The sequence below is a fragment of the Rhagoletis zephyria genome, unplaced genomic scaffold, assembly GCF_001687245.7.
Source record: "Rhagoletis zephyria isolate East Lansing unplaced genomic scaffold, Rhagoletis_zephyria_1.1 Rzeph_scaffold_03712, whole genome shotgun sequence".
Taxonomy (NCBI): domain Eukaryota; kingdom Metazoa; phylum Arthropoda; class Insecta; order Diptera; family Tephritidae; genus Rhagoletis; species Rhagoletis zephyria.
Genome location: NW_016160795.1, coordinates 1 through 59,326, shown reverse-complemented (window position 1 = coordinate 59,326; position 59,326 = coordinate 1). Strand labels below are relative to the sequence as shown.

The following is a 59,326-nucleotide window of genomic DNA, read 5'->3' as shown; positions in this document are numbered from 1 at the left end:
GCCTCAATATATGCACCACTTAACTATAAGTAAAATGTACAAATTTGTATACATTTTGTTTATAGTTATGTAATAAATATTTTTAAGCTTCGTTTTCTGCATAAATATCCGCAGTCTATTCATCACCAAATCAAACAAAAAACTCTCTTGAGCGAAATTTTTTTTATTGAAGTCTGAAACTATGCCATCGCTTATGGTCTTTGCGGCCACAGTTGCACAACCAAACTCAACCCTCACTCCTGACGTTGTTGTTTTTGGTTTTGTTGTAGCAGCAGTGCTCAACCCCACAGGTTCTGTCATGTATCGTCGTCTTCATTCTCCGACTCTGTAAGCCTGATGCCGAGAAAGCGGGCAGCCTCGATAGGCGCGGACCAGACCGCTTCTGGTGTCAGGGTCGTAGGGTTGGAGGTGCATGTGAAGACGTGCTGGGTGTCATGGGGACCTTGCCCACATGCGGGGCCTAAGATGGTCGGTGCTACGCTACCGGATTGACTCGGAGCAATCACTCCGACCAAGGACCATCACCACAGCAGCAAACCCCCAATTTTTTGTGTTGACGTTCGCGCGCCCTGATCACCGGAGAAACGCATAAACGGGATGCGGTAACCCACCCGTGTGGAGCCTTGGTTCACGGCCAAAAAAACAGAGGAAGATTTGAAACTCTAACGCACTCGGTTTATGGTTCCATCGAAGTCTTCAGCGTCTATGCGTCTTGCGGTGCGGCTGCAAGCGGGTGTCTGTCCTGGAGCAAGCGGTTCGCTATATAAACTAGTACAGCAATGCGGACAGCTACGGGATGCCCAGATGCTCACTGTGAGGCAGCACAGCATCATGCTCCACAATAGATTCCGTGTAGTTTGGTACAGACGTGAGCTCCCGAACCGGCACTTGCTTGAGGCGCATTATTCACCATGGCACGTCAGAAGTCCTGTCTACGAACTGCAGGGCGAGGTCAAAAACTACGTATACGGCATTTACCGGGAAACCGTTATCAATTCTCGTCCTGTGAATGTCGTAATCGTAGTAAAATCTCCACCAATTGCAGACGAAGATCTTCAGCTGCCTGGCGGATGCGTCATTCTGGCGCAGTTAAGGTCTGAATAATGTAGTGGGCTGAACACGACACCAACCACCCCTTCACATGCCCACTCAACCCAATCCAACTTGCACCTCTCCCCCTCTTATCCGACACCGTCGAAACAACACGTTTACTTGGTCAAGCGTTGTTTTGGCTTGACAGCAACGATTGAGGAACTCTCCGACTCCAAGCAAAGCTAAGTATCGCTAGATTTGGGACTCTCAAACTAATACAAAGCTGCAATGGAAAGGAATGTCCTATTCCTTTGACGAAGTCCCCTAAAGAAGTTTAAATGACTACAAATTGAGGGCATGCACCTGAAATGCTTGAGCCTTAAAAGAGAAGGTACGTCTTCCCGGCTCTGTAAAGCAGCGCTGTAAAGAGGCTTCCTCGCATTGTATTGAAGTTCATCGCATCGCTTGAGCATCTTTCCACAATCCGCATCAAAATGAGATTCTTCAACATTTTGCTTATTTGCGCTCACACCACGACGGAAGAGAAAGATGAAGTGTTCAAGTGTTTATAAGGGTTGGGAGCGCGTCTACTAGCGCTGCCCTATCCCCATATAAAAATCTTGCTTGGCGATTTCATGCCAGGATGGACAAGAAAAGGATTTTTGGTCGAACTGCTGGAAAATTCTGCCTCCACGACGAAACGGCGGGGAGCGAAATATGGTAGTCTGCAACGGTGGGTTCCAACAGAAAAGCCAAAGGATAGCTATCTCCAGATCGAGAGACGAGAAATTAAATCGACGCCGTTGTAATAGACGGAAAGCACGGTTTTAGTGTTTTGGACGTACATACGATCCAACAGCCAAACAACTACTCGGACCACTACCACTATCATGTTGCAGCCAATATACGCACACGCCTCTGTGCGGCAAAAAAATTGCTCCCAGGTGTACAACGAAAGCTCAACGTCGAAAATCTGCAGTCACAACAAACGGCCAATTTATCCGCCACTCAATTCTTTTACCTGTTCTCAAAGAGCACCTTTCAAGCAACCAACATATGCGACCAGTGGGATCACATACGCTCTCTACATACTGCCCGCGAAAAAGTAAGTAGTTGGATTTCAGCTGGTAACACGAGCGAAGTCGCAGCGTTGAGCAGCGAAGAGAGAACCTAGACGAATTTTCCGTAACTGAAAGAGAGAGACCGAAATAAGTGAGTGTTAAGAGCCTTAAAAGCTGGCCGACTGGAATACCACCCTGAAATTTTATCAGAAAGTTAGGCGACTTACGGAAGCTTTCAAGACCAGCGCGCAAGAACAACCACTCCAAGCTAGTGACCGATATCCAGAACGTTTTTCCGCACTATTGAATGTTATAAAAAGAAAGGGAAACAACAAAGCTGTTGCAGCCTTCGGCCTGCCAGATGAACTATTCGGAATTTAAATGTGCTCTCTCCAATTCACAAGGAAAACTACCAGATTAGCCTCGTAAATGTCGCATAATTGGGTCACCCAAGCCCACCGTCAACGCACTGGTTGGACCGTATCCTTGTGGCTTAAGACCTGGTAAAGCCAACATAGACCTGGTATTTGTCATTCTTTAAATCTTGGGCAAACACGTGCGAGAAAAAGATCAACACACTCTCTTTATTGATTTTGATATTGATATCCCCTACGCGGCGCCACTAGCTTCATCAGAATTGCGAAAGACCTCTCCGAGCCGTTGATACCAAAAGCGATTTCAGACAGAAGGACTCCATATCGTGAAATTTTTTTTATCTGATTCTGCAGCGCTAAAGGTATTCCACGCGATAGCCGCTGATGGCAGCAAAGAAAGCTGGGGCCTCCTCTGCCATTTTCAATTAGCGCCGGGTGGCACAGAAGAGAAACGACTCGACTAAAATCGCTTAGATGTTTACAGCGCCCCAACCAAGAAGAATAAGAAGTTTCTTCCGAAACGAATGACCAAAACAAAAGACCATCAAAAATTCAAGTTCAAAATAAAATATTTTCTCTTTCCGCCAAATGTGTATGTATGTATGGACCTACATACATAAATACGTGTAGCAAAATGTATGGCTGCACGCAAATTTTTCATATCGCATCAATCATCGAAAGTGCATTAATTCAAAATTTGCCATTATTTATTGTATGTAGCAAAAATGTTCCCATTTTAAATAAAACGAATAAATATTTGGTGCTCACAATTTTGCTAAGTGTTTGGTCAAGCTTCTACTCCAATTTACGGAGTGCGTCTTGAAGTTATAATACAAATGCAGTGATCTAAAATTTTACGCCGCCAGGGAATTTTGAGTTAATGCACTTTTAATGAATGCGTGCGATATGTAAATACTTATTTATGTACATACATATGCACATATCTGTGGGCTTTTGACAAAACAACTTCTCTCGAGTGTTGTCATTTTCTCTTCAAAGCAATAATTCACTGATTTCTCGAATGATATTTTTATGTTTAGTCATTAATAGGAGTGCTTCAAGATGCTATGTTAATAAAAGTTAAATAAAAAATAAAAAATTTTAAATCGAAGGTCCTTATAATTTACCCTAAATTGCGACCAACAGAAAGCACAGAGGTTGTTTTGTCAAAAGTCCACAGATATGAATATCGCTTGTGAATATTTATCGTAAACATTCAGATTCTTTTATAGTAAATACTTGTGACTTATATATGTACATACATATGTATTAAAATACATCTAAGTGAATATCTATCATTTTTCACATATTTTAAGATCATTTCAAGAGTGTGTCAGTTTGCAAAGAAGTATGTGCATATAGTATGCATATATCACATTTGTATACATGTACATAGGACCATAAATATTTATGTACACAAATTTGTATTTATACGCTAAATCAGGAAAAAGACACGTCTCGCCAATGACCCCGCTCTTGCAATAGGAATACTTTCGAAAAAAATAATCATTTCCATTGAAACAAAAATATCTGTCATTGTTTGCAAAAGTGAAAATTTAAAAGTGAAAATCATAATGCAGAGGAAAATCACAAAATTTCAAAACATTTGCATTTGCAAAAAGAATTGCGGTTAAATACATACATATGTAGTATGTATGTATGTACATTAGCATGGTCCAAAAATCCATTTGAAAAAGTGAAGTCTGAATTTTAATGCTCTCACCCCCTAGGATTTTTCTATACTGAAAAAAATTAGACCCCTGTTTTTATACCCGATCGTATTAGCGATTAGAGTTATATGGGATGTGGGTGTGGTTATTGTCCGATTTAAAAATTTTCAACCGTTTTGTATGATGTACCACGACCAACAACTGTGTCAAATTTGGAAGAAATTGGTCGAGCGACTACGAAGATATACACATTTAATCATAAGTGGGCGTGGCTACGCCCCTTTCCCAAAAATTTATAATATTCTTATTTTTTGTCTAAAAATCAAAGCAAATATCAATTTTGAGTGAATAAGTTTCAGTAATAATGTGAACAAAGTTATAATACCCTTGTACACAAGTGCGCTCGGTTATAAAAATATTTTTAGGTCGCTCAAAGCGCGCAAAGTTTTCTATGTATTTTATATGGGGAAAAAACAAGATTTCTTAGAAATGGCATAGAATTCTGTATAATCAATATTTTTTTACCTTAGGTTTTTTTTACCNGAATTCTCCTGAAGAAAAGCAAAGTTTTCGGATCGAAAAATATTGATTTTCAAGACTTATATACGCTTTCTACGAAAACTTGTTTTTCCCCCACATAAAATGCATGGAAAACTTTGAGCGCTTTGAGCGACCTCTATATATTTTTTGATTTTTCATTATAGAACAATCCTAGAGGGTGACAGCATTAAAATTCCGGCTTTACTTTTTTTTTACCTCCCTAATGTAAATACATACATTCGCTAAAACTTATTTAAAAAATTAAATTTTTCACTATCTAACAAATGCGTATATCATCGCATCGCATCGTATACGTAATGGAAAAGCGTCACAGAAACTGCGGAAAAAATTGTCCGTCCGACGGGTCGTTGAGACAGCTGCCAAAGCCAAAAGATGATGATCTTTTTTCCCCTGTGGATGTCTTAAAATGTGCCTACAAGTTTTAGAGCAATGGTCATATGCACATACATACATACATATACATACACTACGTATGTATATACCCTGCAGAAAAAAATTTTCAATTGATAAAAAATAACCCCACTTACAAATAGCTAGCTCTTTTGCGGGATTTCTATAAAATATATAAGTTGTAGTTAGCTACAAAAAGGTAACTTGAAACTAGTTGACAAGTAATGCAGGAGATTGTTTTCTTTAAACGCGTTCTATTTAAATATCCTGCACTTCGCAAATACTTTTTCGAATTGAGGACAAATAAAAGGAAGATCGAAATTTCATATTATAATTTTGAAGTTATGTCTGACGGACTTCGAAACCGGGACCGCAGAATATGTAAACAAATAAGAAATATAATAAAATAAATAAACTAAATGAATAAAAACAAATATTTTGTTTTTCCTATTAATATTTTATGTCCAAAAGTAGTTAGTTACATCAAATGCTGAGGTAACCCACCCTTGACTATTTCGCGGCCATCGCCATAGAAATATAGTTAGGTTTCGTCAAAGAAAATATGCAGATAATAGTGACTTTTATCTCCTTCCTAATCAACTTATAGTTAGATATATTTCCTGCAGGGTACAGGGCAGGGCAGGGCAGGGTATGCATGTGTATGTATGTATATGAGTATGCACTCGTATGTTCATATGTACCAAATCACATACAAGTGTGTGTACACGTTTTATGTTAAATAAATAAATTTTCTGCAAATTTCTAAATAAATAAATAAATACATGAATTTTATGCGATTTTATATTCATGTTTTGGCGAAAAATTAATAGTCACAAACAAAAATAGAATAACAAACTACGAGCAATTCTTTGCAATTATGGCAGCAATACAAATTTCGATTTTCACCTTCACTGCAAACAATCTTTCACACATATGTAGATGCTTTATATGTTTTTTTCGATTATTTTGCATTGAGCAATGTTTATTTATGCGGATATACTTATGCCCCGCCAAGTCAAAGTGTTTCAATAAAAATTTGTTTACACACAATTTAATTGTACAACAACGATGAGCGCTTCATGAGCTCAATAACATAAATTATTTTCGACTTAGAAGTACTACTTACTACTAAAAATTGTTTTTAAAAGTTCTCGAGTGTCTTCTAAAAAAAAAATAAATAAGTAAAAGATGTTCTCAGCTGGAAGGTGTGTTTGCCGGAGCACATTTCGCATAGCTATTGTTCAAGAAAAAAATGCTATGAAAGTAAATATATGTACATTGTACATATGTATAACTCATTTAAATACAATTAGTTTATTTAATTAAATAGTTTTTCAATAATTTTTTGTTAATTTCGATCACAAAAAATAATTCCCATTCTTGGATTTTACTTTTCCGGTATTATATAGTGGCGGAAAAATAAATGGGAATGCTACATTTTAGCAAGTTTTAGCTATTTTGTGTTTTGTTTATTTAATATTTTTTGTTTTTTTTTTTTAGATGAAACTTTGCAGAATTGTCATAATTTTTGCACCAAGTTTGAAATTTGAGTTTATATGGTTTTTGTTAGAGGATGAGCTAATAACAAGTAAGGACAGTGCTGTCTTCAGCTATGCCGAAGTCTTCATACCTTTCATAAATATCAGAAAATTTTACTTCAACCGATTACTGCATTTCAAACTATGTAGTTGTTTGGAAGCTACGCAAAACTTTTACGTTTGCATACATAATAAAGTGTTCAATTACTGGCCTTTTTCTAAAACCGGTTTTCGAGTTATTCGAAAAAATGCAATTTGGAAAATTAGTATATATATATATATACTACATAGTTTTCCTACAGTGTTGATATGAAGTCTTGACCAAGAAGTACAATAAAGATAGCTTTTATTTAAAAATGAGCAAGGCAAAATTAGTTCAAAGTATTTTTTAGATCGAAAGTTTTATCTAATTTTAATTTTTTCGGATTCAAGTATTGCTCTTTCCGCCTTAGCCGAGTGCTTAAATGCGCCTTCTTAAACTCGCGAGGCCTATGGTTAAATTTCTGGTCCCAGCAGCATCAAAAATAGTTTTTTCAAATAGCGATCGCCCTCGGAAGATAATGGCAAACCTTCGAGTTTACTTCTGCCATAAAAAGATTCTTTGGACGTGAAGCAAAAGTGTACATAGGTCTGTCCCTTAACCTCTAATTCCCTTAAACTGGGAAAATCCCTTGGAAAACTTCGAAAAACTCAAGACTGTTAAAGAGAGGTCAAGATTTGTATGAAATGAAAAAAAACCGGTTTGTTCTATTAAAAAAATCCGGTTTATTCGATATTCGAAAAATCAAGAATTCAAAAAACTGAAAAAAAAACCGGTGGAAACCTGTTTAGAAAAACCGAGTTCATCACCCTATTATTTTGGGGAATTCGATATGTAGGCGAGTTTGACCAAACGTTTTTATTGCGAATAATCTCAAATGTAATATGTAGTTAATTCTAGTAAAATAATTAAGAATTAGGTACTCTTCATTATACGTTAATTCTTAGTTGATTATTCCAAATTTTACCCACTCAATCAATAGAGAAATTTTAATTTTGACAGCTTTATTTTTGAAAAATTTCTTTAAACAAATTTTTTATTACTTAACACATGCTTATCAATTCTCCGGAATATTTTTTTTTTTTATGTATGTTACCGCATAACCCTGGACCACGTTAACCGATTTCTAGAATCCTTTTTTTTAAGGAAAGGTGTTACCTCACTAATTTGGTTTAAATCCGATCATAGGATCATGAAGAAATTAACGATAATCTTAAATTTTTATATGAGAATTGAAGTAGATTTTGTGTTTTGCTTAAAAATTACTTGCTTTTTTACAATTTTTATTCTAAGCACTTTTGATATTTGACTTTTAATTCTAATATATAAAACTCTACTTTTCAGTTATATCAATTAAATTTTAACAGATTATATCATAACTGAAATAATTGTTTTGTATTTTTTTTTAAGAGAATCAAGTGTCTTTGATGAAAAAGAACCCAACCCAATGTATAGGATCATATCGACGGTTTTGATAGCACAAAGTGAAGCCGCCTCTACGATAGTATGTACTTTGGTAGCCCATTAAAGTTTATTATATAATAAATATAATAATAAAGTGGAAGCTTGAAATAAATAGGAGTTACTGTTGATATTTGGCAGTTTTTTTTTTTTTTTAAGGTGTTACTCATATTCCCGATACAAAAAAAGTTTTCCAACATCTTTTGTAAGAAAGAAAATGCATGAACAAAAAATTGCCAAAAGTCAACGGCAACTTGAAGTTTATTATACTATTTAATTTTAGAAAAATGCCTTATGCCCAGAGATGGCAGCGATTACTCATTTGATCAAATTAATCGATTATTTTTGTCCAATTTACGACTTAATTGTATCGTAGTTTTGTTTTTTATTAACCGATTATTAATAGATTAATTGTAAAATAATCGTAAAAATGTGTTCAAGAAATAGGAATTTTGTAGTTGTCTAAAATCCATCCATCGAGCATTTTTTTTGCTAGCTGCATCAACTTCATTTTGCAAACTAGGTTAAATTATAAACAACCATCGCCGCTAAAAATACACGTTTTACTTTATTTAAGGCTAATTAACAAGATAATTTTAAATTTTTTATGGAAAAGTGTTTTTGTGAATACCCACTGTAAAAAAGTGCCTTTAAAAATTCCATTAATCGATTATTTCTCAATTGCAATTAATTGTTTTTTGGCTTGTGATTAATCATATGATTAATCGATTATTTTATTTTTTTTGGCCATCCCTACTTACAACAAAACCTTTTCCACTTGGGACGATGCGTTCATATACAAATAATTGGCCATTTAAGCACAAGTGGTGTAAAGTGACTTATGCCACTTTCAAAATAAACGGCTGATATGTACATATGTATATCATGTATACCAAAATGTGTACATATATACACATATGTATGTACATAATAAATATGCGGATAGATACATGCATAATTATGTTGGCATACATATCTCCAGAGTTATTGATTTTTCACACTTGGAGGAAAAGCGGGTGTCTCCAACCACTTTGCATATACATATATGCATGTATGCATCCTTGTATATACACACAAAATGTTGAATTTTTAGCCACTTTTAAACTTAAGCTATTGCTTACCAAATCCTTAAAAAGATCCTTGCTAATGGCTGGCGTCAATTTTAGTAATCCAACAAAAATGAAAAATAATCCAAGCAGTATTGAAAGACTTTTCAAAACTAACGTATTCGATGCGGGCATTTTGAGAAGTGTTTTTTTGTTTTTTTGTGTGCAAATATTATGTTAAAAAACTTTACATAAGTATAATACAGTGTTTTCTTTTCAAGGTATAATACTTCCGATATTAAAGCCTTTACACTAATCACCCTAAAATACTAGTTTCACAATTTTCAAAATTTTTTAAAATTTTAATTTGTTGCGAGCACCAAATGCTTGTATGTTTGTATGGATGTTGTTGCTGTCTCTTCACAAACGCCGCACTGCAAATCCCTTATAGTACACGTAATAAATATACAGCCGTTTGGTCTATTTATAGTGTTGATCGTTGAAAATTTTTATTCAAAAAAAAATGCATATTCTCTTTTTACTTTGTTTTCATTTTGTATTTTAAGTACACATATTTCATTTATATATGTACTTTTTTTTCATTCAGACAACAACCGGACCGGTGCGTTTATTTTAGATGAAACCAACGGCGCTCATGTTCGAAAATGACTGAAACGGTCGGTCTGTCGGTAGCTCGCCAAAGGTGGCAAATTGCTGGTACTCGTAGCAAAACCAAGTGGTTTTTTGGCACTGTCGAAGGGCGGTGGATGATAATGCTACTAGCAATAATGATGGCTATGTTGATTCCCGCGGTGCGGTTAGTGGTGGTTGTGTATTTCCGAAGCTGTCTTCGTTTTCGAAGCGCAGCATCCTGCGAATCGATTGGAATACACACATACATACGTACTAAGTATATAAGCATACAATACAGTTTTTTTTTGGGTTACTGTACTTGCACAGCAGGTAAGAAAAGTGAGTAACCAAAAAAAATTAAATTATATTCAGCAAAACTTGGTATGCTTTCGGAAGCGTTTAAAAGTCTGATTTAGCTGGGGAAAATAAAGTGCGTTGAACGCCTATCAGTACAACGTTGGGTCTAATGGTTGTTGTATGCAGCGCTGCATTTCGTCCCTCAGTTCGTAGAGATATATTCTGACGTGCCTAGCTAGGAGAGGCCATTTTGTTTCTAGCAAGTGAATGTTTAAGAGTTCACGTTGATAGCAGCCGATCCAGAACTATTTGCTTCCTTTCTTTGAACACCTGCGCCTCGCTGCCTATAAGATGTTCTGGCGACATCACAAGACATCAGTAGCTATCCAAAGCTCTGTGCTTCCGGCGAGCGGATTGGGGACTTTGCTGTGACTCTGTATTTTGTTGGCGATTGCGGCTGTGCGCGTGAAGGAAGGGTGCAAGGGTTATCAGAAGTAACCTCTAGGACTTTCGAGTGGTTTATGGTCGATGGTCGGAATCGGTGTACCAGAGAAATCCTGGCTGCATCCTGACCTCTTTCGTTCAGATGATAAAGATTGTAGTCTGCAAGTGCGGCAATAGCGAACAATCAGCACATGAGTTCAGCGCTACTTCCTCAGGTGGTTAGAGAGCTTCTAAGTATAGAAATAGAGCTGGCGTGGGGAAAGGACACCAAACTGTGGAGTCCCCTATTTAATTTTTCTCGGGTTTCATGTTTGGTCCCGAATGCTAGTGGCTATTCGCCGTTTTCCGGTTGAGTCCCTGTGTTAGAGAAGAGAAAGAGAGAGAGACACGTTCGGGTTCTAGCAGCGTAGAGTGGAACATGGTGTCGAAAGCCCTTACACGGAACATTGCTACTAAGACGGTTCATTCACGGAAGCGATTGCTGTTAAGGCCACGAGTTATCTTGATGTGGAAACCATGTTGATGCTTTGCTGGGAACAGGTGGCAGATATAGCGCGGGAGTAGCAAGGCTTCTAGTATTTTTACTGCTCAGAAGAGAGGTATTATCGGGCGATAAGACTTCCTTTATTGGCTAGTTCTCAGGGCTTTTGTAGTGGATTTACTCTCCCTGTTTTCCGCAAAGCAGGTATAAATACAGAGGCCATCGACAAGTTGAGGAGCTTGGTAAGTAGTCTGTTCCCGCCAGACCCATTTTTTAGCATCAAATGCTTATTCCGTTGTTTTAGTAGCTGCTTACTTAGCACTTAGTCCCAAAAAGTGTGCTACACCGACTAGTCTGTTGGACCAGCAGGAGAGGAGTGTTAGTTTAGTGGGCATGCGAAGAGGTGTGTCGAGCCATGGGATAACTTTCCGCAAGCCGAACATACGTTGCGCTTATCTGAGTTTATTCTACTCAGGTAGGAGTTTAACCTGCTGCAGTATCCAGAGCAGAGTTGAGCAAGGGTGGTGCGAATCTCACGATGCAGATGAACTTCTGTATCGTCCACGTCGGGCGGTTGTTTTCCTAAAACGGCATTCACAGGTGAAGAGTTGGTGTAAGTTTAGATCGACTCCTTGAGAATTCCGCTTATGGCCTGTCTGTACGCTGTCGGATACAGTGTTTTTTTATGAACCTCTGGACCTCGTCCGTCAATTCGTATTAGATGCTTTCTGACGTTACTTAGCGGAGGCTCTGCCACAAGCAGATATCTTTTCGGGTGCCCACGTCTGTGGTGCGCTAAATAGGAACATATTCCGTTAGAAGCCATTAATTTGGAGACTTTTACCTTCCCAATTTCCGTCGGAAATTTACCGCTGGTGGAAGTTAGAGGCTCACTGGTTTTTATCAGTTTGTGCAGCTTTATAATCTCTCTACGTTTGGTGTTATCCATTGTCCATATGTAGCTGCATATTTGTACCTGAGGAGGCGGCATGCAGGCACCTTGCATCCCAAGCTAGCTCGTCGGTTGGGGGGTTATTTCCGCCTGCCATGGTATTAGCTACACAAACCAAAATATTAGTCGTGCCTGATGTTGTAGTGAAATACTAGGGGAGGTCGCTATCGTATTGAAAGAAAAAAAGCAACAAATAAAAGAGACATGGACGGACTAATGTCAGGATTAGGTGGCGTTGTAAGTAAAGGAGTTACGACAACGCCCAACGTTTCGCTTGGAGTTTACGTTGAAGAAGGGTGGGATGACTCCACCTGACCAGACGGTACTGGCTCATTTAACCGGTTGAATAATCTCTGCAAATTTTAAGCAGTTGATTCAACCAGTTGCATGCCAAGTTTAATGGTGTGGGTGTTGATTTGTATACCATTTTTTATAAACGCATTTCGCAAATGCGACGCTGGCGAAATAAACTAAAATCAGCTGTCACTTTTGCCTGGTGTAAACAATTTATTTTCACTGGAAAAAAACAAGTTTTATTTCTGCCCTTTACAAATTATTTATCGGATTTTAAACCACCTAAAAACATGTCTTTAGTTGCCTATGCGGCCAGCAGTGATGAGGACTCGGAATACAGCGAAGACGATACTCTCACTTCCAATGCAAAAGCCAGAGAAGGAACTGCCCCCGGATCCAATGGAACCAATGAAAAAATAGCCAATGGCACGATTAGTGACGATGAGGATGACTATGCACCAACAGAATTTACTGCGTTGCCTAATCCAGCTAAAATATCGCATGGCCTGTCGTTGCCTAAACCTAAAAACATAAATAATTCAAAAATCGAAGATGAAGAACTAGAAGAATTGGCTCCTAAATTTTCCAAGCTTCCTCTACCCAAAAACAAAGTAGACAGCAGCGTAATTATAGAAGAAGACGATGAGTTTTTACATAAAAAAGCGTCACAACCTGTTGAAGAAGTGAAACCTAAGCCTGTACTAATAGCGCCTAATAAAGGTCCTGTTAGAATTACTATACCATCATTAAAAGAATTTAATGATGTTGATCAAGATATGACAGGCAAAAGTAAAATCAAGTCTTTACCAAAAGGGCAAAAGAAATGTAGTCTGCTGAATATGTTACCGCAGGCAAAATCAGAACAAAATTTCAGCAAAGCTACAACTGCGAACAAACCAGATAGTGGCACAAATAATAAAGCGAATGAAATGCCAAAACCCACAGCAGTTAATCCTTTTATTCCGGATACTGTAAAAAATCGACGCCCCGCACATAATACCGAGTGTGTGGATGGTATGAAGAGAATTACGAAAAAATCGGCAGCCAAGCCAAAAATAACATTAGTTGAATGTAGCGACAGCGACGAGAATAGTGATGAAGGTGGCGACTTCTTTTCACTTAAATCTGAAGATAAACTGCCTGAGGTTAGCATGAATGAAATCAACGCAATAGTAGCGCAACGTGCAGCTAAAATGGTCAATGCAGCCACAGAGTTCTTGAATAAAGCTGCTGAGCAAGAAAAAGCCCAAGTAGAAACTATGGAAATAGATTACGAGCAACTTTCGGCTGAACATAATCATAATAAAGCCATATTGGACCAAACTGCCATACAAGCATTAGCTGGAAGTACTGCAAAGCGAAGAAGAAAAGAAGAGAACATACAGGTCGTGGATATTTCAAGTGCTGAAGTACTACCAAGTAGAGAGGAATGGATGCGAACAGCTTTAGCATCTTCTACTGCCTATCAACCCACTGGGATGCTAGTTGATGAAGAGCCAGCGGCAGGCACTAGACGAAAACATCAAATAACTTATCTGGCACATAAAGCGAAGGCCAACGAAGCTGAATTACAGGCAATGTGGTCTGCCAACCGTCAAACTCGACGAGCTACGCAAAGCAAATATGGTTTCTAGAAATTAATTGTATTAATTTTATTGTATAGCATGTTTTATCTAAAAAAAAATAAAGTAATGAAATACACACATACATACGTATAAGAAATGAATTTACATAGTGCACATGTATCACCAAGACTCAATCTTGTTCAATCGCCCAAATACGTACACAATGAACGCTGAAAGCAATATCCAAATGGGTACCATTGTTACAAAAATTGATATCTCCCATTGTGGATACTCCAACCGCAAACAGATCATCAGCTGGGAAGCAATCTTAAGCAGCACACCGCATATGTACCACTGGTAGTAGATTAACAACTCTTTGAGACGTTTCAAATTTCGCCATTTCCGTATAATTTTAATAACAACGTAAATAATTAATATGCCGTCAAACACCCATAGCGGTATGAAAGTAACAAACCAGCTCCAGTGCGTTCGTGGATCCAAACGTAAGCACAGTAAGATTAGGAAGACAAGCACAATGAACCAGGTGAAAAGTGCGCGATGTGCTAGTGTCATGGCGCAGAAGTGCTACTCCTAAATTGCTATCATTTTTCTTTAATATTTTGATGAAAATATTTTGTTTATTGGTTTAAATTGCGGCCCAGACAACAAAACTGAAGAACTATTTTGAGATTCAATTCAGTACAGTGGAACTTGCTTACAACGAACTGTATATTTCGAAGGTATGGCAAGTTCTAGATTAACTTGACGCAGTCATGGCAAAAAAAAATTAATAGTCGATTAATCGGTTAATTGATTAATCGAAGGCACTCGATTAATAATTGCAACTAATCGTAAGAAATTAACCCATTAATCGGTCATTTCGATTAAAATCGAAAATTAATAAAAACAATTTATAAGTTATAAAAACTGACTTACACCCCGTGTCAAAATTATAGCGCACAACAAGATTTTTTTGGGTTATTTAATTTTAGTTATTTTTTAAATATAGCTTATTCTTTGGCAAAAAAAAACTTAGAAATATAAGTATATCAAACTTTGTGCAATATTAAAAAAATAAATAAAAAAAATACAGTTTTTTAATTAGATTTCTTAGAAAGATTATCAGTATGCAGTTTTGTAGGCCATTCAATTTTTATATGAAAAATTCCAAGAGTTAAGTACCTGGCATTTACCGCTCATTTTTGGTATTCGTCTGTTTGGTAATGGTATAAAAAAGAGGAAAATGCGCAACACCGAATTCGGAAAATAAAATGAAAATATGTGCGTACCTGGGTTGTGATTTTTTAGTAGCTACTTAGGTTAAGCTTGTGTTGCGGCCTTTGGCAAAAAATATTGTTTAAAAAATTTGCAGAATAAGAGAGTGTATAAAACAACTCAACTTACTTTGATTCCTACATTATTGTGTGCGTAAATTAGTAAATTTTTGATGGTTTCTTTTCGATTATTTTGAAAAATTAATCGGGTAATCGCTCGATTAATCGAAAGGAAAATTTCGATACAATTAAGTCGTTAACCGAATGAAAATAACCGATTATAATCGGTTATTCGATTAATCGTGCCATCACTAACTTGACGTGTCATTTTTTCAGCTAGGGAGGTATATTTTTCTATCGGTCCAATTTTATAAAAATTGTGTTAATTTGCTATACATATTAAGCTATTCCACAAATTATTATAAAAACAGGAAATATAGTGTCTAAAATATAAACATTTAAAATTACAGCTCACATAGTGTAGAAAGGAAGAAAAAACTTAACTGCCGACAACTCATCAATCAACGGGACGAAGGTAATAGTACATCGGAGCGACCACCACATTTGTTCGTAAAATCGAAATCTGGCGCATGAAAATACTCCAAAGATGTTGACCAACTTTGAATCAAAGTCAGCACGTGTTAAAGGCTTGTCTTTTCACCCCAAACGACCATGGATTCTTGCCAGTTTACACACTGGCGTCATCCAACTATGGGACTACCGCATGCACACCTTGCTTGAAAAATTCGATGAGCACGATGGCCCTGTGCGAAGTGTCGCATTCCATCAACAAATGCCACTGTTTGTGTCCGGAGGCGATGATTATAAGATTAAGGTCTGGAATTATAAACAACGCCGTTGTATATTTACTCTCTTGGCTCATTTGGATTACGTGCGCACGGTGGCTTTCCATCATGAGTACCCATGGATTCTCAGCTCCTCAGACGATCAAACTATTCGAATTTGGAACTGGCAGTCCCGTAATTGTATTTGTGTGCTCACTGGGCATAATCATTATGTGATGAGCGCACAGTTCCATCCAACAGAAGATCAAATAGTGTCTGCTTCGTTGGATCAAACAGTGCGAGTTTGGGACATTTCTGGACTGCGTAAAAAGAATGTTGCGCCTGGACCCGGTGGTTTAGATGACCATTTAAAGGGACATCCGGGCGCTACAGATCTTTTCGGCCAAGCCGATGCTGTAGTCAAACATGTTTTGGAAGGTCACGATCGTGGTGTTAATTGGGCCAGTTTCCATCCCACTCTGCCACTTATTGTATCAGGAGCAGATGATCGTCTTGTAAAACTATGGCGTATGAATGAATACAAAGCTTGGGAAGTGGACACATGCCGCGGTCACTACAACAACGTTTCCTGTGTGCTTTTCCATCCTAGACAAGATTTAATTCTTTCCAATGGTGAAGACCGTAGCATACGGGTTTGGGATATGACTAAGCGCCAGTGCTTATACACATTTCGACGTGATGGTGAACGTTTCTGGATACTTGCTGCTCATCCAACCTTGAACTTGTTTGCCGCTGGACACGATGGCGGTAAGAAATTGAGTTAACACATTTATGTTATTGATTATAATTCAATGATTTTCCTTTTCAGGTATGGTTGTATTCAAATTAGAGCGCGAACGTCCAGCTTATGCCGTGCATGGTAATTTGCTCTATTATGTAAAGGATCGTTTTCTACGCAAACTTGACTTCACAACTACTAAAGACACAGTTGTCATGCAATTACGTGGAGGTGGTAAATCGCCAGTGCACAGCATGTCTTATAATCCGGCATTAAATGCGGTACTCATTTGCACGCGTACTAACAATTTAGAGAATAGCACGTATGACTTATATCAAATTCCCAAAGATTCTGAATCGCAAAATGAGACGGAATCAAAACGTTCATCCGGTATAACCGCAATCTGGGTGGCCCGTAATCGATTTGCTGTACTCGACCGTAATCAGCAGTTGGCAATAAAGAACTTCAAAAATGAGGTTACTAAAAAAATACCAACCTTCTGTGAGGAAATCTTTTACGCTGGCACTGGAATGCTGTTGATACGTGATCCAGAATATGTCACCCTTTATGAGGTACAGCGATTAGTATCTGTTGGTTGCATCAAATTGGCCAAGTGTCGTTATGTTGTTTGGTCTGCCGACATGTCGCTGGTAGCGTTGCTCTGCAAGCACTCAGTTACCATTTGCGATCGCCGCCTGCAATATTTGTGCACAATCCAGGAGAACTGTCGCGTCAAGTCAGGTGCCTGGGATGACTCGGGTGTCTTTATTTACACCACCAGCAATCACATTAAATACGCTATCACAAACGGTGACCACGGTATTATCCGCACACTTGACTTGCCCATTTACTTGACTCGTGTTAAAGGCAATCAAGTATTTTGCCTGGATCGGGAATGTCGTACACGTGTACTCCATATTGATTCGACAGAATATAAATTTAAGCTGGCTCTAATCAATCGTAAATACGATGAAGTATTGCATATGGTGCGTAATGCACGCCTTGTGGGCCAGAGTATCATTGCCTATCTGCAACAAAAAGGATATCCTGAAGTGGCGCTACATTTTGTCAAGGACGAGAAAACGCGATTCGGTTTGGCCTTAGAATGTGGAAATATCGAAATTGCATTAGAAGCAGCTAAGGCACTCGATGATAAGGACTGTTGGGATCGACTAGGGCAAGCCGCATTGCTACAGGTAGGCATAGGAACTGATATTTTTTAATTTTAATTCAGCATTAAATAATAACACATGTGTATGTATGTACCTTGCATTATAGGGTAATCATCAAGTGGTCGAGATGTGCTACCAACGCACCAAAAACTTTGACAAGCTCAGTTTTCTATATTTAATAACTGGCAATCTCGAAAAACTTAAGAAGATGAATAAGATTGCAGAAATTCGCAAAGATGTTTCAGCCCAGTACCAGGGTGCCCTGCTGTTGGGTGATGTCAAGGAACGCGTAAACATTCTTAAAAACTGCGGCCAACTTTCGCTGGCCTATCTTACCGCTGCGACGCATGGTTTTCAAGAACAAGCAGGTCAATTAGAGACAACGATCACCCAGGAAGGTAATGAGTTGCCCGTGGTCAATCCAAATGCAACGTTGCTCCAGCCACCTGTACCTATTCAGCAAGTGGAAAGTAACTGGCCACTACTGACCGTGTCGAAGGGCTTCTTTGAAGGTGCCATGATTACACGTGCAGGCACTAGTGCCACTGCACGGCAAGCGCTTAACGCCAATGCCGATGCAGCTGTGTTGGATGATGTCGGCGCAGGTGACGGTTGGGGTGCAGATGCAGACTTGGGTCTCGGAGAAGACGGTGACGATGAAATGCATGACGCTCTCGATAGCGAACCTGGTGCAGAAGGTGTTGGTGAGGAGGGCGCTGGCTGGGATGTAGGTGATGAAGATTTGGTAGTGCCAGAAGAACTTGCCTCGAAAATTAAAGCTTCTGCTTTGGATAATGGCTTTTATGCTGCACCAAGCAAAGGGCTCTCTGCTCCCCAGCACTGGGCTAATCATTCGCCTCTTGTAGTAGATCATGTTAAAGCTGGCTCCTTTGAATCGGCATTCCGGCTACTCAACGATCAATTGGGTGTTATTAATTTCAAGCCTTTTAAAACATTATTTTTGCAGAATTACACTTGTGCACGCACAAGTTTTACAGCTATGCCCAATTTGCAGTCACTGTCCGCATACCCGCTTCGCAACACCGGCGAAACCAATCCGAAAAATCAACGCCCGGCATTGGGTGTAAAATTAAACGATTTAGTGCAACGGTTGCAAGCCGGCTACCAGCTCACCACAGCTGGTAAATTTACAGAAGCTATCGAAAAATTCCATTCCATTTTGTTACACATACCACTGTTGGTGGTGGAGACAAAGCAGGATATCGCAGAAACACAGCAATTGTTGAAGATCTGTTCCGAATACATACTTGGCTTGAAAATGGAAACCGAACGGAAGGGTATGCCAAAGTCTACGTTAGAGGAGCAAAAGCGCCTCTGTGAAATGGCCGCCTATTTCACGCATTGCAAACTACAGCCTGTCCATCAGATCCTTACGTTACGCACAGCTTTGAATATGTTCTTTAAACTGAAGAACTATAAGACGGCTGCATCTTTCGCCCGACGACTACTTGAGTTGGGTCCACGACCAGAAGTCGCACAACAAGTACGCAAAATCTTGCAGGCCTGTGAAGTTAATCCCATAGACGAGCACCAATTGCAGTATGAAGAGTTCAATCCATTTAACATTTGTGGTATAAGCTATAAGCCGTTATACCGCGGTAAACCAGAGGTGACGTGCCCATTCTGTGGTGCCTCTTTCGATACGCAATACAAGGGACAGCTTTGCACCGTCTGTGAAGTGAGTCAAATTGGCAAGGACAGTATTGGGTTGCGCATATCGAATTTGCAATTTCGCTAAAGAAGTGCATTGAAGCACACCGTTAATTTTAGTTCATAACTTTATACATACATATACCAGAAATTTTTATGAAGATGTGTTTTTGTCGATTACAAACTTTAATGTTATGTTAAACATATTCCATTAAAACTGACATATTTAACCTGTACGAAAATATTAAATAAAGTAAGATATAAAACACTTTTACGCATTAATTTAATCGTTAGTGAACAGGTAGCATTTAAAATTATTCAACCATCTATATGACGACGCCTTCAAGCGTGTCAGGCGTTCCCACGACAGTCGGGTCTACGTAACCGGAACGACCCAGATTTATATTTGGCCAAGGACTGTCACTCCAGCAACACTCCCCAAAAACTCTTTGGGGAATTTGTATGCTGCTACAACAACAACAACGCGTGTCAGGTTAACCGGCCTGGACCGAATGTAATCACTATCAATAAGTTAATATTATTAAATGATGGCAAGGTGGCGAAAGTCATAAAAATAATTTTGGAATAATGAAATCTCCGTATCCACTGAAAAAGAAACCAAGCGGGGAATAAATCAGAGAACTCCTTGGTCCGGCGGTTTGAATACAAAAACTATAGCAACAACCAGTGCCGGTCGCAGTGCGACAGGCGCTCAAGCAATTTCCTCGTATATGAAGAAGAAAACTGTCGAAAAAAGAAGCAAAGTTTGTAAGAAAATCACACGCAACTTTCTCAACAAACAAAAACTAAACGATTATAAAATTCTGTATTGCTGACACATAGCAGCCTAACCTATATTTCAAATAAAATAAACTAAAAACTACTCCTGGATAATTTTACTCGTACAAGAAACTTTAATTAAAAAATATAGGTAAAGCAAAAGTGTACGAAATAATACAAAAGTAGGTTTAACTTAATAATAGTAAAAGTTTGAATATCAACTGCCACAACTTATGCTTATATTTTAATCAATAAAATTTAATTAGTACATAATAATTATTGATAATTGATTGAATTGTTGATTGAAGCATTAGATGAATATTCGAGTATTTAGTTTGGTTTATATTTAGTCTTAACCACAACACTCTTACAAGTTTTTTTATAGTGAATGGATCTTTTCGCTCCTCTCTCCAAACTCATTAAGCCTTATTTAACGCCGCCACATACTAGCCCCTACACCAATGCCACCTGAGGGCACACCACGACGTACAGCTTCCATATCTACTTCTGGTCGACTATCACGATATGCACGTTTTGAGTCTTCAAATTCTCGCAGCCTTAAATTGTATCTTTCGATCTGCTCCCGCAATATTTGATCTTCGTGCATAGCACGTCGTTCATCGAATTCTAGGCAGCCCGAACCATCTAAACGCTCCAAGTCTAGCCAACCACGAAAACGTACGCACACACCATTCATTATGAAGTACGACTTTATGTACACTTTACCGTGCTCCTTGTCAAAGTCGCACTCTTTATCGTGCAAGTACGGATTCTGTGTTGCATTGAAAACTAGCTGCAGATTGGTGCCCGATGCAACGAACGAGATCTCGGTATGACCCTCGCGACAACCGTTGTGGAAACGCATTTGTCGTTCCTCCAAAGCACGCTCGCGATAGCCAGTATAGCGTATCTCGCTTTCGCGGCTGAGGCGACGAAATAGTTCGTCGCTTTCAAATTTAGCCTTTTGATCGGGCACCACACGCGGCATTTTGAAAATAAAACGTGGCCTGCAAGCATAAAATTAGTGTAAATTATGATGATTTCTTTGAATCAAGGTACATGTACCTGGGCTGCTCGTATATGCCTATGGGATCGTTGTAGATCATACTTGCCAAAGCTGCCTCATTCATTTTATCCAGAAATGGTTCCACCTCCTTGGCTTTTTATGCTCGGATTATGTATTGAATCTTTCTTATGCTCCTTTTAGTTTAGGTAACAATTTTGTACAGAAACTGCACTGAATTTCACTTGGATCACAATTAATTCAACATACACCTGAAAAACACAAAAATTTATTGGTATTTTTCGTTTTCTGTTGTTATACCAACATTTTTGCGGTTTGAAGGGCTGCATTTTTATGTACCAACTGTAATACCTTTTACCTTCAAGAGTCATACCTAAATAAACGCTCTTCACTTATCAGCAGGACTTCAATGCTGAAACTTAGTACTTGAAGGAGGCCTTTTATTGCAATGAACAGTTATTAAAATACAATAAATTTTAAATTATAACTGGTTATGTAAAAAATAGATGAAATCAGAAAGTTCGTATTCAGTACATTTTATGATCGATTATTACTGCGAAAACCCCAAACATTTTCCCCTCAATTCACAGCACTGTTGACTTTTGACTTTTGACAGTTGACATTTTACTTCATCGCACGTGTGTTATTTCTGTTTTTGGTGATTGGGTTTGCTTATTTTCTTGCATAGCAATTTTAATTAAAATAATTGTGATTGTTTTAAAATGGCGCCGCCAGCAGCATCAGGCATCAGCATCTCAACACAAGCCCAAAATAAAAAGATTGTATTCGATGACGATGGCCAGATTTTGGAAGAGGCCGCTGTCAAGGACTTGAAAGGAGCGAAGAAGGAGGGCAAGAAGAAAAAGTTAAAAGGAGACAAAAGGAAAGGATCTCATGGACTGCAGGAAGAGCACAATAAGCAGGAGGACACTGAGAATGATGAGAATGACTACTTTGCCAAACGCGAAAAGAAGCGACAACAGCAGAAAGATGAAAAGGATGATGCTGATACAAATAAAAAATGGTTTAATGTTGTAAGTAATCAACACATACAATTTGGAAGAAGAACATTTAGAAAGTCGCCTATAATTTAGTACCCTGAGTATCCTTCATCGGAAGAAGTACTGGACATGAAAGAGTCTGAGCAAATGGAATTATACAATTTATGCAAAAATGCATTCGAAGCCGAACTGACGGCTTTTTCCAAGCGTGAGTAGTCATATAAAATTTACCATTTCCATATATAGTATGTAGCCTATAACCGTGTAATATTTGATTTTTTGCTACAGGTGATGCCTCAGATGCCCGTTGGTNTCATCTTAGTGAAGTTGCCCATCGTCATCCAAATATGTGCGGTGTTATTGTCGCAGAATCCGAGAAGCTACTTTTCCGTAACAACATCTCTGAAAGGGCTCAACACTTTGCACTTTGCTTCCTAGCAAGTATCGCAACTTCAGGTCGGCCAGAAGTTTGCACTAAGTTAGTAAATATTTGTTTTGCGCTGTTTAAGGTGCTTGTAGAAAAAGGTGCTGTCAACAATCGGACAATGCAAGCCATTTTACGTTGTTTACAAAAGGCGATTTTAGAGGCAAAACCAGCAGAAGGCTCAAGTGAAATTCTTAGCAAGGATATGCAAGACACAATCTATCGGATGGTACATTTAGCTGATATCCGCGTTTCTGTGCAGACACTTGGTTTGCTTTTGCAGCTAATGACTGTGAAAACGGAGAAATCCGATCGTTTCTACAATGCACTCTATAAGAAAATGCATGACCTTGAAGTCATAAACGTGGGTGTTAAAACAGCTGCGCAACTACTTCATATCATCCATCGGGCAATACATATAGATGGAAATGTACAGCGTGCGCAAGCATTTATTAAGCGATTGCTGCAATGTGCACTTTACATGCCGCCAAATATGGCTGCCGGTTGCCTTATAGTGATAAACAAATTATTACGTAGCCGCAAAGAGCTGGCAGGTGGTGTAAGTCCGTACGAAACTAAAGATAATTCCACCAATGTTGCACCAACTGCACCTAAAGTGAAATCCGACGATGCGGAGCTGTCCAAATTTGATAGCGATGGCGAAGAAAAGTATGAGGATATACGCGATGAAGAAGAAACTGCAAATGAAGAGAATTTGGAAGAACGTAATGATTTGGAAGAATCTAAAATAAACCCGTCAACGATTTCCTCATGGCATCATGCAAAATTGGAATCATCTGTAGCCGATGCAAAAGTACGAGATATTGCACCAAACAAATATGACCCTTATCACAGAGTGCCCTCGTTCGCTGGCGCTGAATTTGCATTGCGACACGAGTTGTTACTGCTCCGCGAGCATTTCCATCCTACAGTTCAAGTTTTTGCGAATAATATTTTGCAACGTAAGTAGATATACGATATAATGTGATAATTTTTTTTACAAATTTATTCGCATGATTACAGAAAAAAGGATCGATTATTACGGCGATCCATTGCGCGATTTCGGTTTACCACATTTTCTTGAACGTTTTGCTTTTAAGAATCCAAAAAAATTGGATCAAAAAGATGAGGCCCCCATAATCACACATAAACGCTATGTGTCATTCGGAACACGTGGAAAACCGGTTAAGTCTCTAACGAAAGCAAACTGCACTGAAGACGAAATGTACATTTTTAATTTCCTGGAGCAAAAACGCCATCAGACTGTCGTTAATAAAATAAAGAAGAAGGAAGTTGCTGAAAATGAGGAAGATGAACAATTGAAAGAAGGCGAGGTTGGAGACGATGAATTTGAGGAATATCTTGGTAGCTATTTTGGCAAAAAAGCTAAAGCAGCAGCCGATGCTGAGGACGGAGAAGAAGAGCTTGACTTCCTCAAAGAGCTAGGCGGAGAATTAAAATCTGACAGTAAAAAGAAAAAGAAAAAAGCCTCTAGAGATGATGACGAAGATGATGTGGAAGATATTGATGCAGATTGGGGTGATGATAATATAGAAGAGGGTGATCTTGCCGGAGATAACGACGTGTCTGACGATGATGACCGTTCGATTGATGGCGAGGAAGATGATGATGCTGGTTCAATGTCACTTGATGAGGAGGATGGCCCAGACGATTTAAGCGACGATGGTGAAGAGAGCATGTCGGAAGATATGAGTGAAGATGAGGGAGATGATGATGATGATGATGATGATGAAGACGGCTTGTCAACTACTCGAAAGAAAAAGACTCGCAAACGACCAGTTGCATTGAATGAAAAGAGTTTCGCAAAGAAACTTAAGCATAGTGATGGTGAGTACAACTAAATATTGCTTTATGCTCTCTCTATTTAATGTTGGCATTTTAATTTGTAGATATGAGTTCACTGTTCGCCGCGGCTGATGATTTTGCAGAACTGCTAGAAGAAACGGGTAAAACAAAGGGACATGGTACCTCAAATGCCCTATTCAATAAGGACAAATCATCCGCAAAACAAATGAAATGGGAAGAAAAACGGCACTCCAATTCGAAATCGTACACAAAACGTTCGAAAAAAGTGTTTGCTGGTCAAAGAAATACTAACAAGAAGCGAAAATGAGTTTGTGCAGTAATTGATGTTAATTTTGTAAAAAAAAAAATATAATAAAACAAATTAGTCCTAGATTTCAAATTTCAGCGTTATAATAGGAATCCTTGCATGCAATTTTTTGGGAAATATGACACATTTCTAATGCACGTTTAGCATTTTTTGCCATTGCGACATCGTTAGCAAATTGCTTTTCTTATGATAACAGCATACTTTTGCTAGGGTGTTCGCCCTAGCATTTCGCATCTGTTTTCTACTCAAACAAATTTGAATTAAAACACATTTATGTTAGTATTTTTTCTGTTTTGCTATTGCTAATCGTATATAGTAATAACTTTCTTCTAGATGCAATATAGATACATATATACATTATTTTTCTAATAAGTACAATTTTGTTTTTATGTATGTAGTATATAATTTTTACTTAATAATATTGACTATACTAGCTTTCATACTATGTTATATGTTAGTTGCTAAAAAAGTTATATTCATATATTACACTACTTTTTTTTGATATTAAAATAATAGTTTTTTTTTTATAATATAATCTTAACCAACTTGATATATAATCCCGGTAATTTATATTACTGCTGTTATGTAGAACTTATAGTAGTTTTTATCGGATTCCCGCACACACATATATGTATATGTATGTATTTGCATACAAATAGATAATTGGGGTTGTACAAGCTCGCATTTATATATGTATTTTTTTTAATTACCCTATTAAACGTCTCTCATTCTAATAGTAATGTCTATATAGTTATCATAAAACGTTGAAGTAAACGGGCCTATTCCTGTTGGCGCTGTCGTTTGAAAACGAAATAAAACAATTTGACATCACTGTTGGCGTTATCGACATTTATCGCAAATACATATATCGATATTCTTCATTTTGAAACGAAAACAGTTCATTAACGACATAGAAAAATTCGTTATGCCATTAAGTGTTTTTCAGCTCGACCACGTGTGGGCTGATTTTGGCCAGTTTCTTCACTTTTGTGGGAGTTTTCATTCTTACGCTCATTTGCTCGAAAGTAGCCCGAAAAACCGGTCCTGATTATTTGTTAAGAACTTCTCTACTAGAGTCCGACCGCTTAATCGGCATCGGCATCGGCTAGTATCGGCCAAAAGAATCGCCATCGGCAACGGCCGTGTTTGGTCGATGCTTTTTACTGTTTTCGCACTTCATTCCATGTTATTTAATTTTTATTTTTTCCTCCTGTCATAAATGTGTTTCGTTTTTATGATGTACGGTGGCGAGAATGTAAATAGAAAAGACACATTTTAGCAAGTTCTGGCTATTTTTCTTTGTTTAAAAAATTTTTATTATTGTTATTATTGTTATTACTATCTAAACAAAACCCTGTAAATCAGAATTTCAAACTTTGCAGAAAATTTATAAAAATTCGACAATTTTAACAAATGTTCATCAAAGTTTAAACTGTTTAATCAGATTTTATAGAACTTTTTGAGTATGCAGTTTTTTTAATTTCAGTATAATAAAGGACTTATCGTTGATTTTTGCAATTTTTTGTCCACGCGTTTTTTTCCATACAAAATATGTTCGACATTTTTTTTTATGGAGAAAATCAGCAACACCTTCCACAAAAAAGTTGCCAACAATCAACGGTAAGTCCTAGCTATTTAAAATTTGCACTTCATATAATAAAATTGAATGAACTACAAAGCTGCATACTCAGAATGCATCTACGTGGTTTTTGTTAGATAACGAGCTACTCTTTCATAAAAAAAGTAATAAACATTAAATAAACGAAGAGGAAATAGCCAAAGAATGCTAAAATGTCTCCTCCGTATTTATAGTTTCGTGACTGTATGTATTGTTACGATTATCCTTGAATTAATCGCTGAATTCCTAAAACTTTCGGGTTCTTATCACTGGATTGTTAAATTATTTACGTTACAACAATACTTTCATTACTATTTTACTGTTACTGTTTATTAACAAATTGTATTGAAAACACATTTATAGTCAGCAGAAACTGCATATTTTTACTACTATGTGTGATTACAACTAAGAAATGTTATTTCGAATGAACTAAATATTTATTTTACATTGAATAAGAAAAAGACTATGGAACAAAATATTGCAATGATATGTATAAGCGGTATACTATTTTTTAAAACATATTTTGTTTTTGTAATGTTATTTAGTTATTTGTTTATGTTTTTCTTTTATTATTATTAAATTTTTTTTTTTAAGCATTTGTTCTTGAATTAATTTATATTCAGGTCGGACTCTATTCTCTACGCCGTTTCAATTTACAAATTTCCGGATTTACCATCGACAGCGACTTAGAAACGAAAACGCCAACGGGAATGGGCCCGAGTATTTTATTTTGTATAGTTAATATTTTGTGATACGTACTTAGTCGGCTTATTGAAATAATTAGTTTCCTTTAGTTTTTGATTATACATACATATTGTATATAACTGAAACCAAATCCTTCAAAGTTGGTAAATAGCGATTTTTCATTATCAGTGAAGAGGGATTGCGATTTTTAAATCACAGTGATTTTTTATGGCTATTGCGATCGCTGGTTCTTTTAATAACACAGAAATGTGTAATAGTTCTAATAAATAATGAGAAATCAGTGTTGGTACATGTAGGGAAAAGAGGCAAAAGCTTCATTTATTCCTTTAAAAATTGCCATATTTCACTTCGGTTGTTTATTAATATTTGCAGCCATCTTTATTCGTTGAAAATTTAAGATTATCGTTAATTTCTCCATGATCCGATGTTCGGATTTAAACCAAATTAATACGGGACCGCCTGTGGGGTAATACCTTTCCTTAAAGTTATGCGGTAACAATACAAAAAATAAAATATAAAAGTATTCCGACGAATTGATATCCTTTCTATTTATTGTAAAGTTGGTTAAAAAGTGGAACGCAAATAACGCGATCAAGCAAATCAAACTGCGTACTTGAAAATGTCCATTTAAAACGACCGTGGAACGGTAATGAAAAAACGCAATATACATACGAGCATATTCACAATTAATAATTAAAAATTTTAAAATCACCATTTCTACCATGATAGAGAAAAATCACCATTCGCAACTTCTGTTCGACTATCTATTGACAGATGTGTTTTCCATTCATAGCGAAATATCAAGCAAATAGAAAAATCACCAATCACTGATATTGTGGCCTAGCAGTAGCAGTCACAATAAGCGATTTTTAAATCACAGTGATCAAATCACCGGTAGTGAAATATCGCTCATGACTGGTCTGTATAAAAATGCTGCATTTTGATCACTAGGGTGTATATATTAGGGTGTCCTTTGAGAAAATCGATATGCATACCTTCTTTGTTTTTCCTTTGGACCTTTTATTGCTGAAGGATAGTGATAATTCGTATCGACTTGACGTTGATTTTTTGTTTAACAACTTGCACTGGGATTAATAATGCACCAATTCTAATATGCACATACAGTGGGGGGCCACAAATTTAGGGGCACTATTTCTTTACAAGTTGTTACCATATTTTTTAACTTTTTTACGCAAATATTTTTTAGTTATACTACAAAGTTTCAAACTTAGTACAAGATTTATAAAAATTCGCCAAATTTCAAAAAATTTTCATCGAAATTTCAAACTTTTTATTCAGTTTTGTTATCCCATTCATTTCCCATTCAGTTTTTAGGTTTTTTTTTTTTTTGTTTGCTTACGGTGTTATGCATTTTCTTCCATACAAAGTGTGTTCGAATTTTTTCCTAGATATTCTGATAAGGAAGTTTGTTATTTAGAATAATTTTTTTCGGAATTTGGCGAATTTTTTTTTAATCTTTTACAAGGTTTGAAACTTTGAATTAAATGTGTTCGGCATTTATTAGTTATTTTTTTAAATGGTCACAACTTTTACTACATATGTAAGTAGTGCGCCTAATATGTGGCCACCACTGCATGTATCATAATCGTAGAAGTTACCATCCTTATCCATCTCATGAAAAACCCCTGCTCAAAATTCTTTTATTTCCACTTAAATTCCGAATTAATCAGCCTTATCCTGAGTTTCACCCGATTTTTTTTTATTACTGGGAGACTACCGGAGCTACTCAGTCTTACCCGGTTCCAACAGATCTGCGGACGGCCCTCTTTTTGCACCGGTTGTGGGTCAAAAGCTGACAGAAGCAACAATCTCCACATCAAATAGAGCTAAGGTAACACCGAGCTTCTCTACAGGAGAAAAAGATATGAGTACCATTATAGGATTTCAACCACCACCAATTGCAAAGGAAGAGCTTCAACTGCCTAACGAGACCCATGTTTCTCTTGCACAATTAAAGTCCAGTTAAGGCGCCGACATATCCAACGTATATATGTATTTAGGAACCTCCCTTCACATGCTCCTAAAACCCACTCAACATCGCTCTCTTTTCTCCGTTGAAGCGGCAAGTTTCCTGGGCCTTCACTACATAGAGCATACCGCTTTAAAGCCGTTCACTAAGGGCGACATACCGATTTCTCGCCTGGTCACCTCTCTGATCAGGGAGGAACAGACGGTGCAGATGACATTTTATGGACAAAGCCAATATTACTGGAATAGTAAAGGCTCCTTGAGATGAAACTTGGAACTAAGCTCGAATGAATTTTTATGTAAAATCGCATTCTGAAACTGAAAGCATTATTTTACTTATTCAAACTGACAACCTTGCCGATCCTTGATGATCGTATTTCGAGTCGAGTTATAGCAAATAATTTTTCAGTAGCCCAAAACAAGAGACCGAAACGGTTATCATATTTATAATAAAAACTGCGAATTTAGTGTTTCAAAATAAATTTGTTNTTCTCTTGCACAATTAAAGTCCAGTTAAGGCGCCGACATATCCAACGTATATATGTATTTAGGAACCTCCCTTCACATGCTCCTAAAACCCACTCAACATCGCTCTCTTTTCTCCGTTGAAGCGGCAAGTTTCCTGGGCCTTCACTACATAGAGCATACCGCTTTAAAGCCATTCACTAAGAGCGACATACCGATTTCTCACCTCGTCACCTCTCTGATCAGGGAGGAACAGACGGTGCAGATGACATTTTATGGACAAAGCCAATATTACTGGAATAGTAAAGGCTCCTTGAGATGAAACTTGGAACTAAGCTCGAATGAATTTTTATGTAAAATCGCATTCTGAAACTGTCGGGAACGAAAGCATTATTTTATTTATTCAAACTGACAACCTTGCCGATCCTTGATGATCGTATTTCGAGTCTGGTTATAGCAAATAATTTTTCCGTAGCCGAAACAAGAGACCGAAACGGTTATCATATTTATAATAAAAACTGCGAATTTAGTGTTTCAAAATAAATTTGTTTTTTATAATTTTTTCTCGTTACTTCGAGATTGCACGAGCTTCGAACCTACCGAATGATAGTGCTGCGCACCTCTGACAGCTCGGTTGCAGCGATTGAGCTTATTTCATAGAGAGTTACATCCAATTTAACTTGAACAGGCCTTTTATACGAACACGTTTTTTTACAAGCCAATCCTTATAACTACTACTTTATGATATACATACATAAATATTATTTACCTAAATAATTAATTAATTTTTTTTCTTGATAGTGGTATCAAAATACGTTTACTTGTTAATTTTGCGGTTTACGATACTTCTGTGTTTGTGTTTTTTTTTTTGTCTCGTGATATAAGGCAACTTTTTTAAAGGCATCATTATTTAATAAATCTTTTTCTTTACCTTTTCATTCAAATTTGTATATTCAATATTGTATATTTATATATAATACATATATATGTAGGTCAATCCATGTCAAATCGTCCAATGGTTATAATCGATCCAAATAAAGGATACATTTTGGTCAGGACTTTTCTTTTATGATATAACAAAGTTCTGCCGAAGGAAACAATTATTTTTTTTCGAATAATCAAAATTTCACAAACTCTCGGATTTTGCAAGTTTATTTTTTGAAAAGTTAAAAAAAATTTCAAAAAATATAAAAAAATTGCAGAAGTTTAAATGTAAAAAACCGTAAAAGCAATAACTTATACATACAGTGACTCAAACATATGACAACGTGTTGATTTTTTTTAATATTCGTATTGTTTTTCAAGCAAAATTTTTTTTGTCACTTTTCTATAAAAATAACGTGCAAGCTTTAACCAAAACCATATAAATCACGGATTCAATTATTATACTAATTTTAGGAAGATTCATCAAGTTTTCACCAAAATTTCAGCTTTTTACTCTGAATCTTTAGAACATTTTTGGGTATGCAGTTTTATAGCCCATACAATTTTAGTCTAATGAAGTGCTAAAAAATGCCGTTGATTTTTTTTATTTGTATTTTGGTGACGAATTTTTGCACTTTTTTTCATATAAGCATGAAGTTCGTATAAAATGAAACGCCGGAGACCGTTAGCAACCAAATTTCAAAAAATCAACGCCAGGTTTTGTAAACTGCACTTGTTATATATATAAAAAAAAAAAAAAACACGAAAAAGTAGTCTCCAAACAAAAAATTGTCAAAAATCACGCAATTTTTTAGCCGGTTGAAACTTGCACTTTGGGCTAGAATGGTCCAAGAATGGTCTTAAAAAGATTCAGAACACAAAGTTGAAAATTTGTTGAATCTTCCTAAATTTTGTATAATGTTTGAAACTGTGATTGATAGGATTTTGGGTAATGCTTGCGCGATATTTTTATAGAAAAATAACCAAAACAAATTTAGCTCCAAAAACATTACGAATATTAAAAAAAAAAATTAACACTTGGTCATTTGTTTGAGTCACTCTATGTATAAGGGTTAAGCTAAATTTTTTTAAATAATACTAACGGATCTTAAAAGGTCCTGAAATTTCCAAAAAGTTGTTGTTTTTTACAACATATAAAATTTTGAACTTGGATTTAAATAAAATTTTGCAAAATTTAAATTAAAAATAAATTTAAATTAAATAAAAACTGTTTAACATAACTTTATCTATTTGAAGGTCTTTATGTTGTTTTTGTTCGCCGTTAATTTTAAGTAATAAATTTTTTTCCGAGTTCAAGGCCAAATATAGTAAGTCAAACACAATTTATACATTGTATCATTCATTTAGAATTTTTATATCTGTTGAAGGTATTGTATACAAAAAAAATTGCCAAAAATTCTTATAAGAATTTGCTTTTACGATTTTTTCCTTTTTAAAATTCAGTAGATATTGAAAGAAAAACATAAAAAACACTGGAAATTTATAATTTTGCATAAATTTCGATCAAAAAAAGATGTTGTTGCCAGAACTGCGATACATTATAAAGGAAAATTGCCGACCGAAAATTCATCCAAATCAAAAATGGCCGATCCCACGCATTGAGCGATTTGATATGAATTGACGCATGTGCATACATTTTTTGTTTCAATGATTTTTAAAGTTACAAGTTGCATGTCTAATTTTTTTTTTTACCGTGGTTTTAAGTTTTTCCTTCGATATGCTTTTTATGTTCTTAAAAAAATACTTAGTACTTATTTAAGCTATACATCGATACTTAAATAATTATATCGCTATTATTTTCATTTGAATATACACAAAATTGGAAACCTTAAAAGGAAATTCAAGTATGTAGATTTATGTATGTATGTACATTATTTTTTTTAAGTTTGCTTTCGCTAGCTTAAGCTAATTAGTGTCACCTTAAAATATTTATATGTAGGTATATGTATGTACGTAGAAATGTTTTTTTTTACCAATCAAATTAATTTCTTTTAACAATCAAATTAGTTCTTTTAAATCAATGTATATATGTAGGTATATATGTATGTTTATACATTTACAACTTTTAGTGTATGTGTGGATTTTTTGCAATTTTTTACGCACATATATAAATATTTTTTTTGATTGCTGCAATTTTTCAATATCACTATTTTTACTACAAATTTTTATTTAATTATTTTAATTATTACGAATACATACTAGCAAATCTGTATATACATTTAAACATAGTTAGAATCTACTTATGTATAACTACTTTATGTTATTCTGCTAATGGTTTTCATTTAAGTAGTATTAATTTCTCGCACCAGTTTTATGAAAATATGTTTTTTTTAGTTATTTAGTCTTTTGTTATCATACTACATTTATGTTTATATGTACATATCTAGGTATGTATGTATCTTATATTATGTTAAAATTTCCCTAAATGTACTTTTTTTGGCAACCGGACTAGAACCGGGTTCCGGTTCTCAAAAAATTGGTAACGGAAATAGGCCCTATCGGAAAAGTGTAAATAAACATTTTAAAAAGTTTTTACAAAGATTCAATTTCTTTTTATATTATAAAGTAAAGTAAAGAAATAAAATATACAAAATTCGTTCCTTAGTTGATATTTGTGTTACAAAAATTTTATAAAAATAAATTACATGAAATTTCAGTCGATCTGAAAAGACTAGCATATCGAGGCTCAGGGACAAACTCAACGGTATTCAAAAAGGGGAGATTTTTTTTTAACCACATTTATTTTTCTGTGAAAAAATTTATTTGCGGTGCTACATAATCTCAAATACATATGTATGTCAAAAAATAACGTATTTTGCACTTTTAGGTTAGGATATCTCAAAATGTGTTAGAGAAATTCTGAGCCCGGATTCGGATTCAGCGTCGAAAATTCTACGCGAAACCATATACCACAAGCTCATAATAAAATAGTGTGTCGGCCAATAGTTGGCAGACTTTTTAATTTGAACGCAATCGGACTGCATTTCCCAACTATTTAGTCGGTGTGATTAGGTGGTGTATAATACCACCTCCATACATCTTCATGTGATTGAAACGAGCGCGACTAAATCGGCGGCCGATAAAGTCTGCAGTGCGCGGGGCTCTTAATGCTCAAAGGCAGCGTATATATGTATGTATTTCAATGGTGGTACACGGGTAGGTACTTGTGATAAATGGAAGATAACGACCCTAGCTTGCTGCAGCAAGGGTCCGCATGCAACTCTGTTTAATACAGAACGTACGCCAGGCAGAACGACGAGAGTTCTAAATTACACAGCGCCAGTGTGGTCGCCGGAGACCAGTAGGACGCAGAGAATGAAGCTGCAGACAGCACAAAATACAGCACTTTGGACAGCCACCGGATGTCTTCTGATGTCGCCAGAACACCACCTGCATGACGGGGGGAAAATGCTCCCCATCAGGGAGCACAACACAATGCTCTGCAAGAAATTATTAGTAGGGAGCCAAAGACGTGGACACCCGAACAGACACTTGTTTGCAGAGGAGCCCTCGCCAAGGCATGTTAGAAGGCATCTATACAAACTGACGGACGAAGTCCAGAGGTTCATAAAGCAACCTCTAGACCCGTCAGCATATCGACAGGCCCTGAGCGGCATTCACAGGGAGTCAGTCTCAAGTTATGTAGACTCCAGACCCGTGCATGCCGTTCTGGGCACACAACCACCTGACGTAGAAGAGACGGAGCTTCGTCTGCCTCGGGAGACTCGGACCACAATAGCCCAACTTCGCTCTGGCTACTGCAGCAGGTTCAACTCATACCTCAGCAGATTAGATGCAGATGTGTCAAATGAGTGTCCGACATGTGGAGAGACACCCCACGACTGGAAACATCTCTTCGCATGCCCGGAAAACCCCACACAGCTAACACCTTTGTCCCTATGGACAGACTCTATAGAAGCTGCACGCTTCTTAGATCTTCCGTTAATTGAGCTTGACGACAACTACTGAGATACTAGCCGATCTGGAAATTTAGCTCACGACTATCAATCCAGCTTAAACAAGCAACTTTTCATCGACTCGACGCAAATGAGCTGTTGGTCTTCATATTCTAATTACATCGGACCGCTGCGGAAATAATGCTCGGCATACCAAGCCACTCTTCAAACAATTGCGACCTGCGCGACAATTGAGCCGATACCGGAAGATGAGAGATTAAGATGTTTTTTCAATGGGATGAAAACAGATCAAGTGAAACGTAAATGGGAAGAGCTTAAGATGTTGGCAAGCAGAAAATAAGGCAGCAGACTTCGGTCTTGTAACCCGAAGAGACGACGATGGGAATCTGATAACGGAAATTCAGAGAACACTTAATATATGGAAGAAGTTCGTCGTAACCCTAGCGATAGCGTAGCGATAAAGGTGGCGCGTTTGATAAAAAAGAACCCAGACCATTTTATTGGAACGATGGGCTTGTTCGAGTTGCAATCACAACCGCATTGTTGCGCAAATTATTAAAGTATCACGCTCTGTGTTTGCAACAATGTTGCCATTTTTCATCAGTACGGCAGTAATGCCGCTTTTATTACGTGCCTCGAACAAGCCCGATGCTAACGTCCCTCTACTGAACCAAGACGGGGTGAGAACAGCAACAATAAAAACTAAAAACAACAAGGCCACTGGAGCCGACAGAAAAGCCTGCGGCGAAGAGCTGATTGGCCCTATGTACCAGCTTCTAAGCGCAATTTTCTCTGATGAATGAAAATTTGATCATTTAAACATTTGAATCTCAGTGTACTTTGCTCCAACGAGATTCTGCTGTTTGTGCCAATTACAGCGTGATGAACCTTCTAAAAAGGCTGTAGCCCATCGTCAACGAACTGATTGGGCCTTATCAGTGTGGCTTAGCCGTGGTAAATTCATCACAAACGAGATTTTCATAGTGCGACAAATCCGGGAGAGAAACTGAAGATCAAATCAATAGGGCTGTTCAGGATGTTGTGGAAATGGTCTTGGATTTGCATTAGGAAATTTTATGCTTGCTGAAATGGACAGCGTGTGCATTCAATTGTTGTGGATTTACAAATGCAACGAATACGCCAATGCAAGAGCATATGCACAAGATCCTGAACAGCCCTAATATAATTATGTAGATCAGCTTGTTGTTGATTTTAAAGCCGCTTTTGATAGCTTGAAGACAAACTGTCTCTGAGACGTCATGCCTAAATTTGGAATCACCGCAAGGCTAATACGACTATGTAGGTATATAGTGTAATATTGAGAATAACTTTTGGCTTCCTCCAAGAGGGGAAGAACTGCTTCGTGCCGCTTCATACTAAACGAGACATTAGACAAGGCAAATTGTTTAATATGAAAGCGTAAAGCTGCTTTTTAAAGATCGACTAGAAAATCTACTGTAGCCTAATAGGAGCTTCCCATCTGAATTGCAGCGACCTACCCACTAATCTCGTAAGCGCAGCATATTCTAGCTTAGTGAATATGGCAAAAAGGATAACGTCGGGCGAGGACAAGATACAGAATCGCCTCGCAACACACGAAGATTACATGGGGATTACATTGGGACACACGCTTTCAACCCTCCCCTCAGGACCAAATATCACACCCACATCTCGAGAAATATGGGCGATGTCGAACAAACGTAAGATGACTTTGAGGTCTTTCAAGAGAACTACTTATTCCATGCCATTCCAGGTACCGAAGTAGAAAAAAGATGAACTGTACAAGGTACACAGCGCTTGATGTCCGATTTTTTTGTTTCCCTGGGCCATGCTGGAAGCAGATGTTGTTTTTGGGCTACAAGTTTATTACCATAGCCTAAAATGCAGCCCTGTATTGGGCCCATATTTCTGTATGTAACTTGAAATATTTTTGGGCTGCATTGATACTCTCTTAGGGCGTATGCGACCCGCGGGCGCAGGTTGGACAGCCTTGGTGAAGATAATGGTCTGGTGAAAATATCTGCCGACTCGGCGCCCAAGATTGGACATTGAACATTCAAATTAATTTCTGGCTCAGCGTTTGAATGGAGTAACAGAAAAAATTTTAAATTCTTATTACAATTGTTTAAGTTTATAAAGTCGAATCCCGTATTACTCGGACTAAAACTGTCAAAAAGGTACGGGATCGCTTTTTCGTAAAATGTAGTCCTTGAAGAAATCAACAAATATGTAACAAAAAAATGAAATAAACACAAAATTAAAATGTCTCAAAACAAAATTTATTAAGTTATGCTTTTAATATTTCGCACTTTACAGTATGTAAGTTAAAGTTGATTTTTTTTTTTTGGTGCTTTTATCATTATTGTATGCAGCATTACAATATTATGTAATTGAGTAAAATAATAATTGGCGTTATAAGTATTAATTAGTTAATTGTATTATGCAATGCCAACTTACTTATGAAAATAAATTTGCAATCGAAGAAGAAATATTGCAATATAATAGTTTTTTTTTAAGCTAAAAGCGAAAAATGATGCTAACTTCAACTTATATTTATATACATAAATAAGTATGTGTGTTATAAACAAACAAAAATGTATTAACTCAATAGTAAGTAATAAGTAAATTGGAACAGAACAGTTTACCCAGGGATAAATTGAAATAATTCAGCTGTAATAGCACATATATGCATTTATATATATATGTATATGCAGGTGCGTATTTTGGTAATTTGTTTTAACATTTTACTAATATTTAAACGTACAAATGTACTTAGATACAAACTAAAAAAAAAAAAAAAATTAACTAGACTAAACAATTTGACGTGATTTGCGCTAGGAAATTAACATATTTATGTATGTATTTTATTGCCAAAGGACACTGGCTTTGTTAAGATACATATTTATGTATTTTAGCTACAAATTATAGTTGCTGAAACACTATATTCCCCATTAAATACTAGTGTTGCACTACGTGTATGCATATATTTTAAAAACTTTGCTTTAATTAACTTAATACAATAAAGAATCTATGCATAATTATATTTGCATAAAATAGTGCCGATATTTTGTTTAAAAATATTTTACTTATTTCAACACATAGGCTACATAATTTGGATGGGAGGCTTGGTGTTTGTAATTCTTTAAATGGAAGTGTGTACGTCTGTACGTCTGCATTTACGCAAATTTTAAATGTTTTAAAAAATTTTAAGAGAATTTTATCCCATCACCCAACAAGCACAATTAATACATTTTTTTTTTTTTAATTATGATTAATGCAACATTTTTCGTTTTTTTTTCTCATTATGTTTGTAACATTTATTATAATTTCATTTGTTTATTAAAAAAGCAGTAAAACTACGTAACTTTTTAAACGCTCGTTATCGAGTTGCACGATTTAAAAATTAAATTTCGAATAAGCTTCATTAAATTCTCGCAGTTTGATTAGAATGCTGAGCTTTAAAAAAAAAACAGTTTAAGTTTAGAACTTTTTAATATGCTGACATACATATCGTCGAAGTTTTTGCAAAACCGCCTAAATTGCCGTAGTGATAAAAATGAGATTTGGTGACCCTGAACCCCCAGGCATCAAGATTGATGCATAAAAATCGTTAAATCGTTATTAAAACAACAGATTTGTGAAATAATAGCTAGAGAAAAAAACCGTCTATCAAGGCAATGCCTTCAAAGAATAAACTGTTTTTTCGCTCTCCTGTAAAATTTGAGTGCCATAAGATGGGCGGTTTTGTAAAAACATCGACGATATGTATTTATGTGTATGTATGTATGTAATAATTAAAAAGGCGCTATTTTATGTCTGAGGACCGCTTTCACACTGGAGAGTTAACTCACATACGGCAGTTCAGTGGCTATTTTCAGTATAAAAATTAACTCTGCATTATGAAAATGGCCCAAAAAATGCTAACTGAATTTAAGTTAGTGCGCCAAAAGTCCTTAGATGTGGATAAAGAAAAGAAGGCATAAATTAATATTCAAAACGAATAAATCATATCGTACGCTGAATAAAATGAGGAACAGAAGTCTGGCACTTTTTTTTATTGTAGTATTAGCGAAAAAATATATTTAAATAGTGAGTGAAAAACGCAATTAAAATTGATTTAACACAATTGAAATTACAACAAAAACAAATTTAGTAACAAAAAAGTTGTTGTGCTGCGAAAGCAACAAAGTTAGCAACTCATTGAAGAAAGTTTAACAGAATTCTATTTCTGATTATTTGTAACAACTTTGCATGACACATTTTGCTTCACAAATGCTGAGCCTATAAATTCTGCATTGGGGTACGAACTAGGTTTAGCTGCAATGCCTAGAAAATAAAATTTAGGGGAAATTATTTGATTTTATTAAAAGAGTTTCCCAAACTGGTCATTCATCTGACTTAACTTTTCTCCTTCAATTTATTCTGACAATAAAATTCGCCGGCATGTTATAATTGCAACCGAAATTAAGTTCTTAATATCATTGATGACAAATAAGTCAGCGATGATCGGAAATGATGGAAACTTAATTTTGTGAAAATTGTAGATAAGTGGATTTTACATATAAAGTATCGGTACCTTCTAAGCTGATTGCATGTCAGTGCAAGTTTCAGCATATCGCTGCAGGCACAACCAAATGCGTAGCACAATTAAATTTGTGTCTTGATCTTTAAAATCCTTCTTGACAATATGTGGACCATATTTTTGTTGGTGTTGGTGTTTAATAAAAAACAAAAAACGACTACTTAATTTCTTTACTTTTTTTTCTAAAAGAAAATTGCAATTACAATTCTCATGTTCATGATCGCCGTCCCATTTCGCTATAACTACAAAAGTACACTTCGAATTCATACATTTTTATGTATGTATGTTATTACTCAGTACATTTATAGGGGTTAACATTAACTTAATTTCCGCTTTAATATTATTGGCTTATAAAATTTAGTATATTTATGTAATAATATTCATATTTAGTTAATTCATAAACTATTTCTATACATACATACATTTATATGTGCTGGGTTTTTAAGCTGACTTTTTCTTACGTTTTTTTTTGTTTGTTTGTTTGTTTAATAAGCAATTAAAATTGTTTTCGTCTTCTTATATTCGCTATTTACCTCCTCGTTTATGCTAAAACACACATATGTACATATGTATTATGCGCAAATTGTACAAATTTGCAATATTATTAATAATAAATGGAAATTATTGTATGCACGCATCATCATTTTGTTTTGTCTGTTTGATAGCTTTGTTCCCAGTCGATTAATATTTTTTTAGCTACGACTTTTTCCGAATGAGACTGTCGTCAGTATTCTCTCTTTTATATATACTACCTACAATTTCATACGTTTACTTGTTTTCAATTTGCTCGTCTTATTTGGTTTCGTGCAAATATTATATTGAGATAGACGCAAGTGTTTCATCTCTCTCTCTCTCTCTCTCTCGCAATCAACTATTACTAAAAAACTATGCTTTTGTCCCTTATTTACTTAATAGCAGTCATTATTATAACTTTTGTTTTCTTGTTTCTTCGGTATTTTTTTTTTAATATATTTATTGCTCGCATCTTTAAATATCGTTTAAATTGAACTATAGGTACAATAAGCTTTTTCATGTGTATCCATTACATTAAATACTAATTTCTGTTTTAGTACTCTTGTAATAAACAAATTACAATTATTTTAACACACACAAAAAAAAAATAACGAATGTGCGTGCAGCATTAAGAATTACAGTTAAATGCGGTTCGCCTAAAATGATTTTATGAAAGGATTTCAGCATACAAATAATGAAATTGCTTCCGAGATTCGCGCAGCTTTTTATGATTTTATATTAATACCTGAGTTATTCCTTCAATCTCTGCACTCACCTGTAATAAAATTACAACAAATATCTCATATTTTGTTAGAGAGCAAATTATAATAAAAATAAGGTGGAATCGGTGTTTCGTCAGTTAACGGACTAAGCCCTAGTGTAAGCAAATATTTACATATTTACTGTTTTTTTTAACTGCTTTCCAATATCTTCTATTTCCAATCAAATATTAGACGACATTCTTTTTATTCCACTGGCTAAAAAAAAAATCAATGCAATGCATAGTATAATAATTTTAAATGTTATTTACATAATTAAAATAAGTTTTTAAACAATTTTAAAATTACGTCTCGCAATTAATACCTGCATTCCGCATGTTTCACGCACATTCATTCATAATAGCCCATATTTCCGTTGGCTTCAAATCATAACATAACTGAATTGACAAAAATAACTTATAAAGATGTGAAAAGTAAATATGTGATATTGGTCTGCCATTTGACCACATCTATAGCCCACTATGAATTCTAGATCCACCATAATGCGCAACAGATGCGCCAATCATTTGTATACGTGGCGCTGACGTAACGAACGTAGCGTACCAACGGACAGCACATGCACAGCTGTTGAGGGTGCCACATCCTTGCTGGTACTTGCATGTCTGCTCATTTGACTATGACTTCGGTTTCTTTCCTCTTTCATACCACTCGTCAACTTCAAAGTTGCTGAATCTGATATGGTTGAATTAACTTCGCCATTTGTTTGCTTTTGAAGCGTTTTATTTATGGCTTTTACGTCAATATTTTTTTGTTTATCACTCTTATCGCTCTTGGGCGGCTCTTCTTCCGCCTCGAATTCCTTTTTAATTATCGTCATTATAGTATTCTGCTCGTGAGCATTATCATCTTTTGGCTTTTGGTATTCATAGTAACGACGTTCGAACTTGAAGTAACGTAGTGCATTCTGTGTACTGAACAGCAAAATAGTGAACATCCGATAACGTGCTTTGAAGCGTTGTGCATGTTTTGCTTGCAGCTGCGATGTCAGGCCTAACCAATTGTTCTCTTCGTCATGGGTAGGCACGCGTATGCTACGTCGATTGCGACGTGATTGTATCGCTTTAGATCGGGCAGCCAATGGTAGATCGGTATTATTTTTATTAATATCTTTTTCAACTATAGCTTCTTCTTCTTCACCTGCCTCATCGTCGTCATCTTCTTTCGGTTCAATTTTCAGTAGGGGCAACGCCGCTGTTTTTCTCCTTGCACCAGTCTTGTAATTCGTAACAGCCGATTGCGTATTCGCGCGTACTTGCCTTACGTTTCGTTGTTTCTTGTTGACCGTTCGCAAATCTTGCGGCTGTTCATTCGTGTCCAGCGAACTTGCCATCTCCTTTATACTTGTGGTTAGAATATCCATGTCGTTATTTTTCAGTTCTTTCAAGGGTTTCTTAATTTTAGTACTATCTTTTTCTTTAATTGCACTTATATTTTCGCTTGTCTCTTCTACGGCTGGTTCAGTCTTGATAGGCGCTGCCACATCGTCGATTTGATTATTGTCAACTTCAGCCATGACAGCCTTATTCTGTTCAATCTGTGCCAGCAAGATGTCTATATAATTCACTTTACGTTCCACAATTTCGTCCTCATCAAATCCAGCAAATCCTTCCTCTTGCACTTCCACTTCCTCTTCTAGCATACTGTCATTCAATTCATCTGCGCTTACAGTCTTTTCACTAATAACACACTCTAATTCTGCAAGTTCTCCGACCTCAATTTGTTCCCCACTTGTTTCCAGTCCATTCAAACTATTTACACTCAAAGTCTGTCGTTCGAGTAGTGTGTGATCTGATGACTTGCTACGGCCTAGACCACTGGTTGTGTCACCTTCTGACTCGAGTCTTTCGTGCGTCGATTGGGTATCGGATTCGGGTGCTGAATACAAAGTTGAAGCGGCGGCTTGCCATTCGACATAATTATCAGATTCGTCCACTGCTACCAGCTCGACTGGTTGCTGTTCTTGATCAATTTCATTAACTTCTTCAGTCACCACAGTTTCTGTGTGAATTTCGATTAATTCAGCACCCACACCTTCCACCTCTACCACCTCTTCATAACCAATAAATTCATCTTCATGCTGTTCTTCACCAGCAGACGAAATATTTTCCATTGCTACTTCGTTTTCATTAGCCACCTCAACATAAGCTTCCACTTTCTCGCACACTGCATCTGTTTCAGTTGCAAACACTTCCTCAACATCTGAATTATCCAATTCTTCGGACTGTTGACGGTTCAAACGGCGAAGCACCTTCTGTAGTTCATCGAATTTAGCACAAAGGAATTGATGGCCCAGCAATCCTTCAATAGACGCACGTTTTATCGACTCTCGCTGCAAACAAAGTTCCACANTCAACATCTGAATTATCCAATTCTTCGGACTGTTGACGGTTCAAACGGCGTAGCACCTTCTGTAGTTCATCGAATTTAGCACAAAGGAATTGATGACCCAGCAATCCTTCAATAGACGCACGTTTTACCGACTCTCGCTGCAAACAAAGTTCCACTATCAGCTGTTTCAATGCTGGTTTAGCATTTTTCCAACGCGTGGAGTTATTTTGTATATCACCGTCTAATATACGTTGTTTCACCACACGTTCATTGACCTTCTCACTTTGCCCCCGTCTAAACGGCGGATGACCCATGTACATTGCATAAAGTGTAGCGCCTAGGCACCAGACGTCATAGGCTTTTGAGTACGTTGTGAGCTGTGCATCTGTGAGGCTCTCGGGTGGCGCATAATCAAGCGTGTAGCGGGGAACATCCTGCCAAGTTTCAGCAGTTGAGTTGTAGCTGTTAGAATAGTGAGAGATTCAGTTACATAAAATAAAAAATAAAATAAAAAAAAATTTTAAATTGGGAAATGAATATTCGCTGGCACTCACCTTGCTGAACCGAAATCCACCAACTTTATACGCTTCATTTGCGTATCGGCGAACAGTATGTTTTCCGGTTTTAAATCTCCGTGTATGAAATTCTTTGAGTGCAAATATTGCACAGCATCACAAATTTGTAGGAAAATATCACAGCACTGTGACTCAGATAGACCGCCAGACGAGTGTACAAACTCCTGCAGTTCGCCGCCACCCACATGTTCCATAACAATCCAAATACTCGAATCGTTGCGATATGTATCCACATATTTACAGATATTCCTATGACTACAAGAACGCAAAGCGTCCACTTCAGCAGGCCGATACAGTTTTTCAGATATGACTTTCACAACATGATTAAGCTCCTTTTCACTGTCGTTGAGAATGTAACAACTGCCGAAGCTGCCGTTGCTCAAAAGGCGTCCTAATTGCAGCGTGGGCGGACAAGGCGAGGGAGTCTAAGAGAAGAAACCGAATATGTAGTATTTCAAGTACAAACTAAGCAAGGCGAATGTCACTTACCGTAACTGGATCTTTGCAATACTCAACGTTGCAAGCCTTTTGTGTCGTTCTAAGTGAATTCAAGTGTTGCGGTGCCACATACGAGTAGCCACGAAACAATCTGTGGGTGTTGACAGGAACCGGCGCTGGAGAATCGATCACTGGTTGTTTGGTAAATTCTTCGCTAAAGTTTTGAGTATCATCCTCACTATCTAATTTCGGTTTGAATGGAGCTTTTCGCCTTTTGCTCTTCAACTCATCCCAGTCGATACCTTTGAAGAAGGGATGCTTTTTGATATCGGCAGCATTTTTGTTGTTTCCACCTAAAATATAATTGTTTTTATTACATTCGAGTTTGTAGCTTTATTTTCATATATGCACACAACTCACCTAAACGCTTTTTGGGATCCTTATGAAGCATTTTTAGTATAAAGTCTTTTACCGTATCGTTCAGTGTCGATGGCAGTACCGGATCGACTTTTTGTATGCGACGAGATATATCTACTTGAGAGTTTTGTTGTTCAACAACAGTGAAAGGCGATGCGCCAGTGAGCAATTCATATGTGAGCACGCCAACAGACCACCAATCGGCAGCGAGATCATGTCCAGTTGGACCAGCGCGTATTATTTCTATGAATGTTGATAAAATGAAATGCGTTATTTATATATGTAATTATGTATGTAAAATTATTCATTCACCTGGTGCCATGTATTCTAGTGTACCACAAAAGCTATGCGCTCGGTGATCCGAATCTGGTTCGAATATCTTTGATAAACCAAAATCGGCCAACACTATGTGACCATGGCCATCTAGTAAAATATTTTCAAGTTTTATATCGCGGTATATTATACCCAATTTATGCAGATGCTCTAAAGCGAGCACCACTTCGGCAATATAAATGCGTACGGTTGCTACCGAAAAATGTTCGGCTGTATAGAGATGCGTGAATAATTCGCCACCACTGACGTAATCTACAACAAAAATGAAGCATATTTAGAAAAATTATTTATACAAAGCGTGGATTAAGATCACTTACCCAAAATTAAATATAATTTCGAATCCGTTTGGAATGCATAATGCATGCCAACTAGGAATGGACTTTGTTGTATAGCCTCAAGAACCTGAAAAAGAAAGGACGATTGTTAAAATTCGAAACGTTTGTGTAAATTTTTAAGATTCAAAGAGAAATAAATAAATATTGTCACAAAGCGTTACAGAGCCCGAAAAAACGAAATGCCAGGATCAGGGAACGAAACAAATGTATTCCTGTGTATTTTGATGCGCTTAATCTGAATCCGGCAACGGAATCGGTCCAACGGGTCTGACTTCAGCGTTAACATAAGAAATAACATGGCGGATATTATGAGGCTTTTTGAGGCTTTTGAGGTTACAAAAAAATTTCTGAGTTTGATTCACCCATCCCAGCCACACAACAAAAAAGGTGTCGAGGTTCGGGAATTGTTCCACATCGTCAGGAAATAACGGCTGTATTTTATGAACTTAAAAAAATAACAAGTAATTTTTAAGCAAAAAAAAACAAACCCGACTTCAATTCTCATATAAAAATTTAAGACTACCGTTAATTTCTTCACGATCCAATGATCGGTACACCAAGTTATACACTTATACACCAGTGTGCTACTTGAGGAGGTACCACCTTTCCTTTAAAAAAAAAAATATATATATATATAATTATAGAAATCGGTTGACGTGGTCCAAAGTTATGCGGTAACATAACAAAAAAATAGAAAATATTTCGACAAATTGATAAACTCCACCTTTTCTTTTAAGGCAGTTAAAAATATGAATAAATAATAATGAAAATCCTTTAGTTTTCGTTGAAAATTCAACGATATATTCGGACTTTCAGAGAATAATTTAATGAAAAAACCCGTAGATTTTAAAAATTTTGTATGGGATCATAGCCAATTCGGCAAAACGGTTAACACCATTGCATTCAGCTTGCCCCAATTATCTACAATGACAAATCCCCCGTCTGTCGGATTTTCAACTAACACAGTGTTATTGCCCATGTACTTTCAGTCATAAAAACAATTTATCAGTGATAAAGAGATTTTTGTAAAGACATTAAAATGCAAAATGATGAATATTTCGGGTAGTCCACCAATTAATATTTTTCAATACGTAGGCATACAAGATTTGGTGGAATTATAATTGATAATTATCAGTATGCCCTCGTATGTGTATCTGTAAGAGTTGAACTGACTGCAATTGAAGGTTATATTCTCATAACTTAACTGCAAGGCGTTTCATCTCGAAAAGTTGTTATTTCGATTGTGATTTTTTGTTTTAAAATCCGAAGTTAGCACATACATAATAAATTGTTGATAATTTATTATTGCCTCTTCGCCTTTTTTACAGACACATGTGTCACATAAAAGAACAATGCCCTGCACGTGCTTCGTTAATAAAATAAATGAAAGCGAAAAGAAAATACCTACCGTGACTCAAACAAATGACCATGTGTTGATTTTTTTTTTTAATATTCGTAATGTTTTTCGAGTTAATGTTTTTTGTTATTTTTTTATAAAAATATTGTCCAAGCTTTAACCAAAACCATATTAATCACAATTTGCAACCTTATACAAAATGTCGGAAAAATCGACAAATTTTCATCAAAATTTCAACTTTTTAATCTGAATCTTTTAGAACTCTTTTTGGTATGCAGTTTTATAGCCAATACAATTTTAGTGCAAGTTCCAACCGGTTAAAAAATCGCGTTGATTTAAAAAAAATATATTAAATCTCGAGCACATGTACATACGTTATATGAGAGAAAATGCCACCACCATCAGAAAAAAAAATATTAACAATTGGCGCGATTTTCTAGCGTCTTGAAATTTGCATTTCAGCCTACTATAATTTAATTGGCTCGAGTTATCGCTTAACGAATCTTGTTGTGTTTCCTGAGAAAAATTGAGCTTACAAAATTAACGTAGGTATCGAAATTTACAAAAAAATAAAAAAAACACTAAAAAAACAAAAATCAAAATTGGTCAAAATATCGCATATAAATTCAGATTTCAAACTTTGTACAAAAATTGTAAAAGTTCTACGAATTTTCACCAAAATTACAATTTTTTTCGCTGGCAGTGACCGTGTCCTCCATATAATAGAAAATTGTCGAACATACTTTGTATGGGAAAAACGTGAAACACCTTTAACCAGAACAATTCTCAAAAATCAACGGGATTTTTTTACCATCTTACTAGACAAGAATTAAATGGGCTACAAAATACTGTATATTCAAGATTTTTTCTAAAGATTCTGAATTAAAAGTCTGAAATTTTGTTGAAAATTTGCAGCGTTTTTATAATTTTTGTACAAAGTTTGAAATCTGCATTTATATGGTGTTTGTTGTATAACCAGCTGGACTTTTATAAAAAAAAAATCATAAACATTAAATAAACAAGACACTCCTATTATTTTGTGCACAACTGTAGATGACCATGCCCCCTGGTAATAGTTTTGGCTCTTTATATAGATAAACAAAAATTGACATGCGAAATGCCATCAGTGCAGTATCAATTCATTTTAAGATTTATGATCTCAATCTCGAAACTACTATTCCATTAGAATTTTCGAAAAAACGTGTAAATAAAGAGCTCGTGATACCATCTAGGAGTTTCTTCATGGAAACAGGAAGAGTGTAGTAGTCATGGTTCCAAATTCAGCAGAAACCCAAACAACTTACCGTGCATTTCTCTGCAAAAGAAGCAAATATTTATTAGGGTGATTCACAATGTGGTCATATTGTCATAATGTCATTTAAAATTATTGCATGACAGACAATATGACTCGCTTCGACACCTTGTGAATCACCTAAATAAATATGCACATAAATGACCAGTTGGATCGCATATTTATGTATGTACATACAGTGAAACCCGCTTAAGTACCCAACCCGCTTAAGTAACCAACCTGCTTAAGTAACCAACATTTTTGGGCACCGTGAATTTTTTAATGTAATCTGAAGAGAATCCTTCTCTTAACTACCTTCCCGCTTATTTACCCAACCCGCCTAACTACCTAAATTTTTCGTACCCCATTTACCGTTTTACTTATAATTTTCCACTTTTAAGTGCTCTTTTAAATTTTTTTAAATATTTACATATTTTGAAATTCAGTGGCACCGTCAGTGTAAGAACATGCTAGTATCAAGTGGCTAAAAATTACCGTTGATTTTTTGGAACTTTTTTGTCGCATTTGCTTCCATATAACGAATAAACACAGTTTGTTTTTATGTGAAGAAAACCGCTGTACCTTCGGCAACAAAATTCTAAAAAATCAACGGTAATTTTTTGCCACTTGCAACTTGTTACACTAAAATCGAATGAGGTCATTTCTGAGAAAAAAGTTTGAAATTTTGATGATCACTTTATGAATTTTCAGGGTTCCACAAAATTTTAAGCTTAGATTTATATGGCATTTGCAGGGAATTAACTGTATCTTAATTGAAAAATCTCAAAAATTAGTAAAAATAAGAATTTGGTCTAAAATGTATGTGTGTGTATAAATATGTATAAACAATGACTTTTTAAAGAGTTGAATTATTGTAAAAATTACAAAGCATGGCATTATCTATTTTTTTATAAAGTTTTCCTTTATGTGTATATGTGTTTAAGTAACGCTACGATCTTGGTTTCAAAATACGTATACACTTTATTAAATGTTCATATTTTATTCAGGAGTTTATTTGAGCCGTTCAGTGCATACATCGATTAACTCCACTTTTTTGAAAAATCTTAAATTTCAGTGTCAAATCACTTGGTATAGTCATAACTTATTACGTTTATAATAACTTTATATAACATACAATAGTACATAATATATATAACAACATTATTTATTTGATTTTGTAATATAAATGGAATTTTAAAAAAATAATGCACACTATTTGATCGCATCTCCCAACTTGTTGCGGGTTTTACTGTACATATGTATGATTATATATTTTTAATGTACAAATGTATACATTTCCATTTACAACTCAGCTGTGCGATAATCTTCGAGAACAACGATTCTTTTTGCACTAGTACGAGCTCTCGATTATGTATTGCTTCTTTTGTGTTTATATTCGTAAATTCATACCAACCATCACCCACTGATTTTTTTTTTTACTTTTATGCACATACATACAACATACATATGTACATATACATGAGTGTGCTTACATATCGCGCACGCTCTTCAATTGTATATTAACTCAAAATTTTCCTTTTGTTAAGAACATTGTCGAACATATGTATGTAACATATGTAAATAATTACAAATTTTGAGTTAATACGCTTTTGCAGTGCATGTGCGATATGTACAAACCACGTATGTACGAGTATGTACACTGATTTTACTGAATTTAATTAACAACTGCGAATTAACGCAAATAAGATCTTTCGGGGCTAGAGTTGAGACAGGTGGTGGCTTTTGCTCGACAAAAAAAAAAAAACCTTATCATAAGCCCACAAAAATTAAAGATTACTTAAACTTTAGCTTGGACTGGCGTATAAAATTAGAATGAAGCTCATTGCAGACAAACTTTTTGGCAAAAGTATTAAAAAGGTGCCACTACTGCTGTCGCGATATGTGCAGGCCAAATTTAAATTTGTCAGAAGGGGACCTGAATTGGCCAGAAAACATGGATGCTAAGTAGCGTTGCCAAATGTCCTGTATTTGCCGGGACGTCCCGCATTTTGCATTAAATTTGAAATGTTCCGCCGGGACAAGATTTTTCCCGTATTTTCGACAATTTCATTATTATTTTTTTTTTCAACCTGTAAACTTCTAATCAACATGGTCATGGTTTAACGCGGCTATTGTGAGTACTATTGCATGCAGCCCTGGAAGAGAAATATAGCTAAAAATTAAATTAGAATTAAATTTTTTAGAATTCTTTTTAGTGGAGGGTGTTGCGAATATTCTTCCATATAATGCATGAACAAAACTGACTTTTATATGGAAGAAAATGCGTAACACCCTTCACAATTTTTTTTTTTAAATCAACGGTAATTTTTATCGACCTAAAACTTGCACTTTATTGTACTGAAATTGAATCGGCTATAAAACCGCATACTCGAAATCTTTCTTGGAAATCTAATCAAAAATATCGAAATTTTTATGAGATTTTTTTTAAGTTGAAAAAATTTTTGTGAACTTTTTGCAAGCTTTGAAACTTTTATTTATGTGGTATCTGATATAGATCGATCCATATTTTGAATGCAAATTATTAACAATAAATAAATAAAGATATGTTGCCAACAGCATCATTTTGAATTTCGCTGCTATTATTTCGACCGCAACTGTACCTCTTACTTTGTTTTTATGGTTTTGTCAATTATATGTTTACGAACATACATATTTTTATCATAAGCTGAGCATTACTTCGTTGAAATGGATCACCTTTGTTAATATATGGTTCATGGTTGGGCTTTTAAAGCAATTCCTTTATTTCTCATTTTCCCGTTAAATTTTTGTGAATCCCGTATTTTTGGGACAAATTATGCATTTGTCACGTATGGTTGGAAAAAAAAATCTGGCAACACTAATGCTAAGTTGTATTTGTAAATAATGGCCATGTTGCCGCATGCTTAGTTAAAGTACCAGCATGAAATTAGTTCACTACAAATGTGTGCGTCCAAAAAAAGTAAAGGGCTAGAAAGGCTCGGGATCTAGAAACAAAAAAGGACAAAAATAATTCTCAGTAATGTGAATCTTACGAGATAAAAATAACAACCGTTTTTTTTTTCATAATCTCTAATCACAATTACGTTCATACATACATATACAATACGAGTTAATCTGAAATGAAAATTTATTTTGATTTAGTTCAACAAACGTGTTGATTTTGCTGAGCTGAGCACTAATTAATTGCCCGCATTCCGTTTAATAAGATCAGATTTCAATCCTATATTGATGTTTATTTTAAAAACTGAGATGCATTAGGCTGGGTCGCGAAAAAAAGCTAATGTGAGAGAGCATACTTTGAAGTTTATGGTACAGAAAAATATGATACATATTGTAGGCATATGCACACTAGGGTGGTCCAAAATAAGTAAAGTCGGATTTTGAATGCTCTCACCTTGGATTGTTCTATATCGAAAAAAATGTATCCCTATTTTTGTATTTTGAAATCAAACAATATTTAGAGATCGCACAAAGTTTTCCATGTATCTTATATGCGAAAAAAAGCCTTTTCGCAGAAAAGGCATAGAATTCTTGAAAATCAATATTTTTCGATCGGAAAACTCTGATTCTCTTCAGGACACTTCCAATAATCTTCTGAAACAGTTTTCCGATCGAAAATTATTGATTTTCAATAATTCTATACCATTTCCACGAAAGGTGTTTTTATTCCCCATGTAAAATTGTACGTGGAAAACTTTGAGTGCTTTGAGCGACCTTACAATATAATTTTTGATTTCAAAATAAAAAACGGGTATATTTTTTCGGTATAGAAGAATCCTAGCGGGCGAGAGCATAAAAATTCCGCCTTTACTTTTCAACATGCATTTTTGGACCACCCTAATGCACACATGTAAATATATTGTAAATAGATTGTATTATACTACGATATACTATATAGGGTATCCGGAAATCTATTTTCTAGTCGAAGGTCATTTAGGAGTTGAAAAAGGCACTTTTGAGAAAAAAGCTTCAAACAATACTTACGTATTTTTATCCTCAGAATCCGAATCTGTATTAAAAATATATATGTCTAATGAAGAAAGGGATTTCCACGTGAGTTTAACCCGGAAATCGAAAAGATCGATGTTATGCTTCGAGGCATTGAAAATTTTCTACTCGACGTATAAATGGTCGATGTATCGATGTTTTTTGAAAACTGACATCTCTAGTACATTGAACCGTAATTCCAGTTTTACTGTTGTACAAACAAAAAAAGTGACTTTGACCCAAAAGTTTAAATGGTTCCAAAAAGTTCCGTTAGAAACAATTAGATCAGTTGCAATAATTTATTTCGCATTTTATACAATTTTGCTAATGACATATTTTGTTATGAAACAATAGGGGTATTCACGATCCGGCGCATACTGTCTAGCATGGTGCGTAGATAGCATAAATATCATGATTGGATAATTTTGTTGTTGTTTGAACACATGAAACCAATTTTGGACTTGGCAACTTTTTACTCTAAGCTACCGATATGTACTTACATATGCATGTATGTTTGATGTGGAACCAGAAATTCATCGCATGCATTTCATGAAATTTTAGATTTTCTACACAACATTTTTTTTATCTCCCCTTAAGTCAAACTGCACATTTGCTGTTTGTTGGCACGTGCAATCGTTTTTTTATGTTTTAGTTTTTTTTTTTGTCACCACACCCGTGCAAGTTGAGATAATGTGTTTGCTGCTGAAAGAATCTACTGAGCTTTGTATAATAAAGAATTGATTCGTAGATTATGGCAATCGTGTTTCGTGTACAAAAATCTCTCAGTAAGAAGAATGACAACACAATTTCTCTCGGCAACAGGTTGCTATTAAAAACACATATATGTACATACATATGATGTACAGTAAATATGCATGTTCATACCAACCCAGTGTCAAAAATTGGACTGTTTGGTAATGTACAAGAGCATCATATGAAAGTGACGTCACTTATTTCAATTTCTGTATAAATATTTAGAGGAAAGCAAAAGAAAAAAACGGCCGTGCCACATGGTCTGTACTAGAGATGGACGTGGGATATCGGGACCCGGGAGACCACGGCACTGATTTCAAATTGGCCTGGATGGGCGGGATCGGGATTAAATATTTAGTCCCGTGCCCATCTCTAGTTTGTACAGGTAATCAACAAGGTGAAAGCCGAAAACTTATCCATTGACTACAGCAGTTATTGACGTGATATGAGAAATAGATATTCTTAAATTTATTCACAACATTTTTGTGCTATTTCTTGCTTCATTGTCTATCGATTGTCTAAAAATGCAACAATTCGGTGAAATGCTGATTCAGTTGCAAATATTCCGATATAATACCCATTACCCATTCGCTTCGATAGAATAGAAGATAGAAGTTAAGACATTTCTCATTTCCCCACTGGGCTAGGTTTGTTCGTTTTAAATACTGCTCGTTCAAGTCATCAATGCAATGACTGCAATAAAGTTTGTGTGTTTAATGTGGTTACATTGTTGTTGTGCCTGTGTGACTTTGCGAATGCTGTTGCAGCTACTACCGCTGATACTTTGTATATACAGCTCAGAGCGAAATAATAGCGGCGTATTTCAGAAAATTATTACCCTTTATTTATTTTTTATTTAAGTCAATTCTTTTTGAATAAAAATATAGTTAGATAATTCAAAAGCACAAACCATATAAACCAAAAGTGCAAACTTTGTGCCAAATGTTCAAAACTTTCAAACTTTTTAACCAAAATCTTCAAGAAATTAAATTTCAGTTTAATAAAGTGCAAGTTTCAAGTTTGTAGGTACAAAATTTTGTTGATTTTTGATAATTTTAGACGGTGTCATAAATTTTCTTCCGTAGAAAGTGTGTTCGAAATTTTCTTTCATATGGAATAAAATGCGTGACACTGTTAAAAAATTTCAAAAGTCAAGAGGTTTTTCACTAACGTGAAACTTGCACTTTATTATACTAAAATTGAATGGCTACAAAACCGCATGCCATACTTTTTTCTAAAGATTCTCATTAAAAAGTTTGAAACTTTGGTGAAATTTTTTTTTTAATTTCGTGGAATTTATGCGCATTTCACACAAAATTTGAAGATTTTTTATATGATTTATGTTATTGAATTACATAACTATATTTTTATAAAAAAACAATAATAATCAAATAAAAAATAAATTAAAGGTAAACAATTAAAAAAAAAACTACTGCTACTATTTCGCACAGAGGTGTACATATGTATGTATGTATATATGTACTATACTACTACTAAAAATACTCTGTATGTATTATGGTAGTTGATATTTTGGTGTTTTTGCTATACACTTGAATTATTTTTAGCTTCAATGTGAATTCAATATTTACAAGGACTTTTTTGCATTGCTTGAATTAAATAATATGTATGTATGTATATATACATACAAAAACGCTTATATGCATGAATGAGCTTATATACATAAGTACTTGTGCATGTAAGTAAATGGATGTACACAGTGACGGATACAGATTTTGGTTGGGAGGGAGGCGACTAGGGCCAACTTGTCAAATAACTTAACTTTAACTTAACTTAACTTTGTTAACTACACAAAGAAAAAAGTAAAATGCATTTTTCAAACCGCATCATTTTCGGGGTTTTCATATTAACGATTTTAAAATTTTGAACAGAAAAAGTAGATATTTTATAAAGCATGTTCAGATTATCGTAATTTACGGCTCATTCGTAATTCATAAATAAATCATGCTGAAATCAAAGTAATTTTGCCATGTAAAATTTGTCAATAAATGCGAAATTCGAGAAAATTCAACCAAATTCAAAAATTTGCTATCAAAATTTAAAATTTTTTAATCAGATTTTTTAGTAAAGTTTTTTTATAGCCAATTAAATTTGTCAAAAATCAGCGCGAATTTCGAAGTATTTCAAGCGTTCACTTTTTGTACTGAAACTGTATGAGCTATAAAACTTCATACCCAAACATTTTCTGTCAGCCTGGCAGGATTGAAAAACTTATTTCTGAAGTAGCATTACTACCTCGAAGTGTGGCCAGAATGCAGAAAAGTTTGGGAATCAACGGAAAATAATATTTGTCGCAGTTATCAAGAACTTTACGTTGCTCACAGGAGTATTTGTATAATAACACCGGTCGAAATTCAGATTTATTAACTCAAGCTATATAGCCGAACTATCAGTTGGCAGGAATTTTGACTACGACAAATAGCGTTTATGGTGATAATTTTTTTTCCAATAGCTGCATTTTTTTCTTTCGTTATTAAGTTGTTTATGGACCAATCTTAAAATAAAACTAGTAGGCATACAACAAATAGAAAGCATGCACTATAATTTATATTATTTTGAATTATTTGAAACAGGGTATATGGGATATTTATTTTTAGCAAAAATTTCAAATAAATAAGTTATTTTGTTTGGTTGTGGGGTGTCGTCGGGCAATATTCTTTTATAGGGATATATTTTGGAGCCTTGGATTTAAACCTCTGTTATAAAACTGTCCGCCTACGTCTGCTTTCTATTTCGCTATTTAAAGTCGAAGTTTAAGATACTTCAAAAGGGATTCCAAGCAGAAATGCTCAACGGCTAGTTATAGGGAGAGTCGATGCTGGCATAATTAAAAATCTGTTTATCTGACTGAATATTATTTGTCAAAGATCTGATGAAAACCCTCGATCCACCGCTAGTTTCTTTCTACTGTCATCAAAAAAAAAAAAAACTTAAAAAAGATCAGTCCAGCGCCTTCGTCTAGACCTGCGCGCTAAGCCGCAGCTACAGCCGCTAAACTTAAACGTAGAATAAGTGATAATAATACTTAAGAGCATTTTCAGGTGATTTGGTTGGATTGAATTTTAGATCAATTTCAAGTGCTACCCATATTTTGAACAGGTGGCAGCCCTTTTTAATATTCTTAATATTCAAGCTAAATATTTCCTAATGTTTTTATTTTAACCGTCCGTAAAGTTCCAAAAATCAGTCTACATATATTCACAATCTCTATCGTTTGACACTCATATCGGGATACATATTTTCTAATTTTCTAATCACCTTAATTTAAGTATGAACTTGATTTTGTAAATGGCTACAAGCAGTTTAGAAATAAAGTTCCTTCAAAGCCATTTTCATTGATATCCATTTGGTAGTAATTTATTTAACCTATTGCAGATTGAAAAATGAAATCGATTAAGCTGTGGCTGTTTGTCCGTCCGTCCGTCCGTCTGTGCACACGATAACTCGAGTAAAAATTTAGATATCTCAACGAGACTTGGTACGTGCACTTCTTTCGGGAACGTAGAAGGGATGGTATTGAAAATGGGAAAAATCGGATAATAACCACGCCTACCCTCCAATATAACGGTAGTTTTCAGAAATGCGATAACTGTGATATTTTAGTAACCACTGAAGCTTATTCACTCTAAATTGATATTTGCAATGATTTTAAGGCGAAAAATAAGAATATTATACATTTTTGGAAAAGAGGCGTAGCCACGCCCATTTATGATTAAATATGTATATCTTCGTAACCGGTAAGGTAATTAAGACTCATTACAAATATCTATATTACTTTTTAATTGCTCCTCTTGCGTACACCCCTGAGTCCAAAGTATTTTTGCTAGGCAATTTGGAAAAAAATAAATTTCGCCAAAAGCAGGGCCGCCCATTTACTTTTTTGTCAAATCTTTGGTATTTACGGTCGAATTTTAAAAGTTGATATTTCGATGTTTTTGCCACGAGAACCCTTTTTTTGTATGCCAAATTCCATTGACCTCCCCGTTCTGGTATTTAACCACCAGATCTTAGATTTTATCACTTCAACGCACCACCCTAATGGTTACGAAATTGTCTTGCAAAACTAACTTAGGGGGAATTTACATGAGGCGATTCTACATGAAACTTTTAGTTGAATGCAGCAGTTGGATGGTATAAAGGGCCTTTCAATTAATCGCATTCAATGAAGTTGGTCAGCAGCTGTCAACTTTCGTTCAACTTTTGATTCAATTAATCGCCTGTGAAAGTTGAATCATGTAAATTCCCTCTTACGACTCAGGCGTGTACGGTGTAGTTTACAATCGTATTCTGCCTTTCCGAATCCAACAAGTTTCTAGTTTTTATGAATCGAAGTTTCAATCTCAATTATTTCAGGATGTTCGTTTCACTCTCATTAAAAGTGTTATAAAAGGAAAAAGGGTGATGTATGCATATTCACATTCATTTGGATTTATTATGCAAAAATGCATAATTCACAGCCATTAATATGTAACTTCAACATGCAAAATCGAAAGTGTATAGGCAATGCAAGTGTGTAGGAGAAAATAAATAAAGAAATACACATTTTACATATGTACGTATGTAACTATATCAGCGTTGCCGCTTTGGTAATTTTTAACCAAAATTGGTAATTTTTTTCTTCATTTATCAAGTTTGGTAATTTATTTTTCAATTTGGTAACTTTTTCGATTCGGTCTTACATGGTTCTGATTCCACATTAGTAAGTGCCCGTAAGCGTTTCCTTTTATTGAAATACCAGGTAATCCTGAAAGTTTCGCAAGGTGAAAGTTGTTCCAGCGTTCCTTGGCTACTAGAATGGTGTGATCTTTAAAAAACTGCTTGAAAGTTGCTATTGCTAAGTATATCCACCGCGTACTTTCCTGGAAGGTTCTGGGTGTTCTGGGTGGTCCTACCTTTCCCTATCAGTTCGTCAACTTTGCAATTACCATCAATTTTCCGGTGTACCCGGCAACCATATATATGAGTAGAATTCTACGTAAATATGTATGTTCTCGTTCAAAAAGCTACGGCATTCAGCGGGGGACTTCACTCTGTCTATGCGTGAGTCGAAAGCTTTCCTTCAAGCGTTGAATTTTTGATATATTTTCTTGTCACTTGTTTACATACAGTGGGCGAAAGAATTATAGCCGCACCATATTTTGACAAGTTTTAACATATTACAAAAAATTACCAAACTTATTTTATGTGCAGAACTGTAAACCAACACATGCCGAGCCCTAACTGGCAAAATAACGTATGCAGTTTGGTAACTTTTTGTTCAATTTGGTAACTTTTCGGTGATTTTGGTAAAAAATAAAAAAATTGTGTGGCAACACTGATGTATATATGTAGTGAGTACCTTTTCAACTTTTGCAGAGACTACATGCGACTGATACCGGCAGAAAGTGGGTCAAAATGAAAACAATAAATTTATAAAAGGGAAGTGGAATATTTTTGTACACTAAATAAAAATGTGTACATACATATGTGTGAATACATTCCATAAAGTCTTGTTGAATATGCAAAATTTTGGCGATTGAATATAATTTAAGTTAGGAGAAAACAGCAACAAAATGACTATGTAAATCTTTTCTCGAAGGCATTATTGCATACAACACTGAAGAGTTGGCTAGTTCTGCGCTTGTTTAGGCAACAACAATATCTACCGCTCAGCAACGACCACAGCACATTGCCAACGCAATGAAACATCGTTCCAAGCACAGCAACACCATCACCACCACCGGCTAACCAGCTACATGTGTGTGTGTGTATGTTTGTATGTAATATACGAGGTCCGCGAAAGTAAAACCGCCAACCAAGTGAAAGTGAAGTTTATTTTTTGCATCAATATCAGTAGTATCTAGCCACAAGCAAAGCTTTGCTTTCTTTGCTTTTCTGGCCATCCACTTATTTGTTTTTGGACGCGCGTCATTTTACTTTTACTTCATTTATTTTTCAGTATTATAGTGTAGGTATACTTTTTCTTTATCACATGGTTTTTCATGCATTAATTCAACCACAAATACAATCGAAAAAAACTGCTGACTGCGCATCGAGTAACTAGCAGCGTTAGCAAAAAAAAAAAATATTCAAAATCAATGCCATTTTTTAGACGCTTGAAACTTGCACTTCATGAGACTAAAATTGTATGGGCTATAAAACTGCATACACCAAAATGTTATAAAGATTCAAATTCAAAAGCTTGAAATTTTGATGAAAATTTGATAAATTTTCCTAAACTCAACCATATTTTTATAGAAAAATAACAACAAAAAAATTTAACTAGAAAAACGTTGCGAATCTTTAAAAAAAAAATCAGCCAAAAAACTTGGCATTTTTCTACAAACCAATTTTTTAAAATTGAGTTTGGTTTGGTTGTTCCTTCTTGTCCACAGATTTTTGTTTTAATTTTACGAAACAATCAATATACTCACCAAACAATGGACCAAATACAGTAAAGTTGTGTTTTTAGTTTTTCACTCTGGATTTTTTTTTTTAAGTATTTGAAATTTTAAGGATATGATATATTCAAAAAATTATTTAAAAAAAAAAAATCAGTGGTACGTACAACAACAATATGGGTACCAAATGAAAGAGAAAATTTTGTAGAATTGAAAACCAATAAAGTTTTTGGTTTACAAGGACGAATATTTAAGTATTGAAAATGTGCTTTTTAATTAATTTTATCTTTTTAAGTTTATAAAGTTAGCAGAACGAAATTCGAGCATGTGGTCGTGAGTATATTAGTCCTTGATATATAATTTCTAAAATATATATTGCAAATTTTCAAGATATTCAAGCATAAAATTTTAAAAGGAAATTTTCCATAACCATTCGTCCAAAATTATGTCCAAAAAATATTATATTTTTTAATTTTACAGGATTTTCTCTTTTATTTGATACCCACATTGCTATTCTACATTGTACTGAAATTTTTTAATAATTTTTTTGAATTAGATAATCATGTTTTTGAAATTTCATTTTTAAAAATCCTGACGTCAGACTGAAAAATTAAAAGCGCAGTTTTACTATATTTTGCCCATATCTTAGCGAATATATTAATTTTTGTGTGTGTAAAAACTTAAACAGACGGCAGCGTTGATCCACCCACATTAACTCGGACTTAATCCGGATCAACTGCAGTTAATTCCCGAGTTGA

General features: G+C 35.6%; 6 protein-coding genes across 6 annotated transcripts; 3 read left to right on the top strand and 3 right to left on the bottom strand.

The window, feature by feature from the left end:
- Positions 1-12,482: 12,482 nt before the first annotated feature.
- LOC108369509 (proline-rich protein PRCC) lies at positions 12,483-14,574 on the top strand. The gene has a single exon (XM_017624632.1). It carries the CDS (start codon positions 12,565-12,567, stop codon positions 13,906-13,908), a length of 1,344 nt encoding a protein of 447 aa, XP_017480121.1. The 5' UTR covers positions 12,483-12,564; the 3' UTR covers positions 13,909-14,574.
- On the bottom strand, positions 13,910-14,568 carry LOC108369510 (transmembrane protein 60). Its single transcript, XM_017624633.1, has one exon. The coding sequence runs from the start codon at positions 14,410-14,412 to the stop codon at positions 14,020-14,022; it is 393 nt and encodes a 130-aa protein (XP_017480122.1). The 5' UTR covers positions 14,413-14,568; the 3' UTR covers positions 13,910-14,019.
- An 844-nt stretch (positions 14,575-15,418) lies between the features above and the next one.
- On the top strand, positions 15,419-19,748 carry alphaCOP (coatomer subunit alpha). The gene is made up of 4 exons (XM_017624631.1): positions 15,419-15,457; positions 15,584-16,666; positions 16,728-17,833; positions 17,916-19,748. The coding sequence occupies exons 2-4, from the start codon at positions 15,721-15,723 to the stop codon at positions 19,566-19,568; spliced, it is 3,705 nt and encodes a 1,234-aa protein (XP_017480120.1). The 5' UTR covers positions 15,419-15,457; positions 15,584-15,720; the 3' UTR covers positions 19,569-19,748.
- A 626-nt stretch (positions 19,749-20,374) lies between these two features.
- On the bottom strand, positions 20,375-21,595 carry Bgb (core-binding factor subunit big brother). The gene is made up of 2 exons (XM_017624630.1): positions 21,326-21,595; positions 20,375-21,267 (listed from the first exon to the last, which is right to left on the bottom strand). The coding sequence occupies exons 1-2, from the start codon at positions 21,388-21,390 to the stop codon at positions 20,691-20,693; spliced, it is 642 nt and encodes a 213-aa protein (XP_017480119.1). The 5' UTR covers positions 21,391-21,595; the 3' UTR covers positions 20,375-20,690.
- Positions 21,596-21,877: 282 nt separating this feature from the next.
- Positions 21,878-24,908, top strand: Noc1 (Nucleolar complex protein 1). The gene is made up of 5 exons (XM_017624629.1): positions 21,878-22,318; positions 22,379-22,493; positions 22,574-23,671; positions 23,733-24,557; positions 24,620-24,908. The coding sequence occupies exons 1-5, from the start codon at positions 22,007-22,009 to the stop codon at positions 24,841-24,843; spliced, it is 2,574 nt and encodes an 857-aa protein (XP_017480118.1). The 5' UTR covers positions 21,878-22,006; the 3' UTR covers positions 24,844-24,908.
- A 13,881-nt stretch (positions 24,909-38,789) lies between these two features.
- On the bottom strand, positions 38,790-44,849 carry JIL-1 (JIL-1 kinase; the record flags this gene model as incomplete). Its single annotated transcript, XM_017624634.1, has 7 exons — positions 38,790-42,704; positions 42,862-43,146; positions 43,239-43,684; positions 43,749-44,050; positions 44,118-44,357; positions 44,427-44,699; positions 44,765-44,849. Coding segments are annotated over 7 exons (3,477 nt in total), but the record flags the coding sequence as incomplete, so codon positions are not given.
- Between the last annotated feature and the right edge of the window lie 14,477 nt (positions 44,850-59,326).

Coding starts and splice junctions, on each gene's coding strand:
- LOC108369509 (XM_017624632.1), top strand. CDS start 12,565: ATGTCTTTAGTTGCCTATGCGGCCAGCAGTGATGAGGACTCGGAATAC.
- LOC108369510 (XM_017624633.1), bottom strand. CDS start 14,412: ATGACACTAGCACATCGCGCACTTTTCACCTGGTTCATTGTGCTTGTC.
- alphaCOP (XM_017624631.1), top strand. CDS start 15,721: ATGTTGACCAACTTTGAATCAAAGTCAGCACGTGTTAAAGGCTTGTCT. Junction 16,667..16,727: donor TGCCGCTGGACACGATGGCG/GTAAGAAATTGA, acceptor TTTCCTTTTCAG/GTATGGTTGTATTCAAATTA. Junction 17,834..17,915: donor GGCAAGCCGCATTGCTACAG/GTAGGCATAGGA, acceptor CTTGCATTATAG/GGTAATCATCAAGTGGTCGA.
- Bgb (XM_017624630.1), bottom strand. CDS start 21,390: ATGAATGAGGCAGCTTTGGCAAGTATGATCTACAACGATCCCATAGGC. Junction 21,268..21,325: donor GGCATATACGAGCAGCCCAG/GTACATGTACCT, acceptor TTATGCTTGCAG/GCCACGTTTTATTTTCAAAA.